The sequence below is a fragment of the Solanum dulcamara genome, chromosome 6, assembly GCF_947179165.1.
Source record: "Solanum dulcamara chromosome 6, daSolDulc1.2, whole genome shotgun sequence".
NCBI classification, from domain to species: domain Eukaryota; kingdom Viridiplantae; phylum Streptophyta; class Magnoliopsida; order Solanales; family Solanaceae; genus Solanum; species Solanum dulcamara.
Genome location: NC_077242.1, coordinates 1,044,414 through 1,103,233, shown reverse-complemented (window position 1 = coordinate 1,103,233; position 58,820 = coordinate 1,044,414). Strand labels below are relative to the sequence as shown.

The following is a 58,820-nucleotide window of genomic DNA, read 5'->3' as shown; positions in this document are numbered from 1 at the left end:
GTGGCATATGATTGAAGAAGAATAATTAGGACTGATCATAGTAGTGAACAAACAACCATTAAAAGCAATGATCCAATCACTCTAAATCCTAATTAAAGAATCATTGTTATATTAAGCTTGATTATATTATCGAACTTAAATTCAAATTAAAAAAATAAATTGTAATAGGCTAACACTTATTAGTTCATAATAAACATGGTGTATACTATATTCTCGTTATTATCGTCATTGTTATTCTAGTCAAAAAAAAATTATTTCAATTTATTTATCTTATTGTCTTTTTTGATTATTTTCAAATAGAATGTCTTTTTTTTTTATTCAAACTTTTCACGTAACATGTTTAATATTACTAGATTAAAGTGCAATTTGGTGCATTCTCATAAGATTTAAAAGTCTTATTTACTTTATTAATTTATGTGTCAAATTAAAATCAGACAAACAAATTAAAACAGTATAATATTATATAGTACAGATATAAGATGAAGTTAATTAAAACAATAATGGTGTGTGAGAATTCATATGGTATGGGGACCCAACTTAACTGTGATTGAGGCGTTATTATTTATTTTATATTTCCATTTTTTAAATATATATGAAAAATTTGAACGAACATAAAAAGAAAATTCTCTAATGTGAGTTATGCGTAGTAATCAGCATATTATTATTGCATAAAATGGAAGGGAAATCGTTATTTCTATTTGAAGGTACGCACGACTTCTATGAGATGACAAGTCACTTACTATTAAAAAACTATAAAAAGATGACAATTATTCCTCCATCTTTAATTAATATATTTTTTTAACAATTTTAGGGAATGATAGCCTTAAATAAATATTTCCATCCGATTTTTTTATATATATGTCCAGTAGTATCAACTTGACACATCTAATAATAAATACGGAATAGAATGAAAAATTTACTATATCAATTTTTAAATATAATATCTTAAAAAATATTGAAAAATGACTATAATTAATAACAAGTAATAAATTATCTCTTGATATTCTAAACTATGCAAGTAACATTTTATCTATAAAGTGAAATTTTTTACTAATGTAGCCCAAAGCAAATACTCCATCTGTTTCATCTACATGGTCATTATTGACTTGACATATTTCTTAAAGAAATTATAAATAGAGATATATTTTATTAAATTAATTTTATTTTAAAACTTTAAATTTAATTATTTACTATTAGTTTTTTATATTACTACTAAAAAAGATTGAGACTAATTATTAAAGTAATATAAAGCCTCATAATTAATTAAAATAGATAAATAAGTGGAAACATTTAGCACAGGAAGCACTAATAAATAGTCAAGGTATAACGTAAAAAATCCCAATAATAAAAACACGAGTCAATTTAAATAATTTGGCTCTTTTGGGGGACAAATTGACAGGTTCGAATTGCATTTTCCATCTTTCGCCGAGTAGTAATAAAGGAAGCAAAAAGCAGCTGTTAGAACAACTTCTTGGGCGAATTTTCAATCGGCGCCTTCTTCTCCAACCCTACCATCTCTTCAAATTTCAATTTTCTTCAGGTCAAAAATCTTCCTTCTCACTCTTCATTTTTTTCTGCCTTTTGCATGTTACGCAAGATCTGTTTACAGTATTCGTAGTCGTGTTTTTTGATTTTTTGTTGTATTGATTTCACAGTTCTAAGTGATCGAGAGCTGCGATGTTAGGTGTTTTAAGGCGCAAAGTCATTTCTAGCGCCTCTTCTACTTCGGTATGAATCCTGATTTAGTTTTATTGCGTTTGTTTTTATATATAAATTGCATATTTAATGAGTTACTGGAATTATTGCTTTTGCTGGACCAGTGTGTAAGGAAATCTCTGCATACGGTTCGACCTGCAGTATCTAAATCTAGAATTCCATCTGCCGCAGCAGAAGAGGTAATGCCTATTTATGATTTATCCTCTTTTTTCTGTATTTGGAGTTTATTAGTATTACACAGCTAAATTGCTATTTTATGGTGGTGAATTTTTCGTTAAATTGATTTTGTAATATCTTTTGGCAAAAAGAAAAAGAAATTTTTCCCTTTTAGCTGAAGTTAACTTCATGGTAAGTTGTTAAGATTCGGTCATTTTTTGGATAAGTACATTATTTTTGTGCTCGACTAATTCCACGAGATACCTGCCACTTCCCACCAGTAACAAGTATCATGTAACTCTGTCCCAAGGATAGAATATAAGCTACTTTTTATAAGCTTATCCAAACAAGCACTTAGTAAGCTATTCAGATTCCATGACATACTGTCTATGGCAACCCTTTTGATACTTGACCAGTAAGACTCTTGTTTTTGTCCTCTGCCTCATCATATCGAACATGAACCTTCATGCTATTTGTCTTGCTGCTGTTTTTATTTCTAATCCCATTTAAAATGTTGTCGTGACATATTTTGAAAATGAGAACAGATATCATTGCTTACTAGACAATGTGGTCACGTGCGAAATTTCAATCAGCTTGTGCTGCCTGGTATGTGTAATTAATCTATGATGAGTCAGTGCATTTATGCTGGTGTCAGCTGTTATAATGAGCTTCTACTTCTTAATACAGGGTGCTCATCAAATTTGCGGCCAGAAAGGTTGGTATATATTATTGCTAAACACCTTTCATATTTTATTTGAATCTTAGAGCATGAATATTGCACAATGTCCTTTATTGAATAAGCCATTCTATTTTTCTCTGGCGAGGATAAAATCGGCAGAATTTTCCATTGCTTTGTAGTTTTTATATCTGCATTTCTCAGGGACCTAATCGGGGCTGTTGGATCTGCTTTGTATTTTCATTTCGTTGAATGAGTAACTAAAAGTTGAGATGCTCCAATTAATTACTCTGTGTTAAGAGTGCCAGTAGGTGCATGTCCTCAGAGGAGAAGGAGATAGTAGACCTCTGTTAATGAATGTACCTGTGATATAATGAATAGCTTGATTTTCAAAAGAGAAAACAAGTGAAATACTTGCACTATGATAGTAATTGTTGAATTTTGTTTGATTAGTTAGTTTGTTGTGCAAAACTTCATATATTTTGAAATTTTCTTGAAGCATTTGGGATGTCCTACGGTGATATCAATAGTGCCACTCATTTTATTTTATTTTGATGTGTAAATAATATATCGTATAAAATATTTGCTCTAAGCCAGTGTAATTGACGTAATTACAAGTTGTGCAAATCAGGTATTGTGTCTAAAATATCATCTACATCTTGATCAAAATCTAGATTGCACCAAAAAGCATCAACAAAAAGCATCTAAATTTAAGGCACTGTATGTTTCTTCTTTTGCCTTAAAAATTCTGCTATTTCTTTTGATGAATGTCACGTTTTCCCCTATAACCAATTAAAAAGATTCCTAGCAACAATAGGCTAATGCAATTTGATTGGCTAACTGATAAAACACTTGAAGAAGTCTTGACATGAAGAAGATTATATTGAATCTCCATGCAAATTTGAGATGGAATAGCAATCAAAGATAATTAGTATATGTTAGCAATTTTAGTTGTTCTCTACTAATCAAGCCTAGATACTTCATTTTTGGTTGTCCTAATTTATAATATGTATTTACCCAATTTAAAGTGTTTAAGCGCTCGGGAATGTTCAGATACGTCAATTTTTACCTTGTTGTGATGCTTGGATTCATATAGCTGACCTAACTTGTTTGGCATTGAGGCATATTTGTTGTTGCATGTTTATTAGAAAAAATACGAGACTTGGTGATATATTCATTCTCCCTCTCTCTCTCTCTCTCTCTCTCTCTCTTTCTCTCTCTCAATCACACACACACAGAGCAATTGGTTATATGAATTAGTGCATTGCTTGCAGGGCTGTGACCAATCTTTGCTCAAGTCCAATACTACCAAATCGGAGCAGGCCTTTCTGCGCAAATAGTGGTATATTTTTGTAATAATTTATTAAGCTTGGCTGGAACGTCGATGCAAATGAAATTAGTCATGGACATGCTTACACTGAATATAATATTGTTCAAAAATGTTTCTTGGTCTCTTGGTATTGTTCCTGCAGTTGATCATGGTCCCATCACCTGTATTCTGTAGCACTTTGAACTTATAAATTATCAGTTAGATATTCCTAAATCACTTGTACCTTCTCTTCTAAATTGTTATCATCTTCACATAGTTTATTGAAGTTGCCCTTCCCTTTCCTCTTTTTTGGGATTGCAGTCTTATATAGAATTATATTATAGATACAAAAAAGTGTGACAGGTATCTTATGATTTCCTATTATTGTGCCAAATGATTGGCTGTTAGTTGTAGTCATTTGCAAATTTCTGTTTGGAAGTGGAAGAATTATATGCATTTTCTACCCAGAGGATATAGCTAGTTAACTCAATTTCAAAAAAATATAGCTAGTTCCAACTCCGTATAAAGTTCAGTATCATCTCTAGGATCAAGACTGCCATTATCATCAACATCGATGACATCAAGAAGGACCTATCCCATCATCTTCGCCTCATAGGAACTACGTGATCACTCCATGTTGCCTTCTCATTCAAGGGTCACAATGTCAATATGTCTCTATTCAATAAGTGCAAATCATTATTGTTAAAAGATTATATGATAAGATGCTAGTTCAATTAGTTTGATGACCCTATCTTATAGCTTAGAATCTGGTGGAGTAGAAGAAATTAAGAGTTAGTTGGAAATTGGCACTTGTTGCAGTTTAAACAACTTTGGATTTCTTAATGCATCATGCAATAATTTATTGACAGCTTCCATTTATATTTTAAATGTTTTTCATTTGCTTTCTCCTTTTCTCTGCCATTCCTTTTCCCTTATTCTGTATTGCTACAGTTACTCACATTTTTTTCTTTTATTTGCCTGTCAATAATTGTAATGAAGGTGATACCGTTGACGCTGTTGTTCCATATATGGGTGAATCCATAAGTGATGGGACACTGGCCACGTTCCTTAAGAGTATGTCTTTATTGATATAGTCTCTGATCTATCTTATATGCATTAGTATACATTGAGTCTCTGTACTTACTCTCTTTCATCTTTCCTTCTATATGGACAGATGTTGGTGACAGAGTAGAAGCTGATGAACCAATTGCTCTGATTGAAACAGATAAGGTATCTAGCCTCTAATGTTAGTTGATTTTGATCACCTTATCCCAGGTCTCTCTGGAGATTAATGGCGCTTATATTTGAATGGTCTTTATTTGACAGGTAACAATTGATGTTACCAGTCCTGAAACTGGTGTAATCCAAAAGGTAAGAACATCTTTGGCACTGGAACTCTGCTTTGCACAACCTCCCACCACCTAGTTTATTACATTTTTGTTTTGTGATCAACAACTTCTGAATCTGTTTTTGAATATCTGTAGTTTGTAGCCAAGGAAGGGGACACTGTCGAACCAGGCAATAAAGTTGCTATCATTTCAAAGTCTGGTGAGGGTGTGGAACATGTTGCTCCATCTGAGAAGCCCTCTGAGAAAGTAGCTTCTCCAGCTGAGGATAAGAAAGAGGAAAAGGCAAAACCTCAAGTTGAAACAACTCCCGTCAAGGAGAAGCCTAAGGGAAGTTCACCTCCACCCCCTAAACGCTCTCCTACAGAGCTCCAACTTCCTCCCAAAGAACGGGAAAGACGAGTGAGTCAATAGCTAATGCTGTTGTAATCTCATTTTCATGGTACTACTCGTTTATGTATCATGGCAATTACTGTGTGTTAACTTTTATAATCTTTTTTGATGACAGGTTCCCATGACCAGGCTTAGAAAAAGAGTTGCCACTCGTTTGAAAGATTCTCAGAACACATTTGCTTTACTGACGACATTCAATGAAGTTGATATGTAAGTTTGGATTGATTTTGTATAAGACACTATCTTTTTGTGCTAATATTTCTGCACGTACGTTTAGAGAAACAGAAAATTGATCTAGTTTGATTTTGGAAGATCTAAATCTTCATGTTAGTTTTTATCTTATAGATTTTCATATTAAGTGCCTTGTATGAATGAAAAAGTAAGTTCTTAAACAGAAACCTGGAATTTAAGGTTATAAACTTCAGTTACCTTTTCCAATTTATTTTCCTAGAAGCAGATTGGTCTCTGTTCTGATCTAGGAGGGGTGTGGGCATTTATCATATGTGATGTAGTAGTATTTGTTTTGCATACTATTATCAAGTTAAGAGGCTGATACGTTTGGATTCTTCTAGTGGCGGATTTAGATTGACCTTATGTTGTATTTCTTTCTTCATTGTTGTTCTCTTTAGGACAAATTTGATGAAGCTCCGCTCTGATTACAAAGATGCCTTTGTTGAAAAGCATGGAGTGAAGTTAGGATTCATGTCCGGATTTGTCAAAGTACGAAGAGGAAGACTAATTTCTGTTTGTTTTTATATATTCGTTGTCAAATTCTGGCCTAAAATGTTTATAAATTTCAGGCAGCAGTTAGCGCACTCCAGAATCAGCCAATAGTTAATGCAGTTATCGATGGCGATGACATCATATATAGGGATTATATAGACATCAGTATTGCTGTTGGTACATCAAAGGCAAGCTAGCTCTTTCTTTGCCTCAAAAAGTTTCAGATTACATGGGCACGTCTTGCATCATTCCTAATCAGTCTCAATTTGTCCTTCAAACTCTCTTTTATATGGAATCTGCTTTTTGAGTTTTTGGCAATGTTTTTATAGATGTTTAAAGTAAAAATGAGAACTGCAAGTGTTTTCATAGATGTTGACAGTAAAATGAGAAGTGCAAGAGAGAGACTTCAGGCATGATATGAAGTATTCTTTTTTCTCCTTGCTCAGGGTCTTGTTGTTCCGGTTATCCGCAATGCTGAGCAGATGAATTTTGCTGAGATAGAAAAGACAATTAACACCCTTGCTAAGAGGGCAAATGATGGAAGCATATCTATTGATGAAATGGCTGGAGGGTCATTCACCATTTCAAATGGTGGAGTGTATGGAAGTCTTATCAGTACCCCTATCATAAATCCTCCCCAGGTATGTATCGTTGGAAGTGATTGCAATTACCTTGTAGTTGTAGAGCTATGTCACCATCTAAAATTTACTGCTTGATTTTGTAGTCGGCTATCTTGGGAATGCATTCAATAGTCAGTCGCCCAATGGTCGTCGGAGGTAATATTGTCCCAAGACCGATGATGTACATTGCTCTGACATACGATCATAGGCTGATCGATGGAAGAGAGGCAGTGTTCTTCTTGAGAAGAATTAAGGATGTGGTGGAAGATCCCCGTCGCTTACTCCTTGATGTTTAAGATGGGAAACAACATCTGGCTTTTGATTTTGATCCTTCGGGGGTATACCTGAGTGTACACTCAAACATAGAACCAGAATAAATGGCAAAATCAGAGTTTTGTTGGCCTTAGGTGTTGCTTTGGTCCTCTGATTATTGCAGCCACAGCTATATTTGAGATTTGCAGATGTAGAGAGCCATAAAGATTTTGCCTTCCTTCCCCACTCACCCTTTTGCACAACTATATATACTTTGCATAATGTTTATTTCTCGTTTCAATATATTAAACCATATTAAACCATCTTTGAATTGGGATTCTTGCATTTCTGCCCTGCAGCCTTTTGGCTTTAGTATTTTCTTCTGGAGTGGAGCTTATACACGTTTGAAAAAATTCATCCTTTGTTGGTCCTCATTATTTTAAAGACTGATTAAACTGCAATCATCTGCTTCTTTTTTATGTTGTGGTGGTGATGGGAATAGCATATGTTCTTATTAAGGATTTTAAAAAAAAAAAATGGGTGGGGAATTGAATTCTCACTGACAGGGTGAAAGTTCAGATAATCGGTTGAGATACTCATCTTATTAAGGGCCATGCCACAAGCCTTTCAATTTTTAATGGGGGTCCTTGTACTGCAACCCTATATAGGCAAATAACATTTTCACGGGTAAAAGTTGTTAATTTTTTGCATCGTAAGACTGTTTTGGTAGGCATGAATTCTATTGTTAGGAGCAAACATTAAAGATCAATTAATTTGAAGGGCAAATGGTACAATTAGATATAGACAATTGACTCTTCTAGGTTCTGGCAAAATTACATGTAATTTAGCTATGCTTTTCACTGTGTATTAAAGTTTAAGTAGGCATGGAATTTTATAAAAGTAGGTAGACATGACATTTGAAACTTGTGAATATAAACGTGGGCTTAATATGTGCAAAACCAAGAGGGCAGACAATGGAAGGAAAAAAAAAAACTCACGTACTACTACTAATTATTTTGTAGTAATAATATGTATGAGAGAAAAATTTTAATTCTAATATGTGCAAAACCAAGAAGCCATTACAAATTAAAGTGGAGTTAAGAAGATGAAATTTTTTATATTGCCAATTGGAGAGACAAAGTACACTACATCTCAACTCAATAAATCTCCTAAAGGATTAAAGATAAAACAGAAAAATTAGAACGAAAAGAAAAATAGAAGCATGCATGAGTAGTACTCCATGCTTTAAATGACTTGTACTCGTGTTCATGCTATTTCAAGTTTTCAACTCCTCCAATCAGATTCCACTGCCACCATTCTCTCCGCCACCACCTCCATTGCCTCCGTTACCGCCTAAACCCCATCCCTGGCCACAACCGTAGCCAAATCCTGCACCATGTCCTCCATCACCACCATTCTCCCCGCCTCCGCCATCGCCACCACCGTTCCAGCCGTCGGAACCTAACCCCTGGCCGCTAACATAGCCGAATCCAATTCCTGCGCCATGTCCTCCATTCTCTCCGCCTCCTCCACCACCACCGCCGTTACCACCTAAACCCGATCCCTGGCCACCACCGTAGCCAAATCCAAACCCTGCACCTACACCACTAAAACCACCACCTCCACCACCGCCGCCGCCGCCACTACTACCACCAGCTCCTCCAATAATTTGACCAAATCCTACGCCATTTTCAACAGGGATCTCAAAGACTGTAGCTACTGCATCTCCCTGGAGTTTTCTAGCTGACGTGTCACGTGCAAATACTCTCAAAAGAATTAGAAAAATAAATGCCTTCGAATATTGTGTTGACACTGCATGAAAATTATATAAGTTTTTATTTTGATGAGATTATTAAATAATGTGAATTATCTGTCACAATACGTTAAATTAAATAAATAAATAATATAAAACATTTACACATATTAAAAAAAAACGTTGAAGAATTCTTACTTTTCATTCTTGATGTTTGTATTTGTGTTGAAGAGATAAAGTGATTTTACAAAATATAAATATACACAGCGCCAAGAGTTATATTATATATTTATATATATAGTAGAGATATAATATAGCTGAATATAATTAAATTCTCGATAATTAATGTGAGAACCAAAACGGAACATAAGTATTATATTTGTAACAGTAGTATTTAATGGGTGAAAAATTATTCACAGCTTAATTAAAAACCTCTTGAGTTTCTAGGTTGACCAAATCTAAATATTATTACAAGATATAAATATTTTTTACGTTGACACACAGATGTAAATTCAGAAAATAACATAATTTGGTCTAGTCAAGGGGACTGGTGGTGGAATGGAGAAGTGCAAGGGAAGGTGGAAGCAAAGAAAATGGCGTACGCGAAGTTGATAGAAAGCACGGATGAGGTGGAGAAGTGGACAAATAAGGAACTTTATAAGATAGCGAAGAAGGAGGCGAAGTCGGCTGTTTCGACGGCAAAAACGGCAGGAACGCCTTTATGCTGAACTAGAAGAAAAAGGTGGGGATAGGAAATTGTTCAAGCTAGCCAAGGCGGGGAGAGAAGAGAACGCGATGTGGATCAAGTGAAGTGCATTAAGGACGAGCATGGAAAAGTATTGGTAGAGGAGACTCTCATTAAACAGAGGTGGCAGTCATACTTCCATAAACTCTTGAATGACGTAGGGGACAGAGACTTTGTGTTGGGAGATTTGGAACATACAGGGAGGCGTCGCAATTTTGGATATTGCAGGAGTATTAAGGTCGAAGAGGTTGAGGGTGTTGTTCGTAGGATGCGCTGGGGAAGAGCAACCGGACCTGACGAGATTCCTGGGGAATTTTGGAAGAGCGCCAGCTCGGTAGGTTTGGAGTGGCTAACTAGGTTATTTAATGTCATATTTAAAATGGCAATGATGCCCGAAGAATGGAGGTCGAGTGTAATGATCCCTCTAGACAAAAACAAAGGGGATATCTAGAGTTGCAACAACTATAGAGGTATCAAGTTACTAAGCACACTATGAAAGTGTGGGAAAGAGTGGTGGAGATGAGGGTGAGGAGAGGCATGTCTATTTCAGAGAACCAGTTCGGATTTATGCCGGGACACTCAACTACAGAAGTCATTCATCTTATGAGGAGACTGGTGGAGCAATATAGGGAGAGGAAGAGGGACTTGCATATGGTATTCATCGACTTAGAAAAGACCTACGATAAAGTTCCAAGAGAGATACTATGGAAATGTTTGGAGGATAAAGATGTACCTGTGACATACATTAGGGTGATCAAGGACATGTATGAGGGAGCTAAAACCAGGGTAAGGACAGTAGGAGGGAACTCAGAGCATTTTCCAGTTGGGATGGGGTTGCATCAAGGATCAGCTCTTAGTCCATTTTTATTTGCCTTGGTGATGGATGCATTGACGCAACAAATTCAAGGTGAGGTGCCATGGTGTATGCTTTTCGCAGATGACATAGTCCTGATTGATGAGACTCGTAGTGGAGTTAATGCTAAGCTGGAGGATTGGAGACATACCTTGGAGTCTAAAGGGTTTAAGCTGAGTAGGACCAAGACAGAGTACTTAGAGTGCAAGTTCAGTGAGACATCTCAGAAGGTTGGCGTGGAAGTTAAGCTTGGTGCTCAAGCCATTCAAAAGAGAAGTAGTTTCAAGTATCTTAGGTCTATCATGCAAGGTGGATGAAATGGAGGCTCGCTTCTGGAGTGCTATGCGACAAGAAGGTGCCACCACAACTTAAGGGCAAGTTCTACAAAATGGTGGTTAGACCGGCTATGTTGTTGGGGTAGAGTGTTGGCCAGTTAAGATTTCTCACATTCAAAAGATGAAAGTTGCCGAGATGAGAATGTGGAGATGGATGTGTGGTCACACCAGGAGCGACAGGATTAGAAATGAGGCTATTCGGGATAAGGTAGAAGTGGCCTCGGTGGAAGACAAGATGCAGGAAATGCGACTGAGATGGTTTGGGCATGTGAAGAGGAGAGACACAGATGACCCAGTGAGGAGGTGTAAGAGGTTGGCCATGGATGGTTACAGAAGAGGTAGGGGTAGGCCGAAGAAGTATTGGGGAGAGGTGATTAGACAGGACATGGCTCAGTTACAGCTTACCAAGGACATGATATTAGATAGGAGGGTGTGGAGGACCCACATTAGGGTAGAAGACTAGTACATAGTCTCGTTATTCTTCCCTATTCGTAGGCGCATTAGCACATTACAATTCCTTGTACTCTCATTTCTGCTATTTCTGTTACTATTTATTACTTTCTGTACTTTTGATTACTCTATTTTATCTGTGACGCTGTCGTTATTTATTTTCCTATAGCGCTTTGAATTTCTTAACCTTATCTGACCCCCTTTTTATGCCTTTTTTTGAGCCGAGGGTCTCTCGGAAACAGTCGTTCTACCTTGGTAGGAGTAAGGTCTGCGTACACTCTACCCTCCCAGACCCCACGTTGTGGGATTTCACTGGATTGTTGTTGTTGTTGTAGTAACATAATTTGGTCTAGTCTAATATGTACTTTACAACATACTACTCCATAACATAAGGTTTAATATATACGTATATACATAATTTACATTTTATAATAAACGATTATTTACCTTAGGTAACAATATTTAAGGAGAAAGAGGATTTTTTTTTTCTTATTTTAATTACTTTTAGTCTAGTCCAACATGTACCACTTACCTCAATTTTCTTACAATCTAAATTCTTTAACAAAAGGTTGAATATTCCTATTTGAGGATATAAGATGCAATTAATTGGTTAGTTATACATATGAATTTAATTAGAAATTTATATCCTTTGCAACGCTAGAAGCTGAGCAAAGTCACAAAACTGATTAACTACGTTTGAGTATAGTTCAGACTTGGAGGTGGATATGTTGTATATGTCTGGCTTCTCTAGGCACCTTTGGAAAGTGAAAAATGAAAATCACTAGATATATTGCTAGTTGTTATATTTGGTGATTTAAATAAAGAGATTATAATTAGATATTGCATTCATCATCGGCGTATTTGAAATCTTTTGAAGACTTATTTTTTTATTGTAAAAGATTTTTAATTTGAGTTCGACTGACCAACTTTTCAAATGGTTCATTTTTCTCTCTTTCATTTGACATTCCTATCACATGTTGAAGGAATTAATTGACCATTAAACACCCAAAGCGCATAAGATTTTAATGTATATAACTGAAATCCAATTTGATATGTTATTTAAAATTGCAAAGTATATATTAAGTCTGTTTTGATTGAACTTTAAGAGGAAAAAAATATAGTCATAAATTAAGTAATATATGTCATGTACTTCCATTGATTTGATCTAGGAAATTGTTACTCCCTCCATTCCAAAATAATTGAATTGTTGGAAATTTTTTCCAATTTTACCCTTCATTAATTAAATTTCCTAGTTTGAGTTCTAAGAATGAATTAAATGAGTACTGAGAGTTAACATGGAGTTTGAAAAGACAAAAATAGAAAAACATGATTAATTTATGTCTTTTTTTTAAAAAAAAATATGTGTCATACTCTAACAATTCAATTATTTTGAAATTGAGGGAGTACTACATATACTTGTATACTTCATCTCTATTCTTTTATCCTTTTGATGATTTCATTTACTTGTACAATTAAATTGAACATACATAAATAACTGTGAATTCATTATTTTCATCAATAAAACTAGACAAACAAATTAATTAGGAATTCCCTTAAAACTTTGGCCACCACCAAAACCTTGCCCGCCCCCAAAGCCTACATTACCTATTCGACCACCAATGCCTCCACCTCCACCACCTCCCATAGATACCGAACCATCTCGGCCTATGCTTCCACCTATTCCGCCACCTCCACCACCACCAATTGATCCAACACCGGGTACACTTACTTCACCTCCAACACCAACACCTATTCCAAAATCTATGCCACCAGGACCAACATGTCCTCCACCACCACCTCCGCCTCCAAATGAGCCACTAACTCGTGAAACCTTGTTATTATTATAATTATCAGGAAAACCAAATCCTCCAATTCCACCTCCACCTCCAACTGAGTTTGTATCTTGTGGAATAGTATCATAATTATTGGAATAACTTACTCCATAACCTCCCATTGAGTCTCTAGCTTGTGGGACATTATTATTGTTATTGGGAAGATCTAATTCTTCTCCTCCAAATGAGCCTGTAACTTGTGAAACATTATTATTATAATTATCGGGAAAATCTAATCCGATAAGCTTTCGAGCATAAGTTGTGTACATCATAGTTCCCAAAATTATCATAATCAAGAAATTCGAAGACATATTTGTATGCAATACTTCTCTTAAATTGATCAAATCAATTTTGTGAGCTAGGAAATGTTTCGCTCTAAATCAGAGTGATCAATTTAGCTGCATACTGTGGTAATTAGTTTAACAAATTAATTTTATGAACATTTCGTAGCAAATAAATAATTTGTGGTTGTAACTTCTACAAAGTATATATATGCAACTCTAGATTAACAAAACGGAAATTTTTTCACTATTAATTGCTTTGTAACCTATGAAACAAAGTTTTTGTTGCATTAATTTAAAAGTTTTACAATGTAACAGACTACTTTCTTAAAGATGCATTAATGAACAATGTTGATTTCTAGGAGTTAAAAGAATTAAATCATGATCAAATAGGAAAATAATATCAGCTAAGAAAGTAGTAAACTTTGTTGCTCACTCTCAATGAAAGGTATTCATCTTTCTAAGTAAAACTTTCTGAATAACTAAGCCCTCTATGTCATAACCAACCACGATGATACTCAGAGCTATTAACCCACAGACATATCCAAGTAAAAACTGATATATTTGAGAGAGGGTACACAAATAATTTAACAGTACAATTTTACAATGATAACCTGCTCAAAATTGGCACGAGGTTACGAGTGCAAGACATTGAAAGAGACTTGTTCACAGCGACAAGATAAAAGAAACTGATATTCCGCGGTATAAACATCAAGTAACAAGGATTGGCAGAGGATATGACTGCACATCGAGTTGCTCCATAACAAAAATGTGGTTACTTTCTAACCTCTATGCCTTCCTTTGACAGGTGCTCTTTCACAGCTTGAATCGGAACCTGAAATTCAGGAGACAAATTATAAAACCTACATCAGTCAGAGATCCATATTATGTGTACGAATATTACAACAGGGAACTCAGTCAGAGATCCATATTATGTGTACGAATATTAAACAAATACTTCCCTCCCAAGAACTCTAGTTCAACCTTGTTTATGTTTATTTTACTCTCTCGTTAATGTGTGTGTGTGTGGGGGGGGGGTCTGGATGAAACATGAGGCTACCAATAGCTATGTTTAAAGCCACATATGTTACTGAAATACACACTTTCTAGAAGAAATATAAAGGCACTTTCAAGAGTGGTTAATTATGCTAACCAGCAGATATTACTTAGATCCATTTTAGAAGATATAAAAAGCCCCTTTATAGGTGAGGCTTTGCTCATTAACCGCAAACAGTAGGTATCTGATTTCTCTGAAGAGGTGCATGCTGTCAGCACTCAGCAGAAACACCGGCATCTACCTTTCATTGATTATCCAAAGATTCACGTGTTTTTCTCATCTAACTTCTGCCAATCAATCTCTTCTGTTATCGAGCTCACCGAAACTGAACATTGATCAACTTAAACGCACAAAAAGAAGGCATTGTTTAATATAATATAGTCATCTCACCTCCTTTCTATGGAAAATTCCAGCAGCAAGGGCAGCAGAAGCATTTGTTTCTCTGAAGACCTCTGTAAAGTGTTCAACAGCTCCAGCTCCACTGCTTGCAATCACAGGAATGCTTACAGCATCTGAAATCAACTTAATTAGGTCTATATCAAATCCCTTTCCTTGACCTGAAATGAAATAAGAAGAACAATAATTAGGCATTACATTATCCCAAGAATACATGAAATGGATAGTTGAAAGAGCCAAAAAGGAACCCACAGGTTGAATGACCAATCTGCTCTCCTAACAAGAAGTGAAAAACCACAAGATCGGAAGCTTTGGAGTAGAGCTAATGGGTGAACGAAAATTCTGTCCTAATAAGACAAAAAAATAAGCCATATCTAGAGTGGCCAATTATGCAAGTTTTGTATGGTTCCATTCACAAGTACCATGGATCACACCATGCAAGTTAAGAGCAGAAACAGCTGACCTTAAGTATTAGGAGAAGTAGATTAAAGGGAAAAAGAAAAATAATTTCACAGACAAAGGAAGGCATAATATAGCAAATACTCCTCCCATCCAATTTTACCATTTGTTAAGGAAAATTTTAATACAACGCAAGCAGTGAGTCCAAAGATGAAGCTAACTTCTAATACAACAAAAGCTAGTTTTGGGAATACTATATCGAAAACATCCCCCCGCCCCCCTCTTTTTTATGTTTTTGCTTTTAAAACAGTTCCCTTTTGGTGCAATGGTTACAATTTCTCGACATACAAAAGCAGAAAGGACATGTAAATCTTACTGTGGCAGTGTGGCTTGACAAATATTACAGCAGAAATACCAAACTATGCCATTGACCATCTTCAGACCCATGTAGGATAAAAATATGAATTCATGAACGTACCATCACAATCAATGCAGTTTAGCAGTATCTCCCCAGCTCCTAATTCCTCAACAGCTTTCGCAAGCTCATAAGCTCCAATAGGGCGGCCTTCTCTCCCACCACTCACCTTGAAACATAGAATTAAATTGAATTTCCGGGTGACATATAAAAACTATCAACCGTGAATAACAATCTTGATATTCCATGTGACACCAATAAGAGAATGAGATTAGAAGAATAATGGTTTGTAATTTATAACAAAAAAGAGTCACTGCCCACCGTGCACTGGTACCATGCATATTCTTCTCCATTTGGACCTGAAACCAGTAGACAGACTTCAGTCATTCATATTCCCTTCTTGCCCCCATTTTATCTTGGTCGAGTGATAATGTGATTTTAAGTCGTTCTTGGGCAAATGACTTCTCTTTCTATGAGGAAATACTGGATGTAGGTAAACTACTTAATTACTTTGGAAGAGAATATCTGAATGCAACTACCTGGGTTTCTCACTTTCACAGTCCTGAATTCCACGGTCTTGGGGTCCTTTACGTACACCCTTCGAGGATCAATGCTTACAACTACTGCCTACAATATCACAACACATCCAACCAATTACAACATTTTTCTTGCACAACTTGCCCACTAAATAATGAGTATGCTATTCATATATGAAAGCAAGCAGACAAGGAAAACCACTAATGGACTAATATGTCTAAGTCACTCTTCATCAGTGAAGACTGAAAAGAGAAGAAAACTGGAAACTAAGATATTCAACCTAGGATAGTGACACAACAAATGTGTTATCATTACTATCAGACATCACTATGTGAAAAAACTAGCATAAAGTTAAACATGGCCTCAAATCAACCTGATTTCCATAAACTCGGGAGATCTGCTCTAGACTGCTCTTTCCAGTTTTCACCTTCAAAGACAGTAAGTGAAATGAAAAAAAGATTGACCTACAAATATGGAAGCGTTTTTTGTTGAAAATAAACAGATCAACTTTCACATAAATGAGTATCACATACTCCAGATTTTAAGTATTCTTCCGCAGCATAAACGGCATCACTTCCAATAGAAATTTTGTCTGCTCCAGAACGAAAATATTCTGAAGCAACTTCCAAACTAGAGTAGTATCTGCGAAGTAAGTCTATATATCAACAAGTGAAGTTTGATCATCGTCTACATTCCCAAATTAACATTATTCAATTTTTCAACTCAGTTTTAGGCAACCAATTTGGAAGATTCAAAGCAAATGATTATTGATGTATGAGCAGGATAACAAATAGCCATAAACCTGCCATTTGCATCTTTGAAGTCTCTAATACCACCTCCAACGGTTAATGGCACAAAAACATTCTCTGATGCATACCTCAATACCTAAATGGAAAATCAAGTAGAACAAACAATCACAAACCATCCTCTTGATCGGGAACGATTAATCAGAATATTGAACTACAGAACACACCTGCAACATTGGCAGATCGCCCAAGGGGAAGTCTCGGAAAGCAGTAATATTTAAAAAGCTAACCTAAAACCACAGAAAGCAACTAATTAGTCTAGTATCAGGTTAGAGTAACATAGAGTTACATATAACTAATGCTAAGGTAAACCTCATCTGCCCCATCCTTGTAATACTGTCCAGCAAGATCCACTGGCTTGCCAAGGTTTCTCACCTTCAGGAAAGACAATCAGTTTCAAATGGAAAATTAGAATCAAGTAAGAAATCCACATGGCCTTTTAAAGAGTAGACGTCTTCAAAAATTATACTTTTAGTGTAAGGGAGATATAGTGGATAACGTAGATCAGCTGATGGAATTTATAGGTGTTTTAGGAATGTAACTGATACAGGTATACAAAAGCTTGTAAGGTTTTGAGTACCTCCTTGGTATCTTATCCCAAAAAAGAAGAATCAAGTATAACTAGCTAACAAGCTTCCTCATTATTTTCTATTGTTCCTTCTGTTTTCATTTAGATAACTTACAAGTATGAGTTTTGAACCACTTATTACAGAGCGCCACCAGGTCTGGTTGCCCAAAAACTTATAACTTTTTAGCTTCCGTTTTCTAACCTCAGAGCAATAGATTTGACAAAAAATAAGAACTAGCAAATTTTTTTCCCTTTTACAGCGGAAGAATACATTCCTTTAATTTTTTTGATAAAGAGGAATACCAAAAGGGTATTTTCCTCGTAATCATTTTTACATCTCTTGACGATCTCCTTTTCTAAATAAGTTCTGTTGGCTCTCAGTTTTATCTACTGTTTGTGATTTATAGTGTTCACTTTCAACTATCTGCAAACCAACTCTAACGTTGAACAGCTTAATAGATTAATTTGAACTGACAGAGCTCAAAAGGAGCTGATGGTTAAAGAATGACTAATGCTCACTTACCTCATTTTCTTTTGTATTCTCTCTAACATCATATTGGTCTCCTTTGGTTACAACCAGATCACCTTTATCATTTGTCCTCACATCAAGACATGCAATAACCTGAGTTGTCACAAAATTCACTAACTTCAGCATTACAAATAAATCAAAAATTCTGAGAATCAAATTACTACTAAGACGAATGTGACCTACCCGTTTTGCAAGCTTAGAGGCATTCCCTTGGACTAGCTTCTGTCTTGCGTGAAGCTTTCATGTGTCAGATTCTTTGAACAGTTAACTTGAGAAGTAAAGCATTAAGTCATAAGCATCATTAATACCTGTTTTCTCCCAGATTTTGGATTCAAGAACCTCCTCAATACAGAAAGGCCAACATCTGGAAACATTACTCCAACAGTTTAAGGAGATAGCAATTATAAGAAGACAAAAATTAAAGTTTAAGGGGTTACATATATATATTTTTGTTCATTTTTTGTGTGTGCGCGCGTGCACATGCTCTCTTTCTCTCTCTTTATATACAACTTTAATATTGTGTTTAACCATAAAGGTCAAAATTAAAGAGGGTTATTTTTGGGTTCTTCAAAGATGAAAAAACAAATTTAAGTATCAATGAACGACATGCAAAAGGTTAAAAGGGGCTATAATATTGTTAATGATATAAAAAAAATTGGCTATATCCTTAACAAATTCTCCAATGATGTTTGGAGGGCTGTGCTTACGTTATGATCAGTACCATGCCTTCTATGCTACATCATCAGATAAAACATAATTTTAGTTGATCAAACATAATTAGGTTAACAAGGATTTTGTCATAGTTGTTTCTTTTCTTTCATGCTTCAAAACATTTGAGGAAGTCACTGTACCACCACTCTTCTCAGGATGAAACTGAACTGCATGGACATTTCCCCTCTGAATGGATGCTATGAAATTGTCACCATACTTGCAGGTCGATGATATCCACTCTCTATTTTCATCTGACTAAATTAGGAGAAATTTTAGAATCAAGCTGCTTGCCAACGTACTAAATAAACTTAAAAAATTAGAAAAAAGAGGATGGAGTCACTATCGATATATATTTACTCAATGAGAAGTAGTACCGGCATTGCCCGATAAGAATGTACAAAATAGACATGTGACTTTCCAATGTCATCCAAAATTTGAGTATCTTTTGCTATTTCAAGTGCATTCCAGCCAATATGAGGTACTCTGATCCCTTTAGAAGAGTCAAAACGTCCAACTACTCCAGGAATCAAACCAAGACCCTTCACTGATAAACATGTTGGAAAGTCAGTTTCTCAGATGAAGAAGCTATATGTTAAAACAATGTATGAAATTGAGGGCAAGCAAATAGAAATATATTATTGGAGACTAACAATCACTTGAATTTGGAAGATGGATTATGCAATGAAAATTATCATCAAAATATACTTGCCACTGGAATGTGAAACTAAAGGACTCAATGTACGACATCAATAAGGTAACAATGTAAAGCTGGTGGACGGCGAAAAGTTCTTATAGCTACAACTGCAAGCCTTGGATCCTCATCCATGATAATATATTCAAAATATACAACCATTTTAAATACTAAAATGATCCTGTCTGCTATTGCAGCATACGTTAATCTCATAGTCCATAAGTTAAGCATCTTCTGCATGAGGTCCCTTTTTACAGTTAGATAAAAGCTACTTCACTAGAACTCAGTTAATATGAAATGTCTAAAGCCATAAATAAACTTAATGTTAGTTTGTGACCTGGTCCATTTTCTTCACTTGACTCAAAAAGTAGCTGCAGTCCAAGACAAATGCCTAGGAATGGGCGATCTTGCTCAATGTAAGCACAAAGTGCTTCAGCCATTCTGCAGAACAATTATCCCCACAATTTTCAGCGAAGTCAAAAAACATTATATGGAGCGAGAAAATAAAACAAGAACAAAATAGAGATGCACGAACTTTCTGTAGACATGCTCTTGTCTTTGCAAAACCTTTAACCAAAATAAATTAGTACAATGTATTTTCTAACTTGTCCTCCAAATATTTTGTTTGTGCGCCTTTATTAGTACCTTTTTGCGGAAAAAATCTTCAGTAAATACTAAGTACTAGTTGATCACTGGCAAACAAATACACGGTTTGTCTTTTACATGTATATGGAGCAAGAGGCTGTATTATCCCAAAGGACAGAACCATGCTTGAGTTATGAACTTCTCATATGGCGATAAAGTAATTTACTTGTTTATTTACAATGAGAAGTACTGCACAAATAAACAATTCCTTCCCTATGCGTTATATGGATGAGAACCATACCCCTTCTTGTTTAGCACATCCATGGCAGGAGCAAAAGCACCAACCCCAGGAAAAATGAGTCGTTTTGCTTTCGAAATGTCCTCTGGTGTTTGGACCTGGAAGACATTGAAAAAGAAAAGGTATGCGAAGAGCTTTATCCAAAAATAATAACAAAGGCACGCGAAGAGAGTAAACAAAACTGAAGATGCATGGCTACTTTCTCCCTTTTTGCTTTGGCATGCTCTTGTAATAAACTTTGCCCCCTCCCAACAACAAAAATAAACATAAGAATTACTCCATAATTCATCAGTTAAAACACAGATATTAAGGGGCATGCATATACTCAAATTCTCAAAGTACAGACACACTTGAGGTTGATATGACAAAGAACTAATTCTCGAAGTACAAACACTTAAAAGGTTGATATGACAAAGAGAAAATAACATTTTAAGGGGCAAAATATCCTGAAAAGCCATTCAATTGTAGGTCAACCAAAACTTTGGGAAACAACAAGCCGCGGTAATTTCAGTTCCACTACTTAATAAGAGTGCAAGCTTCATCTGTATGAACATAAGAGTACCGCTGAACTATGTTAATGATGTCCATATAGAAAACTTAATTTGGTGCCATGTATACATAATGCATTCATCTTTAACTTGCATTTCTCTTAATTTCCTACAAATACACCTCAATTTAAATACTCAAATTAGAAATAAAAGCCACAAAAGCAAAAGCGGAGAGAGTACATCTTTGATGTCGAAACCGAGATGTTTAATTGCATTCCTGAGACTTCGAACATTGCCAGCACCATAGTCAAGTAGAGTTACCACTGCAAAACAATTATAGCAACAAGCATTACAATCTCGTAAGCTGCGTATCATCAAATTAAGCCATCATTTTACATATAATTAACAGTGTATATGTGTTTTTTCTCATTGATTAATAGTACTCAACATGAAAAATAGAAAAGTGACAAACAGACCAGAATCATCGGCGCCGGCGGCGGAGGCGGAGGCGCGGACTGAGAAGCTTCTGGAAGATTTGTAATTCAGAGGCTTCGCATTAGGCTTGTAACGTAGACAACGAAGAGATTGAGAAGTGGAGGAATAGGAGGAAAACGACGTCGTCGTTGATGAAGCAGAAGTGAAACTCGCCGCCTCCATTTTCTCTTCTTCAAGCTTACTGGTTCACCAGTGTAATAAATTATGTAATTTTAATTTAGCTGGATTCAAGGAATGGCTATTTTTGACAATTTGACTGAATTTTAAATGCTAAAAAGTTATTTTTATAAATAATCAGTTGAGTGTTTGGATAAAAATATTTATACTGAAAATAAGTTGTTGATGTGTTTGGCAAATAAGTGTTGTTAAGCACTTATTTTGTATCAAAATGACTTAAATACCCCTAAAGTTATTAATACCATAATAAGTTGATTTAAAAAAAAATTAAACTCTAAAATTGATTTAAATCAAAAGTAATTTATATTGTAAAATCACTTCCACTATAAAATGTTTATTTAAGTTATTTTTTTATAAATACATGTTACTTAATGGGGTGCATGAGCTAAAAGAGAGACTTATTTTGGAATGAAGAGTTGTGTATTAAATATGAGAATATTAATTAAACCATTCTTCTTCCTCCAACAGATATATCCTATGTTAACGGTGATTAAGGGCACAGATTTGCTGTATTTCTTAACAAAGAAAAAGGGAAAAGCGACGCCGCCATGGCTGCAGACAACAGTTTGCTATTCAAAGCCTTAATCGGGGCGCCCTACCAAGATACGGATCGAATTTTTCTCAATACCATTATTAAACATAGCCCAGAAAGAAAGCAATCAATCATTATAGCCTCTTTACAACATCGACACCACAAAGAAAGGAGAAAGAAAAAGAGAAAAAGCAAGAGCAAGAAGAGTATTAACATGTGTTTGGATGAAGGTATAATGTTTGTTTTTCTTGTATATTTCAAAGATTTATTGGTTTTTTGTTCCATTAATAGAGAAATCACTGACAAAGCAAAGATGAGCAACCACCCTTTTACAGAAAATCTCATTTTTCTCTGTCGCCTCATTCTTCTTCATTTCTTGGCTATGCTAGAATTTCTTGGCTAGTCACCAAGATTGAAAGTCTGTTTAGCAGCCCAAGCAGAGTAATCAGATGAAGCCTTTTTATTAGTGGCAACGTTGTAGAACCAACCAATTGGACCACTGGGTTTGGAGGTTGCGCTGTTGTAGAAGATGATGAAAAGAGATCGTGGAGGCTGCGTTGTCGTTGAAGAAATGAGGAACAAATGTGAATTTTAGGGCTTTAGCTGAAAGGGTACTTTGGGAATTAAAATGAAATATAAAGGATATAAAAGTAATTTATATGGTCAATGAAAATGACATTAAACCATCCAAAAAAAAGTTAGGATTTCCAACTTTTTATTTTTTGGATGACTTTAAGAACTTTATGGCTTAAATTTAGCATTTTAAGTTGGTAGCCAAACACCACAATAAGCTAAAAATGACTTATAAGTTGGTTTGATCCAAACGGGATCTTAGAAACTTATTGATTTGGGCCGACAACTGGTAACCTGGGCTTTGAGCCCATATTTTAGAAGGTCTTGAGTTGGGCCTAGTTAGCCTATCTTCAAAGAAATGGCAAGAACATAGGAATTGCACCCAGTAGCCAATTTTTTTACATGCTTTTTGGTGGACGTTGGCCGTGTTTTATTGAAATTTGAAGAAAAAAAAATTAGTCTTGAGATTTGGAATTGTCTTTGACCAAGAATACAAATTGAAGTTATTTTATATTTTGTATGAGTCATTTGGAGTGAAAAAAGTGAAAGTATCTTTTTATTGTTTTAGAAACGTGTTTTACATAATTGAACTCCTAAAAAGGAGAAAACATTTCATGACTATATTCAGTTTTTTCTAAATTATTTATCTTTTAACCATGTTATCAAACTTCATACAAAAATGATTGTTTCTTCTTTCAAATTTTGTAATACTTGAATGTCAATTATAGCTTTGACTTTGAATGTTTTACTTGAACCAAGGATTTAATGAAAATAATTTTCTATCTTTGTAGAATAGGAATAAGGTCAGCATACAAACCACTCTAATTTCGTTTGTAATATATGTAGTGTAGTGTTGTGTTGTTGTGATTCTTGAATGTCATTATGATTTTTATACAAAACGTCTCTTTTCGTGATATATATAAGTAAAATTGAGTAATTTTTTTATTATAAAAAATAATTTAGTAACTTTCGTGATGCTTTTAGATAAAATTGAATAATTATTTCTTTACAAAAAAATAATTCATTTATTTTAGTGTAATAAAGTAAAATTTGAGTAATCATTCTCAAAAGTTAACCGGAATTTTAAAAAAATATGGTATCGAATGCTCCAAGTAATCCAACGTAATTGATTGGATATCGTGATTGTTGATTTTGGAGAACTATTTTAATTGTCAAAAATGTCAGCCAAGTATTTTTTTCTACCAAAGATTCTATAAAACTTTTTAAAGATAAAAAGAATATTCACAAGTACAGTATTTTTTATAGAAAAGTTAGCATCATGATTCACTCCTAAGGATACAAATAAAAGTAGTTCATGATTAGAAGAATATGGAATAATATAAAATAAAATGAAAAGAGGAATATAATCAGATTGCAAATGGATAAAAAAATAACTATGATATTTGAAGAGGGGATAATCCTTACATAGACTAGGTGAAGTCATTGCTTAAGTCAGGGCTATGACATTAATTTATTGAAAAAATTATGTAACTAGGTAAAATTATCAACTTATTTATGTATAATAGCTATAATTTAAAAATATTATAAAAAAAACTACATTTTTTTATTACAAAATATTTGATTTTAATTATAATTCCTATACTCTCTCTCTCTCTGTGTATGTGTGTGTCTTCTAATTCTTCCCTTTCCCTCTATATTCCACCCATTCTCTCCCATTACAATTTTTTTCTCCTTTTTCTTTTCTCAAAATAAAAAATATTATTTATTTATTTATTCGTCATTTGTATTGTAAATACCTTCTTAGTTTTCAAGGCTTATCTTGCATTTCTGTCAGAGGCTGTTTTCCAAACTTGAACTCGTGACCTTCTCGTCACTTGACAACAATTTTAACAGTTACTTCAAGGCTTTCCTTCTCTTTATATAATTTGAATGATATAACAAAATTGTATTCACAACTTATTCGACATATAAATCTCACAATTATGTATTCCGAATTATTGCAAATAGCAAAAATAAAAGATGAGTATCACAAATTTAACTATGATTTGGAATTTAAATTAGACTATATTTGGATGAAAATATCATTTACTTGAACAATTTTGGTTTATATAATAACTGCGATGTCTCCAAACGACTATTGTTTTGTAAGAGAATGGTGGAAGATTGATTATGAACCGCTCCAAATTTTCTTACAATATATATCAACGTTTTTGAATTTTTTACCAAATATAATCCTTAATTTACTATATTTAGTTAGGTTGTATATATTTTTTTTATGCATCACGAGAAAAATACAGAATTTAGAGGCATAGCAAATAAAGTATAGTTGTGTCTTGCAAATATTGAAAGTGTAGCTATGGAATCATATTTAAGACTTAAAGTTTGCTATTTATAAAACTCCCTAATTTATTTGAATTTGCACTAGAATATGCTTTATGATTCCTGACTAAAACAGCACTCACAAAATAGTTGAAATTTTCTCCAATCTATAATCACGGGAATATGGTGAAAATTTTCTTGTTCTTGTTATAATGTTATAATCCACCAAAGCGTTGTTAATTTCCAACACTGACCACCCATGAAGCGCATTTTTTAATAAACGGTACAATCCATTCAAACATTGATATCGGAAAATAGTTAAAAATGTCTTTAAGTTATGTGAAATTGAACAAAAATACTTTTAGTTAATAGTTTGGTTTATAAAATGTCAATGATGTCAATAATTCAGTCCAAAATATCATTGTTATTATTCAATGGGTCAAAAGTTTGTCCATCTGTCACCTTTGATAAAATTAAAATTTTACTAAGCTAGTCTCTCCTTTTTTTGAAGTTTAGAACTTATAAATTCAAAATCTTTGATCCGCAAGATATGTTACTTACCACCTGTTTTGTATTTTTTTTCTATTTGGTCGGTTTCTAGATAAGAAGAGCTACGTCCACAACAATATGGAGCTTGACACAACCACCCCACTAGCATGGCTGGGGGACCAACACACTAGTTGCACCATTTGGAAAAAGTCAGTGTTCTTTGCTTCTTCAAGGTATGAAATCATTGTTTGGCAAATTGAGTAAACCTTAATAAACCAACCCCTATTCTTCCAAACTCCAAAAGACAAAAAAATGTTGCCCAATTCAAAGTGGATTTCAATGAGTTTAGTATAAAGTCTACGGAAATAAAGTTGTTTTTTCTTTCCGTAGACTTTATACTAAATTAGTACATGAATGATAGTTACGTATTCGATAAAGTCCAATAACTTTAGCTCAAATTTTATATTTATGTTAAAATTTCATTTAATATGCATAAAACTAATTATGGTTTAGAACTCATGAACTAATTATTATTATTTTTGTTCTGCTTCTGCTTTCTTTATACATATAAATTGAGTTTTGAAGATAATTACATGATTTGAGCCAAACTTACTAAGTTCTATCGAATCCTTAATTACTACACCAGCTCCATTCCTCTGTGTAAGACATAATACTAGGACAATCACGATTTTTCCACTGATATTTTAATTTAATCGGTTTGAAAAGAAAAAAAATAGTAATTGTTTCATACGGAAAATTTAGGAAATTTCCACTATTTCAATGAAAATCTATATTTCACAATGTATTCTTTTATTGAGCTGGTTCGATAGAAAATGAATGAAAAAATTACGTTCGCACAAACTTTCCAATGATTTGCAATGATTTTTTTTTTATATTTCTAATAGTAATAAAAAATGAGAAGATTTGAACTTTTTTCGTACTTATAGCTATAACATCAAACTCTGATTAAAAATGAAAATATCGCTTATTCAACTCATCATTACACTTGGTGGTCCGTTGACTTCATTCCATAGCTCTAATTCGCACCTAATCTATTCATTAAAATAAAGATGGTGTCAAATGCATTGGCCCAACGGAAGAAAAAACGATATAATTTCCCCGTTGACTTCATCACAAAGTTGATCCATTCACCTTATCTTATTCAAACCATAGAATGCTCCAAATGCAATGGCCAAAAATTAGTTGACTCTACTTTTCCTCCAAAAGTCCTTTGCGTTCACACTCAACAGAACAATTACTTCAAAAAAAAAAAAAACACTCTACGCCCACTTTTTTATGTTTAGGAAAGTAGAAGTCATATAGGGTGATGCAATATTTGCTTGTGTGTAAGTTTGTTCATATTTTTTATTCTAAATTAAGATAAAGAATGAATCTCAGAACAATTACTTTGTATTTATGATGATTCTTCACGATATAATAGAAAATATATGGTTGTATGTATCTGCCGACAATAAGATTTTTTAATACTAAATAGTGTAGTTTCAACAGTTGGAATTTTATTTATTTGCCAAAATAGTGAAAAGATGTGTTGCACCATCAAGTGGTTTATTTAACGAAAAAAAGACCAAAAAAGCTAAAATAAAGTAATAGCCTAAAATATCTTTACAGGACAAGTGCATGTAATTTAAATCTAATAAATTCTAGTCTTGTTATTTACAATATTTTCCATGTCACAAAGACACAAAGTAAATACTTACTGGCATTTATCTAGAGTTGCCTTGTTAATGATATGAATTACAAATAGAATACACAAACATTATTTCTGTCTCCCGGAAGTAGAGATTGTTTTCGAAATATTCTCGATTTAAGGATATTAAATTAAAATAGTTATGAATGAGGAAATAGGTGAAGAAAATATGACAACTAATATGAAAAGCGATACAAAACATAAAGAAAAGGAACAGTAACAACGCCAGATGAGAAAGTGAACTCACATTTGGAGGAAAAAGTTTTAATCTTTTTATTTCAGAATCATTGAACTCAGATACAAAAACATCTCCAACACTCTCAGGAGAAATAATCAAATTCATCCTACGACTAACAGTATGAAAAATGCTAATAATCTCATAGTTAATGCAATCAACTAAAAGAGCTTCTAAGTTCAATGAGACCACAAACTCATGTTCAGAAAAAATTATTGACACTGATGTTTCCGTATCCAAGAATTCTCCAAAATCATCGATCAACTCGCAGTTTTGCTCTGAAATTATCGAATTTTCTTCTGTATCATTGCATCTAACTGTCACCCAATCTTCTTCCTCAATCCAATTAGGCATCAAAGAACATGATATTCCCTCATTACCAATCAGCTGTCTGATCCTATCTGCAGCGGAATCAACGGTGTTGGTTGATTCTAATGAAGAAGATTCCATCACCTCGAACGAATTCCAAAATCCTTGATCCAAAATGCTTGTAGGAGAATCCCTCTTCAATTCTTCAACTGTCCAAGAATTAGACTCTACAGATTGCAGAAATGGGTGTTGAAGAAGTTGTTTAGCCGTCCAACGCTCTTTGGGACATTTCATCAAGCATTTGCCGAGGAATTCCCTAGCATCGTTTGATAAACTGTTTGGGAACTGTGGCAAATCCCCTGAATAACCAATTCTATACAGAGCAGAAACAGGGTCCTTGATCTCAGACCAAGGAACTGATCCTGTAGCCATCTCAATAATTGTGCAACCAAATGCCCAAATATCAGCAGGAAATAGTTGTTCTTCGCCTCGAGCAACTTCAGGTGCCATGAAAGCCGGTGTACCGGAAAACCCAGAATTCCCAGCATTTTTTTCATCTCCCAGCAATTTCCCACATCCCAAATCAGCAATCTTGATATTCCCATCTTGGCCAATCAAAATGTTTTGCCCCTTCACATCACAATGTACAACCCCAATTGAATGAAGATAATCCAACCCCTGTAGGATTTGTTGAGCGTAAGATTTGATCATGGATTCATTCAACGAACCTCCTTGTTTCTTGATCAATTCCGAGAGCGTTCCACCTTGTACATACTCCATGAACATGTTGTAAATTTCCTTATTTTGCTCAAAAGCGATGTCGAAGCCAAAACACGTGACTAAAAACGGAGAATTCAGCTTAGAAATTAGAGAGTATTCTCTTTGCAACATGTTAGATTCAGTGGATTTAACAGCAAAGAGCTCCCCTTTAGAATTGGTAGCGAGGGACACGGTGGCGGATGAGCCACGACCAATTATCGGACCCTGAGTCCACTCCATTGAATCAATTGGCTCAGCTCGACTTGTCTGTATTTAGCTTGGAATTGATAATATAAGAAAAGAGAAGGTTGAGGATGTAGACTCAACTTTTAGGCAAATTCTAATGAAAAAAAGTGTATGCTTGGTGGTGATATTTATATGGTGGAAAATATTTTGCCTACAAATGCAGCTAAGAAGTTAATGGCTATTGAGTGGAGTTGGGGTCTTCTACAAGTAGGTGAAGTGTACAAAGAATCTTCATTGTATTTGAACCAATGACAGCAATGTATTTGCTTTTTTGTACTTTTCACTATTAAGTCTTTCCTCTTCTTTTTTTTTTGATCAAAATTTAAAATTTATTAATTTAATTCAAAATTTAAAAATATATAAAATTTTTGATTAAAATAATTAAATTCGATCGTATTCATAATTTCTACACTAGTTTTGCCCCTCTTCATAGCACATAAGAATGTGATATATTGATCAATGAAATAAATTAAAAATCATAAAATTTTTGATTAATTATCGATAAAGACAAAAAATAGTAGATGATTTCTTTCTCGTAAATCTAAGTAAAGAGCGGAGCTAATAAGGGCTCGGGATGAATCCCTTTTGATGAAAAACTATGTTATTAATATACAATTAAAATTATTTTATTAAACCTCATTCGATTTTTCATGAATTTACTTCTTATTATTTTGAATTCACTTAATAAAATTTTTAGCTTCACTATTGATTTAAATAATAATAAACCAAATTTATCAAATTCTTATATCGATACAAAACAATAAATACTTACTTATAAAATTAATTGAGAATACGCCTTTCTTGTAATTTTGCCTCTCCATCTAAGTTTTGAGGCAAGACAAAACTAAGTGGAAAATAAACCACGTGGCGGAAGGGAGGAAGGGTTTGACAGCTTTGGCCGACTGCGTAGAGACGTTTCCTTAGCTAAAGAAAAAAGCCGTCCACATGAAGACACGTGAGAATGTGCCTTTTTAATTGCGCTATCACCGCTTTTTGTAATATCTGGCCTATCATATTTCTCTGCTTTCTACTTCGGATTGCGGCGGGTTTTACTGTTTGAGGGACCGCGCAACAGACCACGCTTTAAATCTTAACCGAGTAAAGTGCTATATTAATTAATGGAAAATTTACTATTTATATTAATAATATATTTTTTTACTAAATACTTATAATACAATTTTAATACATATTAGCGAAAATGATTTTTAAAACTCATATACTACAAGTTTTATTCATGGATAATATATTTATTACATACTTTAATACACTTATAATATATTTGTCAATTTCTTACCAAACAAGTATAATATATTTTAAAACACTTATAATACATTTATATTGCATGCATAATTCACTTTTAATACATAGTATATATATCATAATATTGCTATATATTACTATAAATGATAATAAATAAAAAATATCGCTAAAATCAGTAACTATTTATTAAAAAATGTTTTTCCTAGTAATTTTTTCTTAATTAATATGCGGAGCGGAGCCTCCGTCTCATTTTATTCTGTGTGAACATATCCTCCGTCCGTCTCCATGGTATGTGATATTGTATAATTATAAATTATTTTATTAATAAAAATTTGATCAAATAGATTATAACTCAGAATTCAGAAAGGTCAATACAAGTCTTTAAACTAAGCTAAGGAAGACTCGGTAAGGCTGCGAGTGATTGCAGTTTTTTCAACGTGAAACTAAGAACACAAAGTATGTTCACATGATAGACCAAACAAACTTTTGTTCAAATTTAAAAGTCCAACTAAAACTAACTACTACTAGAAGCAAAGTCTTGAGAATTTTATTGGTAATGTTGATACAAAGTCAATTCATCAAATTTAATTCAAGTCCAAAGTCTTGTACATTCACATTACCCTAACAATGCCTTTAAACTTGCCGGCAATTTCGTGAAATGAATTATTTTTATCTAAAATTTGTTCAGTTAGTAAACTAAATAAAATATGTTGGAGAATTAACATTTTAATATTAAAAATGTTACTATATTAAAAGGTTTGACTGATTGTGATATACCCTTTGCATATATAACTACCTATAAATAAAGTTGAAGGGGTATTATGAATTATGATACATTAATTTAACCCAAAATGATAGTGTCATGTCAAGAGAGAGTTCATCTTTTTTTCCTCATAATATTAACTATTAATTCCACAAATTATTTCTCAATTTCTCTTTGAAATGCTACTGATCATCATGCATTGTAATAAATTGAGAATCCAAAATATTATTAATAAAATATTTTTATTTTTATTTTTTAAAAATAATTTATCAAAATAACATGAATTGAGTAATATGAAATAAAGGGATTAATAAAAGCAGGTGCTCATGGCTTAAAACTTTAATATACCGAACGAAGTAAAGGCATTTATGCGCCAACCTGACGTATCATATAGCTCAGCCAGGAAAAAAGAATCCACAAAACACAATTAAAGCATTTAGTTTCTTGTCGTTTTGGTCGAACTACCACCACTTTTTTAAAGTAATAATAAATATTGCTGTACACTAGTTTGGTAATTTAGGTAAAAAGCTAGAAGAGGGTAAATTGAAAGCCAATTAAACGGCTGCAAAGTTGGTATAACAAACTTCTTTTATCACCAGTAGTTATAGCATCTTTCCATATTAAAGTAGATTCCACAAGCTCATAAGAACAGTTAAGCACAACCGGCCACAACTGCCCCTCTCGGATAAGATAAGCCTATATGGACAGGACGGAGCTAGTAAGTGTTCAGGGGTTTATTTGAATTTTTTTTGATGGAATTATATTATTAATAGTAGATATTGAATCTTTTTCGAGTTATTTGTGTACTTACTTTTTCATATTTTGAACCCGTTAATGAAAATCCTAGTTTTGTCATTTTGTATTTCATATATATAGGTTTGATGGTAATATTATTTCATGAATGTATGCCTTGTATAGTCTATTTAAATTTGAATTGGTTATTGATTTATCTATTTATTAGCAAAATTCATACTAGCCAAACTCATTTCATTTGAATGAGTATAAAAATGGAATTTATCGCATAAATTGAGATTGGAGGAATATTTTTGGAGTGCATATACTTCTTGTTAATAAAGCACATACTACTAAAACGCATGTAAGTTTTGAACAAATGTTAGTTGATAAGTCACGTTTAAATTATAGGCAAAACGTGAAACTTGTTTCATTTTCTGTGATGGTGACTTCATTTGTATCATTACATGTAGCAAATTATAATTACAGTACTTATAAGAGAAATAAAACAAAAAAAATACTATAAAAAGAAAGAAAAAACTAAAGCTAACTTGTCATAACTTTTTCGGGGTATAACATGTTTGATCAAAGTTTTTGAATAGTTACTAAAACACTTTATTGTTGCTTTATCATCCGAAAACAATATTTTTCAAATTTGATTAGTTAAACAAAATTATTACGTATTCTTCAAAAGTATTTTGGCAAAAATCACTTATGACTAAAAATATTAATTTTGAAAACTCCACCAAAAGGACTATATTAGTAATCACTTATGTTAGGTGCTATATTTATGAGATCAACTAACCTATTGTACAACAACTAAAACTCTAATCATAATTTAAGAATCTTTTGCACCCTTTAAATATATCTTGAATAAATGACATTAAATACAATGCATATGTCAGCCAAAGCCCTTTTTTTCACTCAGTATTTTGATATTTGCATTCAAGTCCGATAAAATATAGATCCAAACATTGTAAGATCCGTTTCTGAGAGGCGAGAGCAACGCTCTCAATAATATTTTTTTCATTATCAGAAATTTGAATTCGAAACTTCAATTTAAGAATAAATGAATCTAAATTATTCCATCACAATTCATATTAGTCGAGTCATATTTATTAGGGAAAATTACGCGGATAAGCAAACATATACTAGTTAATTAACTAACATAGGTACAGTTTAAATTAATTATGGCTCACGGCAAACATCTAGTTGTAATTACAATTTGAGTTTTGTATAATCGGCGCGATTATACAGTTGAGTTTTGTATAATTTGATCAATTTATATAAATAATATGCGCGAATCGAATTGTATAACGAAATATACAAACACTCTCACTAGGCAGCACATTAATTTACTAGTAAGATGTATGACAAGCAGTAGAACGTGGGCGGTGACCACTCTCACTAGGCAGCACATTAATTTCGAGTGAGAATGTAAGGCGTAAGCGAAGCCAATGAGGCCAAACACCTTTGATTCACACCTTTTATCATCATGCCCATTCCCCTCTTGCTGACTAAAAAAAAGGCTGTGCTGAAATGCGTTGGTTTCACAGCTGGCTTGTGACACGTTAAAAAAAAAGGCAAAGATTCACGCCATTTTGGAACTCTTAAGATCCTTTGGGTAACAAAAAGCACTTGTAGCTTTCTTTTGGTTTTTTTATGTGGTGTCATTCATAACTATTCGATATTTATATTAATGTCCAATTAAATTTAGATTTATATAAAAAATAAATCTCATATTAAACGATAAAGTATAACTCAATAAAAATGATTTCATGATACTTAAGGCTTGAATTGGAGACTTCTAATCATTTCGTTATAATTATTGATAAGAAGCAATTGCAATTATTCATGTAATATGTACTAGTACTATTTTTTAAAAATTTTATGTTCAGTCAATATCGTCACTTACCTCAGAGGAGAGGAGTATTTTGTCCAAAAAATGTGAGTTTATACCAACAAGAATTGTGGTGGAGTGATAAGTACTCTTTCATCCTTAATCAGATGTTTCGAGTTTGAATTCCTTTGGATACAGAATCGTATTTGGTTGAGAGCGTTTTACCTCTCAATGTGAAACTTTCAACGGGCACCGGACACCAAATAAATAATAATAAAAGAAATGTGAGTTTATATTCTTGAGGATAACGCTATCCAACTACAATATTCTTTTCCTCCACAATGAGTGGGTATATTACACACTCATTTTTCGTTTTTAAATTCATCACCGGCCGCCGCTGGCTTTGCTTTAATCACACTCTACCCTTCTACGCTGTGTGACTTTAATTTGGATCGTCCTACTATGTCAGCTTTAGTAAACGAGAAAAACATGTGCCCCCTCCATTTTTCTTTTACTCTTTTGTATTAATTTTATGATGTTATATTTTTAATATAACAAATTAAATATTTTGAAAAGTAATTGTAATTTATAATAAGAGTAAAATAGGAATTAAGTGATAAATTATTATTTGATTTAAATTCATCTTGATAGGCATATTATTATACATATAAATTTTCTCAAAAGAATATGCATTCATTTCTTTCTTCCGATGAACAAGTAAAATTGAACAAAAAGGAGTATTATTTATTTTCCGATTATCTCTTCTTGATTTTTTCAGAAAAAAGATATGGTAATTACTTTTATTTGTTTTCGTATTTATAACTTTTGAAGCTTTTATCGTGGCTTGTTGGCGGCCACACACAAGTATTTATGAACATTGAACAGGCTAACTGCCTAACTGTATAATCTACATTAGAATGCCATGCTAATAATTAGTCTATACGTCACGATGCTAAATGAAAAGTTTCAAGACATTCTGCTCATATTATCACATTTTTCGTTCTTTTTTAAAAAAATGAAAGAAAAAAAAACTAAAGAATTAGTTTCTGTTATGAAATAAATATGGTGGATGTTCATTCACCCTTTTCTCCTAACCCAATTATTCATTTTTTAATTTTGTAAATTTGGCTATAAATAGTCATACCAAAAAATGAAAAGAATACACAAAAACACAAATAATTATCTCTCTCTTTATCTTTGTCAATTGTCTTTCTTTCTCTTTCTCTCTTACTTTCTTAAATAATTGATATGTTAGTTTGTTTTATAACACGTTATCAGCACGAGCCTCCATCACTTTGAGCTATTTTAAAAAGGTAACAAAAGGGTAAGAATTTTATTTTCTTAAAATGTCTAATATCTCTAAACTTGAATTTGTTACTCTTGATATATCTGAAAAAGGCTACTCATCATGGGCACTAGATGTCGAAATACACCTTTAATCGATAGATCTGACAGACACCATCAAAGATGACAATATGACATTTAGTCAAGACCGTGCCAAAGGCATGATATTTTTCCGCCACCATCTTGGCGAGGGGTTAAAATTACAGTACCTCACATTAAAAGACTCACTTTAACTGTGGAAGGATCTAAAAGAAAGATATGATCACTTGAAGTTGGTCATCCTTCCACAAGCACGTCATGATTGGCTCAATTTGAGATTACTAGATTTTAAAAATATAACTAAATATAATTTTGTCTTGTTTAGAATTATAGCACGGTTAAATTTATGAGGAGAAGAAATCACTGACTAAGACAAACTTGAAAAAAAACATACTCTACATTTTCATCTGCGAATATGCTTCTCAGCAGCAATATCACGAAAATGGTTTTAAAAAATATTCTGCATTACTTTCCCACCATCCTATTGCTGAACATCACAACGAACTGTTAATGAAAAATCATGATAGTCGAACCGTTAATTCTTTGCCACTCCCTGAAGTGAATCAGACAAACTATAACCAACGAGAAAGAGGTCATGACCCCAATCGTGGTCGTGATCGTGGTTGAAGAATAAATTATAATCGTGATGCTCGGCTAGCACCGAGAAATGATCAGCAATACAAAAAAAGAGTGAAATGCAAAAAGCTATACCAAAGAAAAATTCAGAAAGTATATGTCATAGATGTGGAGGTATGGGGTACTGATCATGGACCTGTCGGTCATCAAAACATCTGGTTTAGTTATATCAGGCATCCTTGAAAAGAGCAGAAAATAATCCAGAGATAAACTTTATCTCTGAAGACAATACTAAGCCTATGCATCTGGATGTAGCTGATTTCTTCAATTTTACAGAATGAAATATGAATATTGATAAGCCTAATAATATTTAAATAATTTTATTTTTATTTGTCTATACTAAATAATATGTTATATTTTTCTAATTCATGTAAATAAATAAAATTTGTATAATGAGTCATGTTTTAATTATAATGTTTACTTTATTTCTTTTTTAAAAAAATATTAATATGCCTCAAATTTTATTTGAATCAATGATCAATCACGAAGATATTTGTGTAATTGATAGTGGAATGACTCATGTCATTTTTAAAGACGAGAATTATTTTTCCTACTTGCTTAGAAGAAAAAGCAAATGTTACTACAATTTCTGATAATTTAAAAATTATTGAAGACTCCGAAAGAGCTACTATATTTTTGCCTTAGGGGACAAAAATTGTTATAGAAGATGTACCGTTCTCTTCGAAATTCGCAAAAAACTTGTTAAGCTTTAAAGATATCCGCAGAAATGGATATCATGTTGAGACACTAAATGAAATGAATACTGAATACTTTGGTATAACCAAGAGTGTCTCAGGCTAGAAGTATATTTTGGAAAAATTACCAATTTTGTCGTTTGACCTATATTATGCAGAAATTAGTGCAATTGAAGAACATTTGATCGTAAACCAGAAGTTTACTGATCTAAGTACATTTGTGCTATGACATGATCGAATAAGTCATCTTGGATCAATAATGATGAGATAAATTCTTGAAAATTCAGCTAGACATCCGTTAAAGAACCTGAAGATTCTTACGAATGATGAATTTTCATGTGCTATTTGTTATCACGGTAAATTAATTGTCGGACCATCAATCCTAAAGGTTGGCATCGAATCTCCTGACTTTTTAGAGCGTATACATGGGGATATATGTAGACCAATTCATTCACCTAGTGGATTGCTTAGATATTTTGTGGTCTTAATAGATGCATCATCGAGATGATCTCATGTGTGCCTCTTATCATCTCGCAACCTGGTATTCGCAAAGTTATTAATACAAATAATAAGATTAAGGACACAATTCTCTAATTAAAGCTATTCGCCTTAATAATGGTACAGAATTTACATCCCAAGCTTTTGATAATTATTGTTTATCAATTGGGATAAAAATTGAATATCATGTTGCTCATGTTCATACTCAAAATGGTGTTGCAGAGTTATTTATTAAGCGACTACATTTGATAGCAAGACTTTTACTTATGAAAACAAAATTACCGATTATTGTATGGGGTCATGCTATCTTACATGCATCAGCACTTGTACGTCTCATACCGATAAATTAGAATAAATATTCTCTGTCACAATTAATATTTGGTCATGAATCAAATATAGTCCATCTATGAATTTTTGATTGTGCGATATATGTGTTTGTAGCACCACCACAACGTACAAAGATGAGCACTCAATGAAGATTGGGCATATATGTTGGGTTTGACTCACCCTCAATAATTTGCTAGCTTGAACCGTTGATAAGAGACTTATCTACTGCTCGATTTACAGATTGTTGGTTTGATAAAATAATTTTCTCGCAATTAGGGGGAGAGAAAAAGGAACCCAAAAGTGAAATTGCATGAAAAGTTTCATCACTATCTCATTTTGATCCACGTATCCGCACATGTGAGCAAGAGGTCCAGAAGATCATCCATTTATAGAAAATAGCAATTCAAATGCGAGATGCATTTACTGATTTAAAATGGATAACTAAGTCATATATCCCTGCAGTGAATGTGCCTATCCGGATTAATGTCCCTAAGAACCATCTACTAGTATCGTAGCTTTTGAATCCCAAACACGCCTGAAGCGTGGTAGATTATTGGGTTCAAAGGATAAAAATCCTAGAAAGACAAATGTGAGAATTAATAAATATGATACTACAAAAGAACCTTCTGAAGAAGGTCAAGATTTGAGTAATCCTGATATCTTGAAGAAATTAGTGAACCCGAGACTCAAGTGAATGAAAAACTTTCAATAAGTTCTACCAGTGATGAAATAAATTTAGATCGATCAAAAATTATGATGGATAATGTTTTTGCATATAATATTGCACTTAACCTCATGCAAGATAGTGAAAGTCTTGAGCCTAAATCCGTCGAAGAATATCGACGTAGATGTGATTGGCCGGAATGAAAAAAAGCAATTCAATCAAAATTAGAGTCACTTGTCAAATGTGAGGTTTTTGAATTTGTAGTTCAAACCCCTGAAGGTGTAAAACCAGTTGGCTATAAATGGGTTTTTGTGCGAAAACAAAATGAGAGAACTGAAATTATAATATACAAAGCACACCTTGTTGCACAAGGATTCTCTTAAAGACTCGGGGTCAACTATGAAAAAACATATTCACCTGTTATGGATGAAATAACTTTTCGATATCTCATTAGTTTAGCCGTACATAAAAAACTTGAAATACATCTAGTGAATGTAGTTACAACTTACCTTTATAGTTTACTTGATAATGAAATTTACATGAGAATCCAGAAGAATTAAAATTGTCTAAAGCATGTACCAAGTCACAGGAGTTGTACTTAATTAAATTGCAAACATCTTTATATGGTCTAAAACAATCAGGATATATGTGGTATAATCGCCTTAGTGAAGAGGTCCAAAAGGCAATTGAATATCTAAAAAGAGAATTTGAGATGAAAGATTTTGGAAAGACAAAACTTTATCTGGATCTGTAAATTGAACATTTAGCAGACGGAGTCTTTATCCACCAATCTGCCTACACTGAGAAATTTTTTAAACTATTTTACATAGACAAAGCACATCCATTAAGTACTCCAATGATTGTTCGATCACTTGAAGTGGAAAAAGATCCATTTCGTCCTCCAGAAGAGAATGAAGAACTCCTTGGTCCTGAAGTACCATATCTCAGTGCTATTGGTGCACTTATGTATTTTTAATGTAACCAGGCCTGATATAACATTTTCTGTTAATTTGCTGGCATGGTATACTTCATCCCCAATGCGAAGACATTGAAACGGTATCAAACATTTGCAATACCTAAATGGTATCATTGACATGAGTTTGTTTTATACTAACAAAGACTGTTCAAACGTTATTGGTTATGCAAATGTAGGTTATTTATCATACCCACATAAAACTTGATTTCAAACAGGCTATGTATTTACATACGGATGAACTGCTATATCATGGCGATCCACAAATGAGTCTATTGTTGTTAATTCTTCAAATCATGTTGAAATAATAGCAATTCATGATACAAGTAGAGAATGTGTGTGGTTGAGATTAATGACACAAGTCATCAAAGAAAGATGCGGCCTAGAAAATGATGTCAAAGTACCCACAGTTATATTCGAAGATAATGCTGCGTGCATAACTCAATTAAAAGGCGGGTTCATAAAAGGAGACAGAACGAAATATATTTCACCAAAATTATTTTTCACATATGATCTCCAGAATAATGGTGATATTGATATACAACAAGTTCGTTCGAGTGATAATCTTGCAGATTTATTCACAAAGGCATTACCAACATCAATTTTTGAGAAGGTAAGATAAAGGATTGGAATGTGTCATCTCCAAACTATCAAATGAAATTTTTCATCAGGGGAGTAAAATACGCGTTGTACTCTTTTTTTCTTAACCAAGCTTTTGTCCCACTGGATTTTCCTGATAAGGTTTTTAATAAGACAGCATTCAAGACGTATTAACAGATGTGTGTACTCGTTTTTCTTCACTAGGCTTTTTTTTCATCAGTTTTTTCCTAATAAAGTTTTAACGAGGCACAACATCTATTGGTATTCAAGATAACTATGTATATTATTTCTTGTAAAGTTTTTAATGAGGCATATTACACGTGGACATCAAAGGGGGAGTGTTATAAAATAAATATGGTGAATGTCCATTCACCCTTTTCCCCTAACCCAATTATTCATCATTTAATCTTGTAAATTTGGCTATAAATAGCCATGCCAAAAAATAAAAAGAATACACAAAACACAAACAATTATCTCTCTCTTTATCTTTGTCAATTATCGCTCTTTCTCTTTCTCTCTTACTTTCTTAAATAATTGCTAAGTTAGTTTATTTGATAACATCTAAGTTAGTTTATTTTATAACAGTTTCATATTTTTAATTTGTTACGAGGGACTTGGGAGCTAAGTTGTAATGTTTGTGTAATTTATATAAATTTCACAGTGTTAAGAGTTAATTTTATTATTTTTTTACTCTTTTCTAAATTATAAAAATCTCTTAAAATTTAAGAATTTCGAATACATCACTGCACTTTCGAATTCATAGGAGAGGGATGTATTAGAGAGAAGATAGAGATGTATTAGAGATGGATAAGACATTCAAATACATAAGAGAAAGATGTATCCGAGAGGAGAGGAATGTATCAGAAAGGGGAGAGATGTATCTGAGAGGGAATGAGAATGTATCAGTGAGAGTAGAGTGATGTATCAGTGAGAAGACTTTTGAAATTTTTTTAAATGGTAGAAAATCTTTGAAATTATTATAAAATAAGATGTATATTTTTAAAAAATTCCATAATGTTTTGTTTGTTAATTTGTTTGTGGGCCTTAGACTTGGGCCTTAGTGTGAACAATAGGGCATAGGCCCATTACTAGGCCCACTACAGTACATCTTCATTGGGGCACAGGAATTCCAAGTCTGCTCTAAGCCCATGATGTATTTTATTGTAGTGGAAGCTGGGCCACAAATGATCATGGGACTTCGGATAATTTACAAGAATAGCCTTGCAAATTGCTGATCAAACTTTTGATCTTGATTGTCTTGTGGCAAAACTTTTAGCATAGCAAATTGCCAAATTTTAACTTTTGACCTTCAAGGTTTTTAGATGGAAAAGCTAGTTTCCTAGGAACTTCCATAATCCGTAAATCCTAATATGTGGTATTATTTATCTTTCATTTTCGAATAGTCAAGGAGTGATATTTGTTTGATGTCAAGATTGTAGAAATTCTACTTCTATATTATTTTTCTTAAATCGTAGTGGTGTTTCATTTCTTTAAAGAGGTTAGTGTCCTCTAAAACACCGTTATATTTAACAAGTATTAGTAAATAGTAATTTATTAAAACATAATAAATCATGAATATAATAAAGTGTCGCGAGAGACATTAGGAATATTGTAATATTACATTATGGCAACGTGATAAGAAGCGGTCACGTCATGCGTCTAGATGTAACGTACACAATCCTTTTGTTAGAAGATCGACCAATCAAACCTTAAAGAGTGTAATTTAATGATACTTTTTGTTTCCTAACCATCAATTTTACGTAACATTTTTATTCTTCAATATTGAAATTAAATAATTGTGAAATTTCCTCAAAGAGTATAATTTAATGACACTTCTTATTCACCAACCGTCAATTCTATGTGATATTTTTATGGTATAATATTGAAATTAGTCTATCTTTCTATACTTATTTTGTGACAATAATATACCTAATTAACAAAGTGAGAGATAACATTTTTGTATTGCTATTTTAAAATTTGACAAGACTTTTTTAACGTTTATGATTAAATTCTTTCCTTTCTCACTATTTTCATCTAATCTAACGAACATATATTGTTATACATGCGATGGAGACTAAAAATAAAATAAAATAAAAATTAAATTTTGACGAACTTAATTAAGAAAGACTAAAACTGTTCAATCCAATACATGAAAGACTATTTTAACTTACCATCAAACTTGAGGGACCATTTTTGTCATTTTGTCCACCATTTACGTCCGTCCCAGTAGCCGTTTAGAGAAATTGGCTACAGTACCCGCCTCTTATCACTAAGGCAAAAAAAAAAAACCAGTTCCTCTTCTTCCCTCCTTAGTTCCATAGAGAGAAATTATCATAAAAAAATGTTCTCTCTGACGGATTCAATTCGAATTTCTTCATCTTTGAGTGATTATCGTCTTAGTTTTCTATCTCAAAGCGGAAGCAGAAACCGGCGCGAGCTTAAATTTGTTCGTAGCCGCCAGGCTCGAGTTTCGAGATGTAAGTGCTCAGCAACGGAGCAACCACCACCGCAACGGAGGAAGAAACGACCGGATAATTACAAGCAGTCGGTGGAGGAGAAAGGAATCGATCCTGTTGGGTTTCTCAGCAAATACGGCATTACTCATAAAGCTTTCGCTCAATTTCTTCGTGAAAGGTAATTTTACAATGCCTTAAATTATGTGACGTACTGTGTTGTTATTGTTATGCTCCTTGTTCAGCTAACAGGAGAAAAAGGAAGATAAATGAGAATTCTATTATAATATTCACAAATCAAAATATGCCTCTTCGTGCAATTTGAGCTACTTATATAGTTAGTGGAGTCATTTGCGCCAAACCTGATGAAAGAAATTAAAATGGCTAAAATTTGTGAACAGAAAATAGCTGCTGTAACTTAGACAACTGGTTTTCTTCAACATTAAACTGTTTCCCTCTTCCTGTTTTGAACATAACATTTGCCTCCTTCTAGAAAACATACTTGTCCTCAAGGACGGCAATTGTGTACGATAACAATCGTAAGAGTTTGAATGGAAATTGTGCAGTAAGGAGTTGTTGTCCTCTGTGAACAAATGGAACTCTGCTTTAACTCAGCCCAAAAGGCCAAAAGCTAGCTTAGCTCATGAGAGGAGAATTTCTGTATTGACCTGAGAATAACACCTGTATCTTCACAACTGATTTTTGTCAACATTCCAACTGTTTTCCTCTTCTTATTTTGCATGTAATATATTTCTATGATTTTTGTTGGACTTTCTGGAAACCCCATACCCAAAGTATTAACAAGCAGCAACTTTTTCGAGTATTCCCGCTACTTGATTTTTGAACCATTTGATATGCAACATTTTTCTAGGTGTTTCATTCTTTTAGCATTCTGCTTTGCAGATATAAATCATTGAAGGACTTGAAGGATGAAATATTGACTCGTCACTTCAGTCTGAAGGAGATGTCAACTGGGTTAGTTTTGTGCGCGAATTTCTTTCATCGACACTTGCCTTCCTCTCTCCTATCTGTCTTTGTGTCTGAGTACCATTGTGTGACTATATTCTAATAGTATCATATAATGCGTCTTGAATTGTCTTTGACTGATTCTAGGTGTCTATTTTACAGGTATGAATTAATGGGTATGCATCGCAACATTCAACATCGAGTGGATTTCTTGGAGTGGGCTCCAGGTTCAAATCCATACATGAATTTGTCATCTTAACGTGTTTTATTTATTTATCAGTACATATCTTCTTAGTGCTAATTTCTTTGTATTAATTCATGCTTCCTTGTGACATTACCATATGGTGCTTATTTTTAGTGACATTGGCAATTCTGCAACTTCTTAGTATATAAACTCCATCAACGTTTCAAACTTCATCCATCCACAACATGACATTTTTAAAGTGGCTCACTATTTGGTATCTTCTGATTTTTATTATTGCCTTAAAGTTCTCTATCCATTCAATTCAATTATTGATTCACGTTAGGACTATGGTGTGATATCACTGGGGAAAAAGACTTGATGTGCGGTTTCTTTATGCATGAATTCAAATAATTCATTGATGTTCAATTCCAACTCTGAGATTATATGCAAGTCACTGCAACTCTTTGTGTATCATCAATTGTGTGACACAATTGGATGGGATGTGGGAGTGGATTTAGCACTTGATGGTCAGCAATCGTTTCTTTGTTCTTATTTCCTTTTATAGTTTTGACATACAAGTGCCAAGATGTTGCAACAGGTGCTCGCTACTGTGCACTGATTGGTGACTTTAATGGGTGGTCTACAACTGATAATTGTGCCAGAGAGGGTCATTTTGGTCATGACGATTATGGGTATTGGTTTATTATTCTTGAAGATAAACTACGTGAAGGAGAAGAACCTGATAAATTGTATTTTCAACAGTACAATTACGCGGATGACTATGATAAAGGTGACACTGGTATTACCGTTGAGGAAATCTTTAAAAAAGCAAATGATGAGTATTGGGAACCTGGAGAAGATCGCTTCATTAAATCACGTTATGAGGTGGCAGCAAAGTTATATGAGGAAATGTTCGGACCAAATGGACCTCAAACAGAAGAGGAACTAGAAGCAATGCCTGATGCAGCCACACGATACAAAGCTTGGAAAGAGCAACACAAAAACGATCCAGCAAGCAATTTGCCGTCATATGATGTGATAGATAGTGGAAAAGAATATGATATTTTCAATATTATAGGGGATCCTGAATCGTTTAAGAAATTTCGTATGAAACAGCCTCCTATTGCTTACTGGTTGGAAACTAAAAAGGGAAGGAAAGGCTGGTTACAGAAATATATGCCTGCGTTACCTCATGGAAGCAAATACAGGGTGTATTTTAACACACCAAATGGGCCTCTTGAACGAGTTCCTGCATGGGCCACTTTTGTCATTCCAGGTAAACAAGCACTGCTTATTGGTATTTACATACTGTTTTTACATCCATAACTGGTTAATATGCATTTAGCCGAGATATAACAAGAAGCAGCACTGAAGCATCTAGAATTATGAATATTTTTTCTTTGGTGTATTCTGTTTGTCTGCCTAAATGATCTGTCAGTGACATACGTAAATGTATGAGTATTTACTGTCTTAGGATTTTATACTCGCATGTTGATACGACAAGTTACAACACACACCCACGTATAAATAAATATGTGCTTATATTTTTATTTTTTTTGGTCAATGGTGGTGTCTAGACTAGCTTCCACGCGTATTCACTAGATCTCTGAGTACGTGTTACCTCCCACCAATATATGCATTGGGTAACTCTGTCCACTAAAACTAGACCGACAAAAGAAATCACAAAGTGTTATTTGTATCCACTGGGATTTGAACGTTGATTCCCATGATTCATCCAGTGTCATTGACTGTTAGGCCACGCATTTGGGTGTGCAACAAGCTACAATATGTGTAGTGTTTATTAAGATTTATCCATACCTTGTGCATGTATGTTTGCATGCTTACACCTCTTCTTTTTTTCCCGAATGTCCTGTTCATAAACCCCATTTAATAATTTGCTGATAAGAAGGTTGAGTAGCGGATGGAGCATTAACATGTTGGAGGTTAGATCTAACTACCCCTAACCTAGTTGGAAGTGGTAAGTGGCATACGTTTTACGTGTGTTTAATTTACCTTATCGAAAGGTCTGTGAATATATAAACTGATGCATTATATAAGTTTTATCTCGGTGAAAAAAGAAATTAGTCTTATCTGTGAAGGAAGGAATGGTTAGCAATTGTTGCATGAGTGAGTGAGGGAGGGAGGGAGGGATGGAGCGAGAGAATGACAAGCTCAGGTTTTCTGTCTTTCCTCCCCCTTCCTACACAGCATATCAAAATCTGGCAATCTGCATCTGTATGAAAGTGAGTGAATCTAGAGGAGAGGCATGAACTTAAGGAGCTAACTTAAGCTTGGTCTATAGTCGTTCCAGTTCTAGCTGGTTCCATTATCTAGGAAGTCAATCTAATCTCTCTTTTAGTCAAAAGCGGTATGGGGGAGAGGGAGGTACCTCCATAATTGACTTGTGTGTTGTGATTAGCATTTTGAGTAGATGATTCTACATTGAATCTCCATGCCGGCTGGAAAAGAGATGCAGGACATAATCATATCATTGCTGTTTGTTTCATTTCTTATTTCCTTTGTTACTGGTAGTCCTTCCCTTGAAGTTGTTGTAGTATTATTGATGTTGCTGAATTCCTTTACTCATTTGCAGAAGCAGACGGAAAGCAAGCATTAGCAGTCCATTGGGAACCACCTCCTGAGTATGCTTATAGATGGAAACACAAGCAACCAGTCAAGCCTAAGTCCTTGCGCATATATGAATGTCATGTTGGTATTTCTGGACAGGAACCAAAAGTTTCCTCTTTCAATGATTTTATTAGCAAGGTGATTACATTGTACTTTATCTTACAATTCGTGTTGGACAAAACTTTTAATTGCGTTTCTTCAAAATTTTGTTGAGTAGAAATATGATTGTCTTCCTGTCTTTGGTTTAGGTTGTTATATCTGAATTAAATCCATATTATTTAAAAGAAAGGTCTGTTTTACCAGAAATATTTTGTCTTATGCTGAAATGTTTTTTTTCTTTTCTTTTATGTTTTTGCATTTGTATGGATAAAGAATTTGTTACCACTTTTCTCTGTCTTTGCAAGCTGAATTCATTTTAATATTTCTTTTTTTCATTCCAGGTCCTTCCGCATGTAAAAGAAGCTGGATATAATGCAATACAAATTATTGGAGTTGTTGAGCACAAGGATTATTTCACTGTTGGATTTAGAGTGAGTTAGAACTAGTTTCTCGTCAATTCTCTATCCCTGAAAGCTACATGTGGTACATTTTCAAAATTGTACCTTTTTGTTTCCTACCATAAAAAGGCTAGCCATGTCATTAGGCTTTCACGTTACTTTGGGATTTATTACATGGTCAACAATGCTTGAACTTTGTGACAGGCGACAATGCCCCTCTTGCACTGAGCCTTACCTTATAATTATTTTCATGGGAAATTTTTTATTGAATAACACCAAGTGGTTAGAAAAAGACCAAAAAAAGGGGAAAAAGGAAAAAATATATTCTAGAATTAGCACTGAATATCTTCTAGTTATGCATTTGAAAGATTGCACCTTCATGTCCCCCTCACTCTTTTTAGCTATTAGGAAATAGTGTATTGGGCAACGACTTATAACCTTTTTGTATAGATTCGGAACCTGCTAACCCTTTATGATTTATAGTTTCTTTTTGATAAGGATGATTTATAGCTTCTTTCTCACCATCAATATGATTTCACCATCTTTTTTCCTTTAAAGGTGACCAACTTTTATGCTGTTAGTAGCCGTTATGGCACCCCGGATGACTTCAAGCGCTTGGTTGATGAAGCACATGGTAATCCTTGACGTTTGAGCTGGGAAAATATGGTTTACATCCTGCTATGCTGTTAGTGACTACTTATGTTGCATATTATTTGCTCTTTCTTTCCTTTTATTTTTCTGATAACTATATTCTGTATGATTTGTGATTGAGGTGTCATTTACTGATTGATTAATTGATATACACTTACTTTTTGTCGGGCTCATTTAGAAGCTATTTTTTCTGCTTGGAATAGCATATAACATGCATTTCATTTAGTATCTTGATTCAGAAGATGCCGTAAGTTATTCTTGGATACTATGCTGTGCTGTCTGCAGATTGGTCAGCATGATCCAAATTATTAAATGAGTTTCACTCCAGCAATTTTTCTTTTTGATAGGTAATCAAAGATTTTATAAATTCTTCCACTAAGCCAGTGCAAGAAAACATAACTACAGATTGTTTAGATCCCTGATTGTATCTAAAATTGCATCAACATCATGTGCAATAACCAGGTCGCACCAAGAAGCTACCAAAATTAGACATCTTTGTTTTAGACTATGTAAATTTCTCCTACGGCCTTCAAAAATTTTGTCATTTCTTTCAAGCCAAATAGTTCACCAAATGGCTTGAGGGATGGTATTCCAAGTCTCTTGTAAATTTCTGCTAAGGCCTTCCACCCCAGCAATTTCTTGACTTAACTTTCTGCCAGGTTCATTTGGAAGCTATATTTGCTTAATACGTTCCATTTGATTTCTTGAACTTGAAGGATGTTCATTCATTAGTAGATATTCCATAAACCTAAATGTCTATGCCGCTGTCTGCAGATTGCTCAACCTGAATAAAATGAATTGAACGAGTTTCATCCTAACAAGTCCTTGCAGCTAGTTGCCTTAAAGCTAAGACCTTACTCTTTTTTAGAACCCACCCATGCTTCGGAAGCATAAAACACCATTTACTTGCCAAGGAAAGTAGGAGACTTGTGAACATATTTATTAATTTTGGGGGATGTATTGACAGATAGTCCTATCAACTAGAGGATGCTATGTTGTGAGCCTTAAAATTATTCTAAGACACGTCTCCTTCAAACTATTTGAAGGAGCATCTTAAAACCATGTTGATATCTTTAAATTCCTTCTTTTTAAGGCGAATTATGGTGTCTCGGACACAGCATTCCTTCTCCAAAAAAAAGAAAGAAAGATGCAAGACACAACATATCAACTTAGCTTTTTTAAATTAAGAAAAGATTTTCCAATACCTTCTCCAGCTTATGCCTCTTCTTACCTTTAACCTGTGTGTTCTGGTAATAATTATAGACATTGTCTTCTTACATTAATGAATATTCTGGATAACATTGTGATACACCTCCTTGTTATGATTTCTCTTTTAGCCGTATTGGTTTTACTAATCATGTTCTGTTTTGCAGGGATTGGACTGCTTGTCTTTTTGGAGATTGTGCACTCTTATTCAGCAGCAGATGAAATGGTTGGGTTATCTCTTTTTGATGGAACAAATGATTGCTACTTCCACACTGGTATAGTCTTCAAGAGAATGTGTAGAAGCACTTGACTCCCTGATTATTTTTTATTTGTTACACTACAAAATCACAGACCGTGTTCCCTGATGCATGTGTCATTTGTGGTATGTGGTTCTGGGATTCACCAACCTATTTGCTTACATGGCTGTTATACTAGTATCTAATTTGGAACTACTAGTGCTACACACCAAAAATGATTGCTGGCTAGGCCTACACCTGCTACATCATATTGGAAAAAAATTGAGCTCTATGTAGGGATCTCTAACTAGCTCAAATATCTGCTGCTCAATTTTTTTCCCTTAGGTATAATGAAGTGTTCATTGAACAAGATGTATGGTCTTCGACAACAATGTCTTTCATTCAATAAGGGAGTGAAATCTGGTATTGGTGTATGAGATCAAATTGATGTCAAATTCAGAATATGTTTTAATCACAATCTTTTCATCCTTAAAACCCAATGTAGCACTCATAGCTTCTTGAATTGCTATGAAGAGCCTGTAATGGATTTGAAAATAGATATGCTGAAAAGCCTCTAAATCATTCCATCATGATTTCCCATAAGATCATCAAAAGGTGGAAAGATAAATTGGAAAACAGTTGGTTGTGGCTCGTATACACGTGTGACCACATGCTAAACCACTGGCCATGTGTGATGCGTGACACATGCATTTGCAATATTGGCATGCTTAAACCAAATGTGTATTTACGTGACACATGCTCTTCCATGGTGCAGTTTAAAGCAGTGCTAGCCATTCGTTTGCTCTAGTATGCCTTGTAGCTAAGGCACAGCCCATATATTTGTGTTTATTTCATCTTGTACTCTTTTGCGATTGACTATAGTTTCTGAGAACTTCTTGTTTCTTGCTTTCATTCACCCAAACTTGATTCACATGTTTACTGTGTGGAAATAGAACATCAATAACCTCTAACCGTGTCTCTTGGAGTGATGAGACAACACTCGGTGCATATGTGACTATAGCCAGGCTACTTTTGGTTTCCTCCAAATTAGAGTTATAACTCCACTATTCATAAACAGAGTTGTGGGCGTGCATATACACTCGCATGAATGTATATAGACGTGCATGTGCGTGAGTGTGCCAGTTTACCCTAATAATAAAGTAAATTATTGTCATATACAAATTGAAAAAGTACAAATGAGAGGTGGTGTTATATTCCATGAAAGGTTAAACCTTGTTCCTTTTCTAATATGTTTTTCTCGTTAACCTTTTAATAAATTTATGCAAAATACTCTATAAATTTAATGCAAACAACAAGTACTTCTATTGTACACAGCCATAAAATATAAGCTTCATCTCAAGCTTGGTCAGGACAGAAGATAACAAGAAGATCGTGAGGGTCGGAGAGAATTCTAAGTTGAAGCAAGTCAGACACCATATTCACTGTTTATTCTACTAGTAGATCTAATATACTATTTTTGTTGCGTTCCTATGTTGGTGGAATTTCTTATTAGTTGGGGTTTCTCTTCAGTAACTTGGTTAAAGAACTATATATGATTGAACGTTTTCAGTATTTTGATATCATATGATTTCTTTTGGATCCTGAGTTCTGTATTTACTGCATAACTAGGTAAACGTGGACACCACAAATTCTGGGGCACACGGATGTTCAAATATGGAGATCTTGATGTCCTGCACTTTCTTCTTTCAAATCTGAACTGGTGAGTTTATAGTTATATGGTTTCCATCCTATGCGTGCTATTCTCTCAGTTTATAGCTAGTTTTTAGTTTTGTTAGAAGTCAAGGTCGGCACCTGATAAATGTTGCTGGTTGTGCAATAAATGCACCACCATCCTTTAATTATTAAGTCCATACTATATTTTATTGTATTTAATACACCAATGTGTTGGTTTATGTTGTAGTTCATTTGTATCAAGTGGGAAATACAAAAATAAGTCCTCAAGTTCACAATGTATCAGAGTAAATTCACTCTTGGTAAAATTCTAAATTGCTTCTGCTCATTGGCATGCGGCCTCTTGCCGCTTTCCCAGATGATGTCCATTTTTATTTATCAAAGTGAAATTGTAGACAATTGTCCTCTCCATCCCTTGCACATGGTCCGAATTCAATGATCCTCATTCGTGTCACATGAAGCTAGAAGAGGAACCACTCCTCTCAAAGAAGCTCCATCTACCAACCTAGTGGAGGTGAGCCTGTTTGTCAACAGTAATCATCTGTTAGAGTGTCATCACCTTGTTCATGTGTTTTTTTTACATGGTAAAAACTTGTATTAAAATCAAAAGAGACTGTGAAGCCAATAATTACACAGAGTGTGAACAAAAGCAAAATTTGTATTGCACTATAGAGACTCTAAAACTTGCATTAGGGCCTCAGTGTCATCTATGTACACTTGTTTACACCAAAAATGAAAAAGCAAAATACAACTAAGCTTTATCTTCTGGATTGAATTTCTCTTTCCTTCAAAACATCTAAGATTTCTTTCCCTCCGGATTGTCCACCATATGCAGCCTGGGATCATATTCCATCTTCTTTTTTAAACTTTTGTGCCTCTCCTTCCGTTCTAGCTGGAAAGCATGTCAAGTGTAGTCATTGACACTGACCTGCTCAAACCAATCATAGCAAGGAAGAAGTCCCAAAGTTGTGTAGTCACTCTGCTGTGCAAAAAAGATGACTATTTGTTTCTGCACACTTTCCACATAAGTGGCAATTAGAGCAAAGTTGTATTCCCCTTCTGTAGCCTTTCCTGTGTCAAACAAGCTTGCTTGACTACCAGCCAAACAAAACAAGCCACATTTGTATGTGATCTCAGTTCTCCAAATAGGCTTCCAAGGCCATAACAAGGTCAGCTTGTTATCGAGGTTCAAACTGATAGGCTGTTTTGACTGAAAAAATGCTGTGTTGTTCCCTATACACCCCAACCTGTCTTGAGCTTGAGAAGTTCCAATGAACTGATTTCTGGTGTTTAGGAACTCAGCAAATCTGTCCAAATCCCAGTCATTCAAGGCTCTCCTATAACTTAATTTCCATACCTGATTGCTCCAAACTTCACTAATGCCAGCCCTTTGTTGCTGGTTTAGAGAAAAGATATCAGGGTATAAGAGCTTGAGAGGGTTATCACCTAGCCAATTGGCAGCATGTATGTTTTCTTTTTAGTCAAGTCTCATAGATCCAAGTTCACAGTACGGTTGATGCATCAGCGTGAGCGATTTCTGTTTAAGAAACAAAAATCTTTTTTGAAACGAAATGCTCTCACCTAACAGACATGATTGTGCAAGAAACTATTTTCTTGACATACTGCTTATACAATGGTATTTTTCAGGTGGGTGGAGGAGTATCATGTCGATGGCTTCCATTTTCATTCGCTTCCGTCCATGTTGTATACACATAACGGATTTGCTTCATTTACTGGTGACATGGATGAGTAAGCATCAAAAGTTTAATTGTGTCATGTTAATTGTTCATGCGTTGTTTACTTATTAAAAAATGTTTATGCATTGTTCACCAATGACATATATTAAGATTCATATATTTGCAGTCTTTAACTGGATTTTGGTATCTAGCTTGATTAGGAAGTGCTAGAGATTGTAATGTGGAGTAGAAAACAAAGCTAGAAGGACCTCAAATTTGAAAATTATGTGACTAGGATGTATGTTAAACATTGGAAAATTATGAGCATTTATCTTTCTGTTGGGTGGTCTTTCTTCAACAATCTAAAACCTTTGTTGTTGCAGATACTGTAACCAATATGTTGACAAGGAGGCCTTATTGTACCTCATATTAGCAAATGAAGTACTGCATGCTCTTCATCCTAATGTGATCACGATTGCTGAGGATGTAAGTGTTTTTTTAAAGTTCTCTTGAAATTGTTCATTGCTTTCCTTAGATGCTTTCGAGGAAGTAGAAATCCTTTGTTATTGAACTTAGTTCTGCTGAGTGTATCTTATGATACATTTACGATGTCTCTTGAAAAGAGGATTTCATTTAATGTTTCTTGATACAACAACAACAACATACCTAGTGAAATCCCACTAGGGTAGAGTGTTCTTCTTGTGCAAGTTTATTTCTTAGTCTTGTATTACTAGATATGTCAGATTTCCTTGCTTTTCACATGCAACTTGTAGTTTGAGACCTTTGGCTGACATTTGGGGTTGGAGTAATGGAGAAATAATCTCCACATAAAATTCAACATTGTTTTATACAATGTTTGGTTTGATTTTCTGTTCCACGTAAAACTTAGCATACTCTATACATGTTTGGTTTCAAATTTTCTTTTCTACATAACTAATACTCACATAAGTTATGTGGGAATCTATGTATACTTTATGTGGGATAGAATGTGGAATAAGAGTGCAGCTGTTAGTAGTTCATGGATTAAAACAACTAAATGAAAAGAATAACCCTTCATGTAGTAACTAATATTTCTTCTTTAAAAAAATACATTGTATAATAAATTTTAATACAAAATCAAATATCAAATCACATATAATCCTTAAATTACAATCCTTGCATTATACATCCTTGAATTACATTCTGTGTATCACTAATCCTGCACTACAAACCCTACATTTCTAATTTCTGCATAACTTGCTTCTAAACCAAACTACCCCTAACTGTCCTTTGATAAAGATTTCTTTCTGTTGCATAGGCAACTCTGTATCCTGGACTCTGCGACCCAACTTCTCAAGGTGGACTGGGCTTTGATTATTTTGCCAATCTTTCTGCCTCAGAGATGTGGCTTGCATTACTTGAAAATACTCCTGATCATGAATGGTGCATGAGTAAGGTTGAAGCTTGCATTATAGGCTTACACGATTTTTCTCCTTTCAAACATCTAATGCTATGGTAGTTGGTGGTATTTAATATGGTTGTCTTGTTTCAGATTGTTAGCACATTAGTGGGCGACAGACAAAATACTGATAAAATGCTTTTGTATGCAGAAAATCACAACCAGGTAGCTGCACTTTTTCTTTTGCCACGTGTTTATGACTTTTCTCCCCTTTCCTTTACTTCTCTTTCATATTGTAAAGGTCTGAATCTATAAATCAACATTATCTAATTGGTTGTAATTCGCCCTTCTCTTTTAGTCCATTTCTGGAGGTCGCTCCTTCGCAGAAATACTGATTGGTAACTCCTTGGGGAAATCTTCTATATCACAAGAGTCATTACTTAGAGGCTGCTCATTACACAAGGTAATTTCTTGACTCGTGGTTTACACTTCATGTAGTAAGTGAATATATGGTACTACCTAGAGGCTGTTTGTTACACAAGGGCAATTGCTTGACATTTCTTGGTTACCCTTGGTTGATCAGATCTGACTCTTACGAACAGTTGCTCTTCTCTCGTCTCTTAATAATATTGTCTCACTCTATTTTGGTAATCCCGGACCTTGTTAACACGGGATGCTTTGTACATTGGGCTGCCTTTTTTTACATGATTGCCCCTTATTTGATTAACCTCTGCACCGTTGTCATTGTTCTTGATGTTGCAGTCAATAAGTGGTGGCATTCAGGTGAAACTTGTATGTGCTTCAAGAGGGAGCTAGCCTTTTAATATTTTCTTCTGTGAAAAGTAATTCAGCTTGATGAATCTATTTTCATTGATTTTCTGGTTAATAGATTAGTCCTTCAGATAAACTCCTTACACAAGGGAATGAATTTATCTAAAGGATTCACTAGGCTAGTTCCCTCTTTTCAGCACAATTTTAGATTACTTGCCTGCTTGTGTTCTGTGATATTCCCATGTATTTGAGCTTGTCTAATTATGGTTGGAATCTTCTTGTATTAAATAGATGATCAGATTAATTACATCTACAATTGGTGGTCATGCATACCTCAACTTCATGGGCAATGAATTTGGTCACCCAAAGGTGAGAGTAGTTATTTTCTGCATACATGACTTGTGGACGTTTATGACTATATTGCAGTAAACTTCGTATCAAATGACGTGTTTCCTGCAACAGAGAGTTGAGTTTCCAATGTCAAGCAACAATTTCTCCTTTTCACTAGCTAACCGTCACTGGGATCTATTGGAAAATGATGTACATTATCAATTGTTCTCATTTGATAAGGTGACCACCAAACTTTTGATTATGCAAAATGTGCTTTGCTGTATCTCTCTCTCTCTCTATATATATGTGTGTGTGTGTGTGTGTGTGTAGAATCTCCTTATACGACTGTTGCTGAAGGTATGTTGCATTTGAGATGCACTGTTTAGTATATATTCTGTTGTATATTACATGTTGTTCCATTTTCGTACATCATTGTTGGTTTTCTATTAATCCTGATAATATCTTTCTGATACTGTGTGGAGAAAGTACTCCATGCGAGCATTGCAAGGGAGGCCTAGTTGTTGCGCATTAGTAAATGACTGTCACTAAGTTTATCTCCCCTTCGAGTGTACTTTTTAGTATTTATTCTGTTTGATATTACATTTCTCTTTTCCTCCTTTTTTCCGTCAAGGAGTAATGATTGTTTGGCTTCCACACATCATAGCAACCCTTTTCTGATATTCTGTGCTGAAAAAATAATGTACTCTCTTTAGTAGATATTTTGTTGGAAACCACATATTGCTTTCTTCCCTTATTTTCCATCAAGGGGTATATATAGTTAGTCTTCCACATGCCATAGCAACCTTTTCTGATATTATGTGGAAACAATATACTGCATGATCAATTAAGGTAGTTCACATAGTTGTGCATTAGTAAATGAGGTTCATGTGCTACTCCTGCCTTTATTGTTTTATTTCATACTTGAATGGTATTTATCACCTCTCCATAACCATTATTTTTTTCTTTTTAGTTGATTGATGAGATAGCTTGTGTTTGATTCAGTCATAGGCATATGCTATGCATCTCTTTCTTTCTGGCTCTGCTGTAAATTGGAATATTTGTTCTGCAACCTAAGGGAAAAAGAAAGAAGAGAGATATGACTCCTTTCATTTTCAGGATATGATGGACTTGGATAAAAATGGGAGAATTCTGTCCAGAGGTCTTGCCAACATTCACCATGTCAATGATACTACCATGGTACAAAGCTATCTCTCTTTTATTTGATATTTCTCCATTACAATTTTTGTCTATATCTTGTTTTTCTAGTGTGCCTGATTGATGATAATTAGAAGGTGATGCACGAGATGGCGCTGTATTGGGGTTTCCTAACTATGGAGAGTGTTTCATATTTTAGTTGTCTGTGACACTAGGGAGTAAGAGCATCATAACAGTTGCTTGTGTGCTGGAATTTTCAATATAGCTAGTTTCTTTGGAAAACATTTATTTCTTGAATATAAAGAGTGAAATTATTTTTGGAACAGGTGATTTCTTACTTGAGAGGTCCCAATCTCTTTGTGTTCAACTTTCATCCTGTCAATTCATATGAAAGATACATTATAGGCGTGGAAGAAGCTGGAGAGTATCAAGTATGTTCCATTTTATCCTTTTCTTGCTGAATGCCTCTGTCTAAAGATTTTGAAGTTTCTGTCCAACATTTGCTGTCCCTTGTGGCTGATGTTTTATGTAGCTGATTTAATCGGGCATAGAGGTGTCATATGGTCACACCTCCATTTACATTTAAGTTATGAGATAAAATGTTTGTGCATCTTTCACTTTCTTCTTACGGGGATGAGGAGCAGTATCTAAGCCTACCTCCCTGGTAAATGAAAAAAAGCACTAGCTTGAGTGAGAGACTTAGATTTCTCCTATATTCATCTCTAACTCCCACATAAAAGATTTATGTAGCTATTGTTTATGTCCATACTTCTATGCCTGTCTCCATAGTAAGTTTATAGAATAACCACTAGCTTGTGTGAGTAGAAGATCCTATTTTTTCCTAAGTTGATCTCTTTCTCAGTCCTGCATGAACATGAAGAAGAGTATTACTCCATCCGTTTCAATTTATGTGAACCTATTTAACTAGGCATGGATTTTAAGAAAGAAAGGAGCAAGACTTTTGGAACTTGTAGTCTTAAACATGCCATCATGCCATAACATTTGTGTGTGTGTAAGACTTTTGAAATTTGTGGTCCTAATATGCTATATCATTTATGAGGAACACAGTTGACATATCATTGACTACTCGACCTATGTATTTTCTTGCGTCTCTAGCTATAACTTGAAATTCCGGAGAATAATACATGTATCGAGGAACACAGTCGACATATCATTTAATTACTTGATCTATATATTTTGTAACTTCACTGACTATTTCTTACCCTATTGTGTGGTCAACTTTTATAGGTCACATTAAATACAGATGAAAAGAAGTATGGTGGTAGAGGACTACTTGGCCAAGATCAGAATGTTCAAAGAACCGTTAGTAGAAGGTGCTTTTCTTTTTCACTTGTTTTTACATGACTCATATCTAGTCGCTTACTTATGTTCTCTTCTTCTATTAGGAAGATGAATTCTAATGTTTTTACCTGATATCCGTGTTAAACTTTTATATAATGCATGTCTTAATATTTCCATTTCAGAGCTGATGGAATGAGATTTTGCTTGGAAGTGCCTCTGCCAAGTAGAAGTGCTCAGGTTTGATTATTATTATTATTATTTTTTATTTCCCCCTCAATTTAGGCTTCTGAGGGTAGAAGCTATGAACTTGCAACATTTTGTGAAGTATCTCAAAGCTATTATATGAAATATTATTCTGCAACCTCTCTAGACATCCTTCATTTACCATCAGCCCATGACCGATGAATGCTTGATTAATTGGTTCAACTCCTGCAGGTCTACAAGTTGACCCGAATTCTAAGAGCATGATCACTCTAGTAATCAAAGTGCCTCATATTATGACACAAAAGGAAAGGTGGGTTTACACTTTGACTCTGATACTAAACATGTATTGAAGCACCTTCTTGCTTATCTATTAAGCTTTTGTAGTTTATTCAGGCTGTTTTCTAATCTTTAACAGGTTCTACATTGCCCCTTATACTGATCAATCTTGTGGCCTTTCCGAGGTGAGTTTCTGTGATTCTTAAGCACAGGCTGTTGGTAGTCAGTTATCATGAACTTTTGCCTTCAGCATCAGGATAGTCCTGTGCAATGGGGCATGGACGAAAAAATTTTGGCTCGTCATGGGGGTCAAAAGCGTATTAAGATTTCACAGGCCTCGATTAAAACCATCACTCGCTTTAGGATACACAAACACATTAATGGGGTGTAGACGCTGATACGGCCTTTGAAGTTTCCAGTGTATAAAAGAGCATTCAAATTGATGAGAACTTCAATTTGACATCGGACGTTGAGTCATGTTTCGTAAACATTGTGGTATGAAGTTATCAGTTCTTCAAGATATACGAATACCTCTAAGAGAAGGGCATACATCCTGAGTTTTACATCGGAATCAAATGATTCTCTAGCAACATTCTCTTATGTTATTCTATATTTGTGCTACTTGCACCCCTCAGTCAAATTGTAACCATTTCTAATAATGTCCAATCTTGTATAATCACACATTATCTTGTAGATGTTCATTTTGTAAATGGGTTTGGCCTCCAACTGTCAACTCTTGTACACCATTGCTGGTCACAGACAGTTTTATTTAATTTTACGTGTTACATCTTGGCCTCTAAATTAACTTGTGATATCATTTTCTTTTGAGTTGCCAAGTAATGCTTATCATAAAAATTTATAAGTAATTACCTTACAAGCAAGGGTAGGTATACAATGTAGTCTACATATTCGGTAAAAATCAATAGCTTTAGCTCATATAATGTATAAGTTTTATGCAAAAAAAATGTTCTGGTGACAACCGAATAGTTGCTAGAATTTATAAATTTCAAATCTTGAATTTGCTATAAAATTATTTTCTATATTGTTGGGAATACAATTTAAACTCTTCTACAAAAAGGGTGTAAAGAGTGATTGACTGGCTTTTAGCAGCAACAAGAGTCATACATATATGAAAAAGGGCATAAAAAAGAATAGAGATAAGTAGATGATTAAGCTGAGTAAGCACTGAGTATCAAGACGGGTTGTGGTGGAATGATTGAGATTATTTTATCATTAATCAGAAGTCTCGTTCGACTCTGAAAAATGGAATTTTTTTTGTTGGTGTAGCCCCTAGAAATGAGATTTGCAATGTACGAATTCAAATTTAGTCGAGCTCAAATGTGATAGATACCGAACATGGAGAGGGAAACTTTTAAAAAACATTTCTTCATAGACCAAAACGTACAAAAGGAATTTGAAGTTTTTTTTTTTTTTTTTTAAAAAAAAGAAAAAATAATGTTATCACTCTTTTGCATGGTCACCATACATATAATATAGCAGGAAGGAAAACGGCAACTTTTTACTTACTACGACAAAAAGAAGATTTGAGAAAGAATTAACTAATACAAATGGATAGCGTAAAGAATATGTATCTAAGAGCCAAATTCATGATTTAAAATTTATGTTTTTTTATAATTATCTTAAATTAATATAATAACAATCGGGTTCATAATCAATATTTGTAAATATTCAGTGAATATTTTTACTATATCTACAGTCATGTGACAAAAGCTATTGGTTACCATGAACCCATTCCTTATAATCAAACTTTTTATAAACGACTATCTAGAGTTATTTTATAATTAATTTAATAATATAATTTATTTTTTAAACATGTGATTGTGATCAGGGGCGGAGCTGAAGTTTACGTAAATAATTTATCAATACACTGGTAATTGCATGTTTTCGAATTCAAAAAACATGAACTCAAAATTTTAACGTCGCCTCTAATTAATTGTGATAAGATGCTCTAGAACAATATTCCAATTAGCAAAGAGCCGTAACTAAGGTGCAATATTAGTCCAAAGTACTACGTTCCAATATTATTAACAAAGCTGACGATGATATGTTGCTATCATCTTATGGTAAACACAGTTGATTAGCAAATAAAGATTGAGAGGT

At 34.0% G+C, this 58,820-nt stretch overlaps 6 protein-coding genes across 6 annotated transcripts; 2 read left to right on the top strand and 4 right to left on the bottom strand.

Moving 5' to 3' along the window:
* Window positions 1-1,380: 1,380 nt before the first annotated feature.
* LOC129892254 (dihydrolipoyllysine-residue succinyltransferase component of 2-oxoglutarate dehydrogenase complex 2, mitochondrial-like) lies at window positions 1,381-7,522 on the top strand. The gene is made up of 15 exons (XM_055967817.1): window positions 1,381-1,540; window positions 1,656-1,728; window positions 1,821-1,895; window positions 2,418-2,478; window positions 2,560-2,587; window positions 3,823-3,890; window positions 4,857-4,931; window positions 5,032-5,087; window positions 5,184-5,228; window positions 5,342-5,605; window positions 5,712-5,806; window positions 6,226-6,316; window positions 6,397-6,507; window positions 6,766-6,960; window positions 7,044-7,522. Exons 2-15 carry the CDS (start codon window positions 1,678-1,680, stop codon window positions 7,233-7,235), a joined length of 1,407 nt encoding a protein of 468 aa, XP_055823792.1. The 5' UTR covers window positions 1,381-1,540; window positions 1,656-1,677; the 3' UTR covers window positions 7,236-7,522.
* Window positions 7,523-8,458: 936 nt separating this feature from the next.
* Window positions 8,459-9,149, bottom strand: LOC129891945 (glycine-rich protein 5-like). Its single transcript, XM_055967443.1, has 3 exons — window positions 9,143-9,149; window positions 8,728-9,003; window positions 8,459-8,652 (listed from the first exon to the last, which is right to left on the bottom strand). The coding sequence occupies exons 1-3, from the start codon at window positions 9,147-9,149 to the stop codon at window positions 8,489-8,491; spliced, it is 447 nt and encodes a 148-aa protein (XP_055823418.1). The 3' UTR covers window positions 8,459-8,488.
* A 3,715-nt stretch (window positions 9,150-12,864) lies between these two features.
* LOC129891781 (glycine-rich protein 23-like) lies at window positions 12,865-13,470 on the bottom strand. The gene has a single exon (XM_055967266.1). The coding sequence runs from the start codon at window positions 13,468-13,470 to the stop codon at window positions 12,865-12,867; it is 606 nt and encodes a 201-aa protein (XP_055823241.1).
* A 511-nt stretch (window positions 13,471-13,981) lies between these two features.
* LOC129891944 (imidazole glycerol phosphate synthase hisHF, chloroplastic) lies at window positions 13,982-21,643 on the bottom strand. The gene is made up of 19 exons (XM_055967442.1): window positions 21,397-21,643; window positions 21,161-21,243; window positions 20,436-20,530; window positions 19,887-19,990; window positions 19,233-19,402; window positions 18,999-19,113; window positions 18,456-18,511; window positions 18,331-18,369; window positions 18,142-18,240; window positions 17,363-17,425; window positions 17,218-17,280; window positions 17,047-17,129; window positions 16,778-16,886; window positions 16,618-16,671; window positions 16,247-16,334; window positions 16,029-16,066; window positions 15,771-15,876; window positions 14,888-15,054; window positions 13,982-14,275 (listed from the first exon to the last, which is right to left on the bottom strand). The coding sequence occupies exons 1-19, from the start codon at window positions 21,575-21,577 to the stop codon at window positions 14,216-14,218; spliced, it is 1,773 nt and encodes a 590-aa protein (XP_055823417.1). The 5' UTR covers window positions 21,578-21,643; the 3' UTR covers window positions 13,982-14,215.
* An 880-nt stretch (window positions 21,644-22,523) lies between these two features.
* LOC129891780 (mitogen-activated protein kinase kinase kinase 18-like) lies at window positions 22,524-28,931 on the bottom strand. Its single transcript, XM_055967265.1, has 2 exons — window positions 27,422-28,931; window positions 22,524-22,676 (listed from the first exon to the last, which is right to left on the bottom strand). Exons 1-2 carry the CDS (start codon window positions 28,715-28,717, stop codon window positions 22,524-22,526), a joined length of 1,449 nt encoding a protein of 482 aa, XP_055823240.1. The 5' UTR covers window positions 28,718-28,931.
* A 12,412-nt stretch (window positions 28,932-41,343) lies between these two features.
* Window positions 41,344-57,516, top strand: LOC129892019 (1,4-alpha-glucan-branching enzyme 3, chloroplastic/amyloplastic). The gene is made up of 22 exons (XM_055967542.1): window positions 41,344-41,728; window positions 42,451-42,522; window positions 42,676-42,740; window positions 43,296-43,973; window positions 45,291-45,463; window positions 45,766-45,855; window positions 46,381-46,456; window positions 47,847-47,954; window positions 49,545-49,635; window positions 51,255-51,356; window positions 51,667-51,769; window positions 52,581-52,718; window positions 52,815-52,886; window positions 53,020-53,124; window positions 53,724-53,801; window positions 53,895-54,002; window positions 54,879-54,959; window positions 55,244-55,348; window positions 56,166-56,251; window positions 56,402-56,456; window positions 56,655-56,733; window positions 56,839-57,516. The coding sequence occupies exons 1-21, from the start codon at window positions 41,436-41,438 to the stop codon at window positions 56,685-56,687; spliced, it is 2,712 nt and encodes a 903-aa protein (XP_055823517.1). The 5' UTR covers window positions 41,344-41,435; the 3' UTR covers window positions 56,688-56,733; window positions 56,839-57,516.
* The last annotated feature ends 1,304 nt before the right edge of the window (window positions 57,517-58,820 follow it).

Excerpts from the sequence above, each read along its gene's own strand:
- LOC129892254 (XM_055967817.1), top strand. The coding sequence starts at position 1,678 with ATGTTAGGTGTTTTAAGGCGCAAAGTCATTTCTAGCGCCTCTTCTACT. Across the intron at positions 6,317-6,396 it reads TCATGTCCGGATTTGTCAAA|GCAGCAGTTAGCGCACTCCA; the intron begins GTACGAAGAGGA and ends TATAAATTTCAG. Across the intron at positions 6,508-6,765 it reads TTGCTGTTGGTACATCAAAG|GGTCTTGTTGTTCCGGTTAT; the intron begins GCAAGCTAGCTC and ends CTCCTTGCTCAG.
- LOC129891945 (XM_055967443.1), bottom strand. Across the intron at positions 8,653-8,727 it reads TTTAGGTGGTAACGGCGGTG|GTTCCGACGGCTGGAACGGT; the intron begins GTGGTGGAGGAG and ends GCCAGGGGTTAG.
- LOC129891781 (XM_055967266.1), bottom strand. The coding sequence starts at position 13,470 with ATGTCTTCGAATTTCTTGATTATGATAATTTTGGGAACTATGATGTAC.
- LOC129891944 (XM_055967442.1), bottom strand. The coding sequence starts at position 21,577 with ATGGAGGCGGCGAGTTTCACTTCTGCTTCATCAACGACGACGTCGTTT. Across the intron at positions 19,403-19,886 it reads AAGTGAAGAAAATGGACCAG|TGAAGGGTCTTGGTTTGATT; the intron begins GTCACAAACTAA and ends CATGTTTATCAG. Across the intron at positions 18,512-18,998 it reads TCATCCTGAGAAGAGTGGTG|ATGTTGGCCTTTCTGTATTG; the intron begins GTACAGTGACTT and ends TAATGTTTCCAG.
- LOC129891780 (XM_055967265.1), bottom strand. The coding sequence starts at position 28,717 with ATGGAGTGGACTCAGGGTCCGATAATTGGTCGTGGCTCATCCGCCACC. Across the intron at positions 22,677-27,421 it reads TAAAACTTTTTCCTCCAAAT|CCTCCACGATCTCTTTTCAT; the intron begins GTGAGTTCACTT and ends ACGACAACGCAG.
- LOC129892019 (XM_055967542.1), top strand. The coding sequence starts at position 41,436 with ATGTTCTCTCTGACGGATTCAATTCGAATTTCTTCATCTTTGAGTGAT. Across the intron at positions 46,457-47,846 it reads CTTGGTTGATGAAGCACATG|GGATTGGACTGCTTGTCTTT; the intron begins GTAATCCTTGAC and ends TCTGTTTTGCAG. Across the intron at positions 49,636-51,254 it reads CTTCTTTCAAATCTGAACTG|GTGGGTGGAGGAGTATCATG; the intron begins GTGAGTTTATAG and ends GGTATTTTTCAG.